This window comes from Macrosteles quadrilineatus, unplaced genomic scaffold (genome assembly GCF_028750875.1).
Source record: "Macrosteles quadrilineatus isolate MER2022 unplaced genomic scaffold, UCM_ALF_1.0 Scaffold_9__3_contigs__length_116548681, whole genome shotgun sequence".
NCBI lineage: Eukaryota > Metazoa > Arthropoda > Insecta > Hemiptera > Cicadellidae > Macrosteles > Macrosteles quadrilineatus.
Genome location: NW_026542602.1, coordinates 102624163 through 102678613, shown reverse-complemented (window position 1 = coordinate 102678613; position 54451 = coordinate 102624163). Strand labels below are relative to the sequence as shown.

At 35.0% G+C, this 54451-nt stretch overlaps 2 protein-coding genes and 1 long non-coding RNA gene across 3 annotated transcripts; 2 read left to right on the top strand and 1 right to left on the bottom strand.

The window, feature by feature from the left end:
- The first annotated feature begins 19697 nt into the window (after nucleotides 1-19697).
- On the top strand, nucleotides 19698-21986 carry LOC129002168 (cuticle protein 16.5-like). Its single transcript, XM_054429779.1, has 2 exons — nucleotides 19698-19737; nucleotides 21079-21986. The coding sequence occupies exons 1-2, from the start codon at nucleotides 19726-19728 to the stop codon at nucleotides 21838-21840; spliced, it is 774 nt and encodes a 257-aa protein (XP_054285754.1). The 5' UTR covers nucleotides 19698-19725; the 3' UTR covers nucleotides 21841-21986.
- A 4865-nt stretch (nucleotides 21987-26851) lies between these two features.
- LOC129003689 (uncharacterized) lies at nucleotides 26852-41901 on the bottom strand. The gene is made up of 4 exons (XM_054431987.1): nucleotides 41361-41901; nucleotides 38446-40971; nucleotides 32214-32313; nucleotides 26852-26954 (listed from the first exon to the last, which is right to left on the bottom strand). Exons 1-4 carry the CDS (start codon nucleotides 41899-41901, stop codon nucleotides 26852-26854), a joined length of 3270 nt encoding a protein of 1089 aa, XP_054287962.1.
- Nucleotides 41902-44310: 2409 nt separating this feature from the next.
- Nucleotides 44311-47479, top strand: LOC129002176 (uncharacterized). The gene is made up of 2 exons (XR_008491549.1): nucleotides 44311-44363; nucleotides 47215-47479. It is a non-coding gene; the product is annotated as an uncharacterized LOC129002176 (long non-coding RNA).
- Nucleotides 47480-54451: the final 6972 nt, after the last annotated feature.

Genomic DNA, 54451 nt, shown 5'->3' with positions numbered 1-54451 from the left:
GTTAGAGTGGGTTACAAAATATTTTTGTTGTAAAAAGTTACGGAACCTTTTTTAACAATCAACCCCACAAACAGAATATTTGTATCCATTTCGGTTTAAATACCCCCGCCGCAGCAAACCTGACGCCTAAGCGAATTTCCATTTGGCTGAATTGATTTTCAATTGATCTATTTAAATAACATTAGGTTTAACGAGTACCTAGGTTTGCTGCTACAAGGAAACTAATAAAGTGTGTGTTTTAAGTAAAATAATTATTGCTTAGTATAAAATGAATATATTTGCCAAGTTTGATCAAAAGATATCCATAAACAAGCAAACTAAACATTTTACAATATTCTCCATAAGAATAACATGGGAATTTTAAATTTACCATTTTTTTAGTTTTATCCGTAACCAATAACCGTACCAAAACACTTTGATATACTGAATTGTTTGTTTTTTTAAGCTCTTTAAGAAGGTTTAGAGAAAAATTGGGAAATTTTGTGTTTTGAGGGTCAAAAGTGAGAAAACCCAATTTTTACCCCATAAAACCCCCCATAAAACCCTGTTTCCATGGTCCGATCATGCTGGATCGCGAACTCATTCAAGTTTATCCCGCCTTACACCTTCAAACACATATATATATATATATATATATATATATACATATATAAAAATTTGAACGAGTGGTGTTTTTGGCCTCTGGGGACATCAAAATGAAAAAGTAAATTTGTCCCAGGCCTAAGTCTTACCATGAGACCTACGGTAATAGCTACTTCCCTATAGGGAAATTCGCTAAAAATACAGATTTGTTTTAAGACTCAATTTACACACTGTATTTCTTAACACATTCTTCTTTCTTTCAACGTTTACGAGCTTTTCTGGGCTATCTTAACAAACTTTTATCACGCAGTAAAACACCATAGTAATCATTGGGAAACTGTGGACGGGTTGCTGCCAGCGCGGGAAATTATCAGTTTTGGTTCCGGATATCGACAGTCGAATTATGAGCTGTGAATAATCAGCTGATTGAGGATATTACATCCTCGTACGTGTAAATGCAGAACAGGTTATTGTTGCTTCACAACAGCTGATTTGCTAATTGGCAACTGCATGAGTTGCAACGGAACGTTTCAGAATGCATAGAAACTCGAATCAGTTGTAAGTTGCTATGCATTGTGTCATGTGATGCAATCACATTCGGTTTTTAACATGAGCAAGCAGCCATCTATCTATATATATAATACGCTAAGCCGATTTTTGTAAACAGAACTCCTCCCACATTTTTGGACCGATTTTGATGATTAAAGTGTCAAAAAAATGGCCCTGATCTGTAGTTTTGCAAAGTGCTTTTAGATTTTTGATATCTTCAGTAGTTCTGGCAGGATCTTCCATTAAAGTTGGGTTTTCTCCCAAAAGAAATCTAAATATCTAATTGGAAACTTTGTCTCCACTAATTTGAGGGAACGGCTGGGCGTACAAACTTGGTAGAGGTGTCCAAAGAAAGGTCTTGGTCTGTAGATGAGTTATCAAAAGAAAAACGAAGTAAATTCACTTATGCCTCTGCCCCAGAAGCCTTTAAAGATTCCTCCACAGATTTGTTTACATTTTGGCCATGTGGATAATACTTTTTTATGAAACAGCTGTTAATTTTAAAATTGTATTTTAAACAACACACATTTATTGGGAGTTACTAAATTGTCCAAAATAAGTATTTGCAATGTTATTTTCTGATTTTAAAATTTACTTTGTTCTGCATCGTGTTATGTTTTGCAATATAACGTTCAATTACGAAATCATTGGACAATCTTAATATTACACTAACTCTTAAAATGATTTCTTATAGAATTATCTTATTTATCTATTGTACTGGTTGGTGTCTACCTTTTTGACCACTTTTGTCTATTTTGTCATATTATTTAAGACGGATCATCATAGGTTTATGAGATTATTTCCATACATGTTTTCAATTATTGGAAAAAAATTCGATTGTGCAATAAAATACAAAATAATACAAGTGCAGAAGGGCACATTGCCCATATAAGCCGTATTCATTTGCAGAAGAAGTTCATTGTGTTGTGCTCTTATTGTGTCTAATAACATCCAAACACAGAAACCTTGCCTAAAATAGTACCTATATCTTGACAGATGTTTTGCAGTGGCCTATTACGGACCATGGCCCACTTGGTTGGCCTTAAGTGAGATTTGTGAAAATAACACTACACTTTGACTGTAGAACAAATTTCACAAAGACCATTTTAGCAGTTACTGTCATAACAGAAAGGTCGTGTTCCTTTTTAACTAGATATCCTCATCCTTTCTAAGATACGTTGATTAACAACAATTCATGTAAACCTCACTTTTTACGTAACAATTTACAGTATTTGCTTTTTGTAAATGCAGCATTGCGTTGTAATTTGCATTATTTGTGGTCAATGAAGCCGCATGACCATATGAACGAGGCCCCTCATTTCAAGAATTAAAAGCCAGTTTCACTACAAGTATATTCCACTACACCTAACATTCCGAAGATATATTATATTGAACACTTTATGTAATTCAATTGATAAGGCTTAGACAACTGACATCCGCATGTCATGGAAGTTATGCTAAAAAAATATTATTGCTAAATATAGAGGGTTATTCGTTGGCACAGAAGTACGGTATGATGACCGACGTGACGAAGCAAAAATAAAACTTAGGCCTACGGAGCTAGGGTAGGCCTCCCTTTGAAGTAAGACCGTGCCTTCTCAACAAACAGAATACGATTTGAATACCATTTTAAGATTCTTCCAAAAACATTCTTTATATTATATTCATCTAAAAGAAGATAAACCAGTTAACATAGGAACAATAACTTCTATGACGAATGGTACTGTATAAGAAATATGTTATTCATTGAAAGATCAACCCTATTTTGTAACTAACGCAATAGTCATTATTGTTTCTACACTTTTTAATTACTTATTAAACAATGCTCACATTTTTAATAATTTCACTCTTTTTGTCGCAGTTAGAATTGTCGTAAGCCTTTAAGGCAACCGTCGATTTCGACGGGTTTCACCTAGTACTGTTTAGAATATTCGCAAAACCTTAATAAGTCAGTTTCTACAGAACACATCTTAAGTTGTTGGGTAAATTTCGTGTTTATGTATTTCATACTACAGTACATATGAAATTAATCATGCCTGTCTTCTGCAACATACAAGCTATCATGAAATTATTCATATAATATTTAATAAGTTCGTTATGCATAAGGGTATACACTCCATACAGTTTTATTTATCTCTATTCAAGAGTAAAATGACAGGAGAGACCTTTTAAATAGAATACACAACACCATTGAATGAACTAATGCCAATTATTACTCTTAGCTTGAGCACACCATGAGCACACCAATATAAGAAACTATACATGAAGTATTTGGAATTGCATCAGAATCAATTTAAATTAAAAGTAAGTATTTCTTTCGGACTTTTCTGATGCATGTTATTAATCCTGGGTATTAAGAATAAGATCTTTGGGTTTGTGACAAGTAGAAAAACCTGCTTTTTTTTATTTATTAGGTCATTTGATCATTTTCTGATTGGTTAGGTATGCTTTTTAGCTCACTTTGTCATTACCATAAAACTATAAAGCTATGCACGAGTATTTAATCGGCAGAAATTAATGGTACATATCAGACTAAATTTAAAATGACATCATCACAGCATCTAAACTCAAATCTTCATTTGAGTACATCATTGATATGGTCATCCTTACGTATGAGAATGTAACACCAGGATGTGTGCAACATGATAATGTAGTGGAGTTTTTTTCCTTGGACGCTAGGCACTAACCTTGGATCATTTTTCACATTACTTCAGGCTAGACCAAGGGGCTGTGTCCGGTTGCGTTATTATCACTTAGATTAGTGGTTTGGCGGGATTTGAACCCCCACAATCTACCAATACACCACCTCGCTCCTATACGTATATTGATAAGTATGGTCGCCATTTCAAAGTAAAGTGTTAAAGTACTAAGCAAAGGACAAAAATAAAAGTTTGTCCTCACACTTGCTTGTTTTAAACTATAGGATAGGATAGGGTACAGTTATCTGAATAGCTTGGTTTCGAATATCACCAGCTGTTTATACAGGATATTTTATTATTTCCCTATTTACAGACATCGCATCTCCAATCATGTAAGTACCGTGAGAACATAAGTTACTCACCTACAGTGACAGTAGACAGTACTGTTCTCATTGTAGTCTCCCACACTCCACACTTACCCCTAGGTCCTGGAGAATGTCCCCATGTCCTCTACACCTCTACAGCCGTGCCTCTCAGTCACGCTCCGCCATAGAGTACCTTGGACTGGACACTCACTACAGTGACAGTAGACAGTACTGTTCTCATTGTAGTCTCCCACACTCCACACTTACCCCTAGGTCCTGGAGAATGTCCCCATGTCCTCTACACCTCTACAGCCGTGCCTCTCAGTCACGCTCCGCCATAGAGTACCTTGGACTGGACACTCACTACAGTGACAGTAGACAGTACTGTTCTCATTGTAGTCTCCCACACTCCACACTTACCCCTAGGTCCTGGAGAATGTCCCCATGTCCTCTACACCTCTACAGCCGTGCCTCTCAGTCACGCTCCGCCATAGAGTACCTTGGACTGGACACTCACTACAGTGACAGTAGACAGTACTGTTCTCATTGTAGTCTCCCACACTCCACACTTACCCCTAGGTCCTGGAGAATGTCCACATGTCCTCTACACCTCTACAGTCGTGCCTCTCAGTCACGCTCCGCCATAGAGTACCTTGGACTGGACACTCACTACAGTGACAGTAGACAGTACTGTTCTCATTGTAGTCTCCCACACTCCACACTTACCCCTAGGTCCTGGAGAATGTCCCCATGTCCTCTACACCTCTACAGTCGTGCCTCTCAGTCACGCTCCGCCATAGAGTACCTTGGACTGGACACTCACTACAGTAGACAGTAGACAGTACTGTTCTCATTGTAGTCTCCCACACTCCACACTTACCCCTAGGTCCTGGAGAATGTCCCCATGTCCTCTACACCTCTACGGTCGTGCCTCTCAGTCACGCTCCGCCATAGAGTACCTTGGACTGGACACTCACTACAGTAGACAGTAGACAGTACTGTTCTCATTGTAGTCTCCCACACTCCACACTTACCCCTAGGACCTGGAGAATGTCCCCATGTCCTCTACACCTCTACAGTCGTGCCTCTCAGTCACGCTCCGCCATAGAGTACCTTGGACTGGACACTCACTACAGTAGACAGTAGACAGTACTGTTCTCATTGTAGTCTCCCACACTCCACACTTACCCCTAGGTCCTGGAGAATGTCCCCATGTCCTCTACACCTCTACAGTCGTGCCTCTCAGTCACGCTCCGCCATAGAGTACCTTGGACTGGACACTCACTACAGTGACAGTAGACAGTACTGTTCTCATTATAGTCTCCCACACTCCACACTTACCCCTAGGTCCTGGAGAATGTCCCCATGTCCTCTACACCTCTACAGTCGTGCCTCTCAGTCACGCTCCGCCATAGAGTACCTTGGACTGGACACTCACTACAGTGACAGTAGACAGTACTGTTCTCATTATAGTCTCCCACACTCCACACTTACCCCTAGGTCCTGGAGAATGTCCCCATGTCCTCTACACCTCTACGGTCGTGCCTCTCAGTCACGCTCCGCCATAGAGTACCTTGGACTGGACACTCACTACAGTGACAGTAGACAGTACTGTTCTCATTGTAGTCTCCCACACTCCACACTTACCCCTAGGTCCTGGAGAATGTCCCCATGTCCTCTACACCTCTACGGTCGTGCCTCTCAGTCACGCTCCGCCATAGAGTACCTTGGACTGGACACTCACTACAGTGACAGTAGACAGTACTGTTCTCATTATAGTCTCCCACACTCCACACTTACCCCTAGGTCCTGGAGAATGTCCCCATGTCCTCTACACCTCTACGGTCGTGCCTCTCAGTCACGCTCTGTACCTTGGACTGGACACTCACTACAGTCGGTTCTGAGAGGAGGCGTTTTCGATAAGACACGACAATTAAATGCTCCCGGTACGACAGTTCTTCGGGCTATTAAAATGTTTGATGCTACATACAATCAAAACAATCAATCTCATTGAGTACTTGAATACTGTTCTGAAGATCACAAAAGTGTTTCTTCAATTAACAACCAGTCCATGAGCGAAAAACATACAAAGTTAACTATACCGTATATGTAAAAATAACATTTAAGACAACCTCAGTATTTATTAATTAAATACCTAGAAAATATGTTTCATATATTTTTAAGCCAATCTTTGTGTCTTAAGGCCGGGCGCACACTGATGCAGCGTTTCGCCTGAAACAAGTGTTGCGAGGCAAAATGTTTCGCTGGGTACGAGCTCCCCATGTATTTAATGGGACGCCACACACCGAGGCGCATCGCAACCATAGATATACAGGGTGTTGAAAATGTCTGGAACCAGCATTATATCTGGTGAGTGGTTAAAGAAATACAACTGATATTTTGTGTACGGATATACTATGGTTTTACCTATCTTTTGGTGCCTTATGACATTTTTTACCACTTATAGGGAACGTCCTGTGGAGGATGCAGTAAAAAGTTTTAATGGAAGCCTATAGTAAATGATACATCATTTAAAAGGCCATTTTTTTCTGAGTAAGGAGCCACAAGTTTCATCTCAAAAGGACCACCCTAGCGAAAATGGTGACTGTTTGAAGTTTTTGAAAATAATTGAGTTTTAAATTTCAAACAGTCGCCATTTTTGCTAGGGTGGTCCTTTTGAGATGAAACTTGTGGCTCCTTACTCAGAAAAAAATGGCCTTTAAAATGATGTATCATTTACCATAGGCTTCCATTAAAACTTTTTACTGCATCCTCCACAGGACGTTCCCTATAAGTGGGTTTTTAAATTTCAAACAGTCGCCATTTTTGCTAGGGTGGTCCTTTTGAGATGAAACTTGTGGCTCCTTACTCAGAAAAAATTTGCCTTTAAAATGATGTATCATTTACCATAGGCTTCAATTAAAACTTTTTACTGCATCCTCTACGGGACGTTCCCTATAAATGGTAAAAAATGTCATAAGGCACCAAAAGATAGGTAAAACCATAGTATATCCGTACACAAAATATCAGTTGTATTTCTTTAACCACTCACGAGATATAATGTTGGTTCCAGACATTTTCAACACCCTGTATAATAAAACACTGTTGATACACATTTTTTATAGATATATAATAACGTGTTGTTATTATATATCTATGATCGCAACCCTTTGAAACATTTGATCATCTGCTCGACGAATGGATCCCATACAGCACGATGTTTGATGTTTCAAGGAGAAAAACGTTATGCACATGCGCCAAATCCCTTCCAATAGCTAGTAGCTTTCAAAATTCAATTGACCGTTTGTTGTTGAAAAATAACTCTTCTTTGAAAATTGAATTTTGAAGTTTCGTTAAAACGTAACATTTATATTTTGAATTTCCATTGAACAACATTGTTGTTTAATTTTTCTTGCTACAACTTTGGTAGTCATACAGCCCATGCTAAGTAGTAAAATAATTAAGAAATTAGCAAGGTTACTCAGTTCATGAATCATTATTTATATAACCATCACAACATTATCTAATAATAATTTCTTACGGTATTTAAGATCCTTCTATAAAATAGTATAAAGCTGTCTATCAACAGATTGATTGGGTGAACCCAATGTTGTCTTCCTATTTAGTCCAGTATTTTGCAAACACTGACATACAGCAATAGCTATGTTGACTTCCTCGTCACTTTTATGTTAAAACAATACTGTAGTGAACACCAGTAAACATAATATTTATTCTAATATTTCTTTTCTAAATTTTGCTTGAAGCCAAATGCTGAATCATGCTTGAACCTCCCCCCCCCCCCGCACACTGGAGAAGCAAATAAACAAAACTCTTCAAGCAAATCGTTGTGCAAACTTTTGCTTCAGGTATAATACTGGATCAGTGTGCGCCAAGCCTAAGTACACAGAAAATTTCGGTACCGAGGTTCTTGGTTCATTTAGATGAAATACAAAAGTAAAACAACACATTTTTACAGATTTGTCAATAACGGTAATTTTTTAGGAAGTGTACCGGGAAGTTTAGCATCTTTATCATGAAGGGTGGATTTTCCTACATAAATTATCAGGATAAAATACTGATGTGTAGATGAAGCATTACCTTTCGAGTTTTCACAGAGTAGCTAATGAAATATTATTGTATTTCCTCTGAATATATTTAAGTACATCTTACAAATTTAACTCCTTCCAAATTTGGGTCATATTTGATTAGTAAGCCCTACACAAATCTGTGTCAGTAATAACAATTTCAATATTAACACCGCTCATCTACTGAGATCACTTGCCTCAACCCAATGAGCTGAGCTCTCGAGAAACCCAAGTGATTGTTATGCGTCTAGAAACCGTCATTTGACTGCGTATGAAGATTTATATGAGGGAAAGCAACAAGAGAGATCTCAAAGCGATGATGTAGTCACTTGTGTGTTGATTAGTGGCGATTTACTGGTTTGCTGAGGTATCTGTGATTTTGCTGCGTAACAGTTACTGCTTGGTAACAGTTACAGTGCTCCTGGTGACTTGCGAGATTCCTGTTATATATGACTATAATGAGCACAGGGTGAACCGTGGTGGGGTAAAAAAACACAAAACAAAACGTAAACATATAATAAGAGCTTAATTGATTTTATGTAAATAGGATTTTTTTGGGAACTCTCATAATGTACGCAAATTGTTAGATGGTGTTTAATTTTGTGTTATAACTTAGAAATTACGGCCCCAATGGCTAAACAAAATTTATTTTCGAGATTAACCCTGATAAGAACTAGCTACCGTTAATTTCCATGTAACGAAAGGTAACATTACGCAAAACATTATCCTGCTGATTCTAGATTATACGAGATATTATGTGGACAGTTGTAATAATGTAATGTTTGTAATTGTAAAGATCTTGTGTTGAAAATTAACAATAAATTGCACTCATTTGCGGAGATGTGATTTCTAGTACATAACGTGTTAAGTATCTTATTTCGTGCTAAATTAGGTATCTAAGAATAGTTGTAAGATCAGTCGATGCCAGTGAAGTACCTAGTACTAAAGAACCTGACTCCTGATCAACTTGTGAACAATTTTCCAATGTCAGACAATGATAAGCGAAATCCAACTCCGCAATATGATGAATGTATGTCTATTACATGGAATTTCGTATGTTATGGCTCTCAGAAGTACCAAATATCTCATAAGAAAGGCAAAATGTAAAGCCTAGTATTATTACTACCTCTTTCTACAAGAACGTTGTGTTAAACCTTAAAACCACTTAAAAACTAAGTGAGGCCAACAACAAACTGTCATAAAACCAAGCTGACCACTGGTCGTGTCTAGGTGATCCACTAGTTTTGCAATTGACAAAAAGCAATTGCGCAAGTTGCAGCAGACAGTTGCAAAAACTCGGCGCAACTTGAGCCTCGGCCCATGGGAGACCAAGAGCAATCGATTGCGCAATGCGCAACACGACCGACACGTTGCCGTCACGTTAGACGTACGTTATTGTCACGTTTTTGTGGCCTACATCGGAACATGAGTCGATGGACAAGCTCACTCTCAAACTGTGAAACGTCGTTTTTGCTAAATAATTCTAACGTGCCCTTTGTCAGAAAAAGCCTTTCCTGGTTTACATAATCTATTGTTTTGGTAATATAGGTTGTAGCAGCTTGGCCTTACTGTTATGAGGTAGGTGGATAGTCACGTTTTTAGGATTCTGTTGCTATGCGTGATTATGTAAAAATTTTATAAATGTAGTCTGATGTTCAAAATTGTGTTTTATACTGTCCTAACAACTCGGATTGCTAATAGTTTTGAGTTCGGATGACAACAAACTCAGATTAGACCTAGTAATAAAATAGATGTCTACAGATTCGGAATGCAATGGAATCACTTCACCACCAAATGGGATCTTTACGATTCAAATTCTTCTGCTCAACATAACTATTATTTCGGAACACTGTCAATTATTTATTTTACTACTAATTTAAATCACTGGCATTTTTAATACCTACAATCTCGAATATTATTAAAGACTCTCATCATGAATACTGATCTTAGCCAATTCAGTTTTATTATTGCAATGGATTCACATGACTAATATTTCAGGTCTCCACCAACTCAGATTCCTACCGATTCGTATTTTGACAGGGATCAGTACTTACATAAATAAAAAATACCCCCTTAGTCGATTTTCTATCCTTATGGAACAGCTAAAGCAAATTTTATTGTTAGTTCTGTCCGGTGTACTTTAGAGTTGTGTTTTGTTTACAATTTGTTTCTATTATTTTAGGGTTAGTTTCTCATGATTTTTGCCTCACTGTTTGGTTATATAGCTATTGGAAAAGTTATTGTTTATGATTAGATAGTTTTATTTGGCTGAACGATGTTTTAAATTACTGAAATAGCAAGAATCAAATTGTAAACAAAACATTAGGCAGAACTAACAATAAAATTGGCTTCAGCTGTTCCATAAGGATGGAGTATGTTTTATGAGTATGTTATGTCCAAAATGTTAGTTTTATTTAATTACCAGATGTTTAATTATTGATACTATTTATGTCTTCATTCTCCATGTTTCTTTTATTAAAAACAGTTCACTACTTTTTGTTTAGTCCAATATTTATTTTGTTAGTACTCATAAAATACTTATTAACACACGGTCATCTTGACCAACGTGATTTGGACCACTAGCAATTTATATTAAAACCACATAGACTACAATGAAACTTGTAAAAATGTGAAAAAGATAAGAAAGAAAAGAATCGTCGTTTTGTATACATCCCTCACCTTTAAAATGCCTTCATACACATTGATTTGATTAAAATTGCTTACCAAGTGTGAAATTGATTCAACAGTGCTAACTCAAAATAAGGTGTGAAACAACCTTTTGCTTTCACAAAGTATAATTACTACAACTCTATTATCGTGTCCAAGGTTACCTTTTGGTTCTAGTTTTCAGAAAACATTGTTATTACGGGGACATGGACATATGTTGTGCCTATTTATTGCAACACTTCTGATATTATTCCCGCCATCACAAATCCACACCCACACGAATTAATTTTGTAGCCGCGAATTGACCTTTGAAATAATCTGCATTGTAACACATCTGTGTCAAGGTATACATACAAGTAGTTTTTAACCGAATCAATTTTTATGTTTATTTTCCTTTGATTTTATTGACACACTGAGCTAAAATAGGTTAGAACTAACTAATTTCAGTTTGTTGATTTTTCCGTATTCAATTTATTAAATTATGGACCAAAGTAAACTAGGATTGCTTTCACATCAGTGAAGCCAGTTGAGCGGAGCAATCACGTTTCATGAGTTTTAATAAAGCAATAAATAAAAAAATTATAGATATAATACAAAATACAACGATTTTGGCAATTTAACTTATCAGTTTATCTCAAAACCATTAATATCTATAACAAGTTTCATAAGTAAATATGTGGACATTACATACATATAGTTTGTATCGGTATTTTTTCTGTGTTTGCCTGCTAATGTCATCTGGCGGACCTCCTGTACTGGTTGAACCCGACCTTGGACCTAAACTAATCGACATTTTCTCAATCTTGGCCAGATTTTGCAGTTCAGGCAGAAATAATCCTGCATGGATCCATACGATTAGCAGATGTGACTTTTTAAAGACCTGCCTACTTTGAGAGAATCGCACAAATAGTTGTCACCATACCTTATGAGGTTTGTTTTCTTAAATGTTGTACTTTTAACATAATTATGAAAAGCCGTTTTCAAGAAAGTATTCTACATTAAACTTTTTATAGTACTGTAGTTCGTGCGTTATCGGGCGTTTATTGCTCGTCTTCATTTTCTACAAATATCAGGCAGTTTTTGAGTATGCATTCGGAAATGTTCCTTAATATGACACTCTTATGTAAAACGAAAACGCAAAAGATGCTTTATTCTTCTTATATACACCAAATCGTTGCCAACACAACAATCAATACAACAAGTGCGATGCCAATACGATTATATGATCAAAAATGTTTCAAAGAAAATAATAAGAAACCATGTTCATAATAGCCTATGTAGATACAAATATTTATTTGAGAATAAATATTTATTTAAAACTGCAGGATAAATTTAATAAATAAATGTATCAAACCAGAATAAATCTGGGTTTTTATTCCCAATAACATAAGATAAATGTTATTTTTTATAACCTTATTGAGCGACGTAAACAAAATCCGTAAAATACTGTACTTATTCGATCAGTGCTCGTTTTCAAATTGCGACTAAAATGTAAACTTAAGACTTTCAGTGTATTATTTGATCAGTGGTCATCATCCGAATTGTTTTTCCTTTGTACTGTGTTTAGGTCGTGGCTTGATTTTAACATACGATATGATTCTTTGTTTTGTTTACATTTACGTCGATATTTTGAAACCATCATGTCAACCCATAAGGCCAATGTTAAAATTTAAAAACTTTGAGTTATTTTTAAATTGTTTAGGCATTGTCCAAAATTCAAATTGGTTTCGTCTGAACCTTCAAAAATTTTGACAAAAACACCCTTGGTAAGTTTGGCTAAAATATGTTCAGCCGTTATAACAATAAGAATTTATATTAATTACAATCGGTTTGGTGTCAAGATGAGATCAAATCTTTGTAATTAGGATTTTTTGTTAATTTCAAATCAAATCAACTTATATACTCGCTGTTTGCCACTTCACTCGAAATTTAGAGAATTCTATGTTCAAGTAAGTGGTAAAACCATGCAAAAAGATAACTCATAGCTTTGTACACTTTTTTTGTTTGTTTCTCAAATAAGCAACTAATTAACATAACTATTCACCATTTTACATTTAATAGATTTAGGCCTTTCTATTTCATCTTACTCTATATAGGCTACTCTCATCTACGCAAAAATATTTATAGTATTACTATTATTTTCAGAGTTGGTTCTGTGCTGAGAAAATAAGTAACTTGTTTTAAGATTCGAAACTGAATCTAGCTGCCATTTATAATCAAACAGTTGGTTGTCGATAGTAACAAAATAATAAATTTGGCTTAGTTTCTTTATTCAGAGGTCTTAGTAATAAAGCTATAAAACCCGTCAATAATTAATTCTTCTCAAATTCACGCAACTCATTAAACTCATACTTGGTTAAAAAACACAAAGCCTCACATTTAAAGATACTATGAAAATACATGTTATTTGCCTACTTTTATCTACAGCCTTGACAATGCACGTCACAGCTTAGTTCACGAACTTCATCCTCTACTCACGAATATTGATATTCCCTTAACAAAATTAAAGATTCGCTACATTTAGAACTCTTCCAGGTCTCCATACACCGCCCTTGCAGTTTCCTCATTTTGAGAACAGTGGCGATGTTTGGCGGGAAACGGAGAGGAAGAAGAAGTCCGATAACAAAGTCCATTGTTGGTTCAAACCAGTGACATAACGTTGACCGGAAGTGTGGTCTATCAGGAGTGACAGGGAGAGCACTCCTGTCCGTCATTCTGACAAGGTATAGGCTACCTCATTTTACTATCACTAGACCGTGGGAGTTGTAAATACAAAGTAAAATAAGAAAAGAGACAACCATGAAACCGTAGAAAGAGGATTGTGTCAAGGAATCGGTTATCATAAATAGTTTACACATAATCAAACCGAACCGAACAGTAGTACAATTTGTTTATGCTTACATTAACTTAAAGCTTACAGCAAGCTAAAACAATTTGATCTGCAGAGCATCTGCTGAATGTATCAAGCTATACAGCTTACGTCACGCAAGTCTTGGAATGTACGTGTGTGTTTAATGTATTGCTCTGGACTTCAGAGTGTGAGTTTACGTTCATAAAATATTTGGAAAACCTCTTTAACATCAAGCACAATACAACCTAATTTATGTAGGATTTTGTATATATCATTTCAGTTTGTATGGTAAAACTAACATTAATAACAAGTTACAGCAAAATGAACTGCACGTTTCATATAATTTTAACCCTATGCAAACAGCAGTTCCAATTTACTTTAGATTATTTAATGTTATTTTTTATAGCGTTGTTTATATCCACAGCAAATTCGTCTCGACAAGTTCCTCCATATGTAGGATGTGAAACGCAAAACGTACAAGTCCCTTTAGTGGTATTGTAACAGAAACGGCGCTCTTCGTACAGTATTGCAAGATTAGTAAAGATTTGCTGATTCATACAGTTATGCATCTGTAAATTTAGAGAGGTAAATATATATGAAAAATGCATAGTCTCTGGGGTTCAGAACAAAGTAGTAATGTTGTGACTCTACTGAGAAAAGCCTTCATAATAGTTATAACAATACAAATGCCAAAACTATACTGATCTAAATCAATTAAATTATATTTTTAATTGTGTTAGAGTTTATATTTTAAGCTAGGCTTATTGCATTTTTGTCTGTTAAATTGCATGAAAATTAAACAAAAATTTTGTTTCATATGTGTTGCGTGTTTGTTTTAAATTAATAGAATTCTGTAGTTATAAAATAAAATATTAAATTTGAAGTTATTTTAGGTTAAAATTAGACAAATAAATAATACAGTATTGTATTCTCTATTACTTATAAAAAGAGGAACATTTTTGCCTAGGTGTATTAAATAATTATTGCACTACATAGTGCCTTCTTCTATCAAACGTCAAATACATATAAGATCGTTGACACAACGTCTCCTACTCAAATTGAAGGCGCAGAAAAACACATGCTGAAAAAATAATATTTTTAGGGAAATTATAAAGTGGATAACAACGGAAACGGTAACCCCTTCGTGTATTATCAATAAAACATTATAATTAAATCTTTAAATATTTTAGGATCAATAATAGCTAATATTGAAAATACTTTATTATGACTTTTCTTATATAACTGCATTATTTCACTTGACCTTACATTACATTACCTATAATACAAGTAACACGAAATGTAAATTCTTTTTTACCTCGTACAGTTTTCTTAGAAATTATCAGTCAGTTAGTATCTAAATATTATGAAGGTTAGTTTTATGTTTAAAATAATACCTTTTAGTGAATATACTGGAATTGTTGAGTAAATTTCAGCTAAAAGGTATTGAGTAAAATCTTATCTAATATTGCTTTATAGCTGTTATTATTCACTTCAATAATCGACCAAAGACGATCTCAAAAGTAGTTGTTCAATATTTGATAAGTAAATGGTGAATATTTGTTAGGTTTTCATTTCAAACTGATAAGCAAAGGACAACCACAATCAAGAAATGTGTGGAATTCAAACTTTTTTTACCACATTATACAACCATAATGTTTCAATATTTAACTTTTATTTAATCAATCTTTGTCTTATAAAAACATGAAACCAAGTTTGGGTTTGGACTACTTATCCTGTAGACTATATCACATTGGTCAATAATTTGACTGATATACTGATATTCAGCCAATAAGTAAAAAATAATAACTACTTTTTGAGGCACCAAGTAGGATGGATTGGATCACAATCTTGATAAAGCAGTTTTGATTAGAGACACAGACTTCTTTCGTGTAACATCAATACTGATGTTTCCAACAATAATTTTATTGATTGTTACATTAGGGTTTAGAGCTTACACAAGTAACTTGGTAGCAATAGATATATTAAACCATAATTGGTTACTGGTACCATAAACTTACTACTACTTAGAATAACGATTACTTTTCAATAGTTGAGTGACACTTTGTAAACAAAGTAGTGCACAATATACAATGAGTGCCATCATTGAAAGAGTCGTATGCATAACGGTTAGACCAATCAGCAGTGTGCATCATATTACAGATGTAACTCTACACACCTGGGCTCAGCACGGTGCTGCACAAGGCTACGTAACACGTCTAGTCTACAGTTGGGATCTTATTGTTTCGATATCCGGTTGTAATGTGAAATGTGATACCGAGCCGTAAATATATATTGAATGTATTTGCTGTTGCTGTTTACTTTGGCATCGGTTAACCGTTATTTGCAATCCAACAATTGCTTATACGAGTGATGTATGAGATTATTTTTTTGTTGAATAGAACTTTGGTATTGGTGAAGAAAAAGGTTAGCTATCCTATTCTTAAAAGCATATCTGAGTTTCGAGGCATCTAGGAGTTCGACGATTCATATTTATATCGCATCGGAGAAAAGAAGTGTTCAGTGAAATGAACCCACATTATCTCTATTTTACATATTTGTTTATTATTACGCGTTTTATGTTTATTGCTTTACAGATTTTGAAAGTGTGGGGTATTGCTGTCCTATTAGAGGATTTAACAACGGAAAACCACTTTAAACCATGTTAATAGTTGACAAAAGAGATCAATGTTATTTTTTTAACTAAAAAATCTCATTCTTATAATCTATGCAATAATAAAAATGTTACGTCAAAACCAAATGTAAACACTTATAAAAATGTGTATAATCTGACTGAGCTTTAAGACTAATTAATTCGACTTCAAGGTATTCAAGTAGTTTATTGATAAGTAGGTACAGTTTTATCGTTAAACGTTTTGTTAGTTTAACTGGATATTTCAGGTCAATATTGTATTGTTATAAGTATGTGTTTTTTTTCAATTAATTTTAGTTTAACTAATGTGGCATAATTGTATAATATACAGCATAAATATGTATATTACATATATATATGTATATTACAGACTCAACCAGTTCCAATAGTTTTATCATATTATATTTTATGTTATATTTTTCTTTACTTCATATATAGCCCAATATACAACGGATCTATTATACTGATTACCCGTCAGTATATCTTAAAATGTAAATGTATACCTATATAACTGCATCTATATAGCCTACCTTTTAACCAATAACCACAATGCATTTGGTATACTTAAAATTCCGTCTTAATAAGCATCCCGAATATTGTGTATTTTTCCTTCAAACGAAGTAAATAACAAAAGGAATTTTCTTTTTTGTACAGATTACAATCCCCCTTTCCTTGAATTGGGTTGGAATTGGCGGGATTGGTATGTTGGACAGATTGGGCTAGACTATAAAACTACCTATGTATGATCAATTTAATTCTTGTAGAATTGTATAATTATATTTGCCGAGCTGCACATTAATTACCCATTTTATGGACACTTACTGTCCTTCAGCGTCGTGTCCAAGAGGACCGGTTTTTAAGTTATTTAATGAATCGCAAGTATTTTCCTTTGTAAGCCTTGGCAATTATTTGGCACTTGGCAATGGACTTAGGTTCTCCTCTTGACTTTATGAAACGCATAGTTTTATAATAAAATTTCACATTCCTGTGTGTAAAAGTTTTTACTGTATTTTCATTAACTAAAATCTATGTATGTAATGACGCTAATAATCATTTACATATACGTTATTTTATATTTTATATCTGGTTCTTTGAAAGATGTATTATAATCCCGGTTGTTTTGAATATTGAAATAATTACCAGAAATAATAAAATAATTATTTCACAAACAGATTAGTAGGCTTCTTTATTTATTCCAAAGTCTTAACTGAATCTTTTAAACAATTATTAAATTAATTCAATACAAAATATTTAACATGTGGTAAAACAAAACACAGAAGTTTAGAAAAAATATAACAGTCAGATCAAATGGAAAACAATGAAGTGAAAACACATTCAATAAAGTTCACAACATCCTCCCCCCATTTAAAATTGCTAACCAATCATGTGCAATTTTAAATCAGTAAAATCGCTGGGGCACTTTTACTTCTCTTCCACATCTGGTTTTCTTCTTAGCGAAATCAAAGACTTCGTTTTCAACCATACTTTCTTCTTCTTCAAGTGGTTTATTTTCTTTCATACACTCTTTTTCACAAGCTGTGATTTGTAATGGGAAAAGTCTTTGTAGTGGGTTTCTTAATTTGTTTATATAACACACTCTTTTATTCAAACTTAGACACTCAATTTCATCCAAATCGGGTAATTCAACTGTTGATGTTGGTTGTAAGAATAAGGCTGGGGTTAATGGTTGTAAACTGTCATCATCATTCGAAAGATAAGTCAAAGGTCTTGAATTTACAGTTGCTTCACAATCACACAAAATTGTTGAGAGTTCTTCCTGCGTGACTGAAGAATTTCCCAAGTTTCGTCGTAAAATTTCCTTTACGACTCCAATAAGTCGCTCCCACCACAAAAATCTTAAAGCGTCTCGGTCACTTTTTGTTGAACTTTGCAAGAAAGCTTTCTTAATATCTGAAATATTGGGTGTGTAAACTTCATTAGAAGAGCTGGAATTAGTTCTATTAAATTAGGTCCCTTATCCAAACAAGAGTTAAGTGAATTCCCTCTACTATCAACTACAGAAGCATCAAAGACTGGTCGAACCTTAGTAGTCAAACTGGATTCTTTGACCACAGCGTGATGAGGTAAGTAGTGTACAGGTCTATCAGTTACAGAGGACTCAACAACCCTTTCAATAATGTTTGAATTTAACCACTCTGAAAATACCTGATCATACTCATTGAACTTTTCTAACTTAATCAACTTCTTCGTCACTGCATGTAGTCGCTTCTCTGCTCTAATTTTGTTGTCCATAAGCACCGGATGGCCTTCAATCCATGGAAGAGTCACCTCGTACCTATTTTCACTATTTACTACAATAGTTTTGTTAAAACTCTCCATGACATCTGATGCATTCGCCTCATTTGTTTTACTACCCGATGGATCAGAAATGCCCAGAACATCTAAATGCCATTGATCTGAAATGTCCATTTTAGCAAAGCAACTATGCATTTTAGCATTTTAGCAATGCTAATAAGTGACTGGTAACTTTTTCCACATTGTCCTATTACTGTCCATCCTAACACAGTCTGAACAGCAACCAGAGTTTGATCTAGCTGTTCAATTTTACCTGTGAGAAGTTGGCCCAAGATATCAGCTCCTAGTAGTAACTGTATTTCTTCTGCTGCATCTTGAAAACGGGTGATCTAGAACGTTACTATTTAAAATTTTTGTCAATTCTAGAAAAACTTATAGTTAAACGTTAAAACTTACTCTACATACGAGTATATTTGGCAGATACATAACTTAAAATGTTTCTTAGCTTTCCTAAGAACCCCCAAGGAAATATTACTTTCAGCAATTTAAATGGAAACGAAACTGGGCATATTTTATCACAAAAGTTAATTGACAGTGAGCATTGCGTGAGATGGAGTGATACCTCGTAAGGCTTTTGTCACTAACCCGCTATTTGTTTAGTCAGGACCATTTACTACCAGTCCAATAATCCTTTATTAGGCCCAATAACCCTATCATCATCGACAACTGGGACCCATTTGGATACACAAAAAATTACACATCTTTCTCAAGATCACATTAGGCTACTTTTTGGTTACTAGGCGAGCAATACAACCACTTAACATTGAGCCATCCAACCGTACAATCCGGGTAACAAATCTTTAAGAAGGCGTTTTGTGTTGATCCCTTCCTAAAAGAAAATGTTCTCGTACACCTCCTGAAAGTGTTTTCTGAGATGATGAAAATCCAAAAAGTGGTGTCTTTGCCTGACAAGGATGTTCCACAAGGCCAATGCCACGGCGCCCCGACCACGCCCAGAGGACGTATATATACGCAGAGCCTGTACTTGCGACGGTACAGTCTAGACTCACAGACCTGCAACATGTACAAGCTGGTGAGTACACAATCACAACACTAGTGTGTACATCATTAATGAGTAATTAATCTTAGGATTTACTTCAAAAACAATATTAATTATTTTGTTTAAAATACTAATAATTATAGAGCAGTTTGGTTACTCAAAATGTTTTACTTATAGTGAATAAATGTGTGACATGTAATCTATGTATTGGATGTTACCGTATATAGCGTATGGAATCCATTGATATGGTAAAATCTATTGTAAACTGTAATTGAATGCCAAATATTCTCCAGGACCTTGTTTCTTTACTAGTTTCCAAGTTAATTTTAGAAGTTTGTGTGTGGTTAACGATAAAAAAAACTTATACCAAAAATAATCAAACGCATTTTTCAAATTGTTTGTGAAATGCTTTCTACTTGTAACTAATTTTCAAATAATATTGGTGATTTATTCTTGCTAAGTTACTCCTAGAAAAAAATTATTTTTACAAAGTATGATATGCTTTTTTTATTCAACCTCAATATGATGATGTTTGATTATGGTTGAACAAATCTTCTCAACAAAAGATTATTTTGTGCAAAATAATAGTTCGTTAGTTGTATAGTAATAGTCATGCAAGTTATAAATTATCTCTTGAATTATGCATTATCATCATACTTCTCTATAACTGACCTACTATACTCAATAATAAAATAACAACTTAATTCCTACTTTGGTTTTGAATACTAAATGTAGAGGTTATTTTTGGGGGGGATGTTGTTTGCATTAGAGACTCCAACGCACGGTTTCACTGAAGGCGTCCATAGCAACAGGCATTGCTCTATTGCTCGTTTAATAGAGATATTTAATAATACGTATAGTTCTATTAATAGCTTCAATTTCAAAATCACATTTCATTCAATTATAAAATTACATTTAGTGTCTATCAACTAAATGGCATTAATTTATATTTAAATATTATTGTACGAACCCTAAACCGTAGTAATAACTATTAAAATGTGTATCACGATTTTGTTAACACCTCATCCTCAGTAAATATTATCCTTTTAAATCTGATAAGCACATATTCACAATTCCACATTAGTTGAAGTTTATATAAAAACGTTCAAGGTTCACGTCCGAATTGTACAGGAGGAAATAATAAAGCATTTAACTTTATATGCCCACACCTATATTGTCAATCAGGGGCAAGACACAATCACAGCTACATTGAAAATCGTTTAAAACAAATGATTTCAAGCGATTCCACGTTTTCTTAAAGATTCGTTCTTACCACCATATTATCTTTTGTTAGGTGCATAACAAAACTTGAGTGAAGGAAGAGGATGTTCCTAAATACAAAATTACTTAAGTAACCCTGGCTTTCTTTTGCAGGTGGTGTTGTCTGCCCTCCTGGCCGTGGTGGCCGCCAAGCCCTCAGCCGTCTACCCCGCCGCTGCGGCACCCCTGCCTCTCGCTAGGTACGGGTACGCCGCCCCCGCTGTCGCCTACGCTGCTGCTCCAGCTTCTGTGGCCTACGCTGCCCCCGCTCCTGCCCCCGTAGCTTACGCCGCTCCTGCACCTGCGGTTTACGCTGCTCCTGCTGTTGCCGCCCCTGCCCCAGTAGCTTATGCCGCCCCCGCAGTTGCAGTTGCTCCCGCCGTGGCACCGGCTGTCGCCATCTCCAAGACCGTCCACTACGCCGAGACACCCGTGGTGACTGGTTACACTTCCACCGTTGTCAAGCCAGACCTCGGAGCTCTCGCCACCCCCGCTCACACGGTCTCCCAGACCCCCGTCCTCGCCCCCGCCAGGTCCGTGCAGACTGTCGTCCCCCAGGTAACCCAGGTGGAGCCTGAGGTTTCTGTCCAGAAGGTTCCCGTGGATGTCCCAGTCCACACTCCCGTCGTTAGCGAGGTTGAGGTACGCACTCCTGTTGTTCAGGGACCCGCTGTTGTTGCCGCCCCCGCTCCTGCTCCAGTAGCGTACGCCGCAGCTGCCCCCGCCATCCACGCCCCCGCTGCCTTTGCCTACGGTGCCCCCGCTGTGGCCGCTGCCCCAGCTCCTCTGGCCTACGCCGCCCCCGTCGCCTACGCTGCTCGCCACGCCTACGCATACCCAGCTCACGGTTACGCTTACGCCGCACCCGCTCACTAAACCTCACTCTCCACCTAGGTTATCAAATTAGTATAAAATATTGACTTGGTCTTAGTATTTGAATTATCTTTCCTACCTAAGTTATAAATGCTGTTTTGCAAACTGTGATAATACTATTACTAATTATAATATTTTATACAACAAAATGGATTTTTTCCTCTTTATTCCTTATACCTTGATTTCAAACGAATGTCTTTTACATGTGCTATGATATTAATTTAGGTTTTTAGACGTTTATATGATTTGCATTACAATTACAGCTCTGATCTGAGTAATCGTAGAATAAGATATGATTCTTTGATTGTAGGCCTATAGACCATACAAAAAATATCATCCAGGAATTTTTGTATTTTTATGAAATTATTAAAGTAATTTCTGAAAGATAATTAATCAAATATATGCCTAAAATATATTAATTTCAAATATTGCGTATCATCAAATGTTTGCCACATACCAAGGGTTATGATATACAGTACATAAAGATATAGCCTATACAATTTTCTTAGAAGAAATTACGTGTAAAACAAATAATCCTTAATTTGCTGTCATGTAGACCATCACACCTTCAGACAGAAGCAAATAAAGCTTGATACTTAATTCGTTAGGGAAAAGTAGTTCGTTACTAACTTTATATGACAAGCAATAAAACTCTGAGGTTAGACTTCTCAGTGGCTTCGGCTTTACTCTTACATGGTTGAGTTTCATTATTATTACCTATTTTAATATTTACCGTGGTTTGTACTTTATTATCTAGAATTTGAATATTCAGTGCATTTTACTTTAGTCAAACTATTAACTATTAACTTTAACAAGCTTTAACTTGCTTTGATCGCTCCCAATTATAAGTAGTATTCCAAAGCAAATATTAACCAACATACACATACATGAACATAGAATTTATGAATAAAGTCGTTCATTTCTTGCACATCGTATCTTCTTGGCCTTATACCGATAGGCCTACAGTATTGGAATAATCAAGTTACATATGCAAAGGAAGTTCTTGTCCAAAAAGATTGTGTAGGCTAGACAATCGGAAACTGCTTTTTTGAGGAGTCAAATTGGAGCAAAACCAGTTTTTGCGTTGTCATAGAGACTGGTTTAACCAAATGAAATGCTCAAATAATATACGAGTTTTATCTCAGATCTCTTATCTAAATCATCTTATTATGGAGGGTTAAGATTTTTATTGTAACATACTCAATACAATCAGTTTTTTACAGTCTAGAACAGTAATTATCTATTTTACATAATTATGTATCTTCCGTATCTCTTAAAAGTTTTACTGCGTGTACATGTATCAATTAGTATTTTATTTGTTTTTGTGGTAAGATATTACGGGATCAATAAGATATCATCTTATTTGTTGAAAACTCCTTAATTATTTTAACTTAAACATATGTTACTGTCTATTCAACTATAAATAGAAGAGTAAAACGCAAATTTAAAATTCAATTTCCCAAATTTCATCCAAAGTATTATATTAGTTCGTGAATAGAGTTGAATTACTAAAATACAATAAAAAAGGGTTTTCTTAGGGTATACTACTCCCTCAGTATCAAATTGAACAATTTATTGCAGAGTGTGTACAGTACTAGCTGCCTCAATCTTATTCACAAAGGATAACACTTCACGTATTTAACTCCTGGAAAATATAAACGAACTGAATACAAGCTCAAATGTGTCTAAGTGTAGATACATTTTCATATAATTTGGGCAATAGTTAGGTATAGTTCGTGGAATTTCTATTTTATTTTTATGCATCCTTACATAATATAGCATGGCTCGAAAGTATAATAACAAGGTACAAACAGTTAAGTTTAAATATACAATTTAAGCCAGCACTCAGTTCTTACAACTTACTTACGAATTGATAGTTTTAAGGCAATCTTTCTTTTTATCGTCACTAATTAAGTAACCTTTTGAGTTTGTTTGGTTCTCATAAAATATCACCAAGATTGGATAAACCTGTGAGTTAAACCTTCCTTCATCTTGTATTCTACTGTCTTTATAAATTTATGGTTTATTTTCTTCGCTATTTATTCAATAAAAACTATTTATTCAATGACACTTACATTGCTATGGTTTCATAAGTATTGAGTTTCCTTTTTTTTAACTTTATTTAATTTACAATCTGTTCAGGTTGAACAATAAGCAAATGATATAAATAATAATTCAACATTAACTTGAATAATATGAGCTAGTGATTTACCACTGTCAACACTAGCTAACAAAGAGAATTTTGATAACACTGTATCAAAAACTTACACAGACTCGTTTAGCCCTTCACCCCTGGTCTTTTCTTTGGCTATGAACAGTTTGATTCCAATTAAAACCTTTAGTGTCTGCTCTGGACTAAACAATACACTTGGGTGAATTAAATTAAGTACCTAGTTTACTTCAGTGACAATTCTGTTATAATGGAATATCTTGTATTCAACCAATGACACATTAGTGATTTCCGTATAGTTTAATTATTTATGAAAATGTCAAGGTTTCCTGATTTATTGTTACATTGATTGACAGACTGATAGCACTGCACTTTTTAATAATTCAGAAAAAAGCGTGATTGATTTAATTGACTGCTCCACCAATTAAATATAACTGATTGTTTTAAATACTTGTATCTTTGGATTATATGAAACCAGTAGCTTTGCAACTAGGTGCGAGTCTAGAATTATAAAAATTATTATTTGGTTATTACAAAAACAGTTCTTATTAGTATTCACCATGGGATTGTACGTTATAAAACGAATTTAACATTACATTATATCTAATCCCTGATTTTCTTGTCCTTTTTACAATAATTGGAAATATGAAACTCGTCTATGACTTTTGGCAATTGATTTAGTAAATAAAGCATAGAGTTCGTTAAAGGGTATAGCATGCAATTATTTAAGTCAACAGTTACATATTATTATCTAACAACAATTATCTAAGTTACAGATTATGTTTATTATGTAGGTAAGAAGAGTACAGGATCAATTCAAATTTAGTATCTCAACTAAGTGCTTTTGTACGTTCTTAATTATAAGATTTTGAAGATCCTTGTTTTAACTTAGCTCCAAATGTAGTAGTTCCAATGTAAGAATATTATTTAGTACATTCTAATTCAACTCGTTCAAACTATGGATTCGATCAAAAATGTGAAAAAGTTAATATTGAAATTATAACGCAACACAAATTAGTTTACAATTTAACCTTTTTACGTAGCAACTAATTAGGTTATTATCTAAAAATTAAAACACTTTTTGTATGAAGTGATGAATGTAGCGAACAATAACATAGATTTACCACCAAAGGCGTAGCCACGCCTAAAAGTCGCCCGGGAAGTTCACATAAGGTCAAGGATATGTCTACCTCCAAACTTAATCTGTCATGTGACGAAAGCTGAAGCATATTCGGTATCTCTTAATTATTTTGCTAATACTGTATCAGCAAACAAACAGCTCATCTATAATTTCACCTACAACATTGAGCGATGATAGGATATAGAGACAAAACTCAAACAATTAGGTTTTGGTATAGTTTCAAAATTTGAATGGTTAAAGAACATTTTCCAGACGAGAATTGGAATATTGTTCCTAGCAGGTATGGCTACACAATCCTTGAGTTTAAAAAACGAATATGCAAATACTACGGAAAAAAGCATACAACTTTTACGTTCATCTGAACATTTTTGTTCAAGTTGAACTCAAACCAAATCTACATATAAATAAACTAGCTTTTATAACCGTGCTTTGCAACGGGAAGAGGACACGAAACTAAAACATTTTGTTCTTTACATCTGTTGTATAAAATAGTTACACATCCGCCAACACTTTCAGAAAAAAGTTCAACCCTTAATGGTCTTTATAGGAACGTTTGTGGCTTTTTAATCTGGCAAGTAGTGGAAACCGTCATTTTGGTTTTGATTAATGTTAAATCTTGTGTAGGCTAAAATGATAAACAATTTTCGAATAAAATTTTCATATACATAGTTTACCATCATCTCCCTTATTTACATATCTTTTTCTTTATGTTTTACATTTTCAATTTTAAAGTTTAAAAACTACTAATTATTTCATTTAAATGAACAATTATTTCGTCAATCTTCTTCAAAGTAAAACACAAATCCTCCCATCCTAATATACCTCTTTGTACCATCTTAATATACCTCAGAACTTTTAAAGCCAAGGGGCAAAGCCCACGGTCAGTATCAAAGTGTGAATAGTCCTATTACCAATCTTGGTATGGTAGCTATATTTTTTTTTTAAATTTAAGCCCATTCGGTTCAGTAGTTTTTGCACCTATTAGTAATACACATACAGACAGACACCATTAGATTTTTATATAGTAGTATAGATTGTTGATTTCAAAAACGTATTTTTAAATTTTCCTTTGGTTAGGTACAACATTATACACTGACCCATTTTTGTAATTGAAGCACTGTATTCACGATTGCATAGAACAATATATGTGTAACCGAATCTTTATATTTCCTTAGTACATTTCTGACAAGCAATAAACTTGTCAAAGATCCTTAAAATAAATAATGCCATAAACAAAGGGAACAGTAATAACACTTCCGATCAACACTTTCGGTTTGTCTATGCTTAACATAAGCTTTATCTTTTGATAAATAGTTGACATTCTGACATTAATACATTTTACATATTATTTTCACAGGCGTCAACCACAAGTTTCTAAGTGATTCCTATTACAATACGCCGGTTGCGGCACAGCTGTTCCAGTGGTCAAAGCGCTGGACTTCCATCCTAGAATTTACATTTACAGTTTGTTAACAACTTGGTTTGTGGGAGGTAAAAAGGTTATTGTATCCACAGAATGAAGAGACACAATTTAGTACTCCCTATTCTGTGCTTAAACGTAAAATAGCCAATGGAATAGATGAACGCAAAATAAAAACACAGAAATGTGCTCACCTTAATTTGTGACCCATCAGTTAACAACATTAGGCGAGGAGAACTCTCTAATAATTAGAGATCTTCCTCAATGAAAATCCATTGAACTATCAAGTCATACGATGTTTGCCCAAAGGCACTCCGCCCGGCAAGTCACTGACCTTGTCGATGTAGGTAGTATCGGAAGTATTACTGCCTACTAACACCTGGACACTGCAACACAACACTTAGTTCCTACTTATGTAATATTACCACAGTAATCCAAAGGTTAAGGTCTGTATTATAGACACCTTTTTTCTTTTCTAGCCAACACAATTGTATAAGTTACATAAGGTTAACGTTAGACCCTTTTTACTGCCATAATACTTATACAGGGTGTTTTATGTAACCCAAACAGTTATAACTACCGTAAGATACTTTTTAACGATAAAACCAGCTAATATGTTGGCATTCCTACCTTCTTTGTCACCGATCAGCTAATATACATTTACGCAACGATATCTACGAGTTTTAGTATTATTGAGAATTTATTGTAAATAAGACTCTATATGGTGTTTTTACAAGTTCTAATAGAGTATGTATAGAGTTCTATGTTTAGTTTTGTTTTCTACAGATCCGATTTCCTTGAATGTTTGACAATTTTATGAATAGAGTAGTTAATATTTTTGCTACTGGAATCACACATGGAAACCTTATTTTCAACGTGTAATAATTATGTCATGGTCCTAACCTTTATATATTGTAGAAGTAGCTTAATCAGTTTCTTAAGTTGGTTATCAGCTTGAAATTATCAAAACAATCCATTTCATGCTGCCAAAAAAAATTTATTTTTACCAATGAAGGTAATTTTACACATTTCTAATAACTATGTATCTTGAATAAGAATAAATACCATAATCATAGAATAAATAAGCGTAAAAAGTAATTTTCTCAACATTTAACTTACTTATCTCAATTACTTGTATGGCAACGTACAATAAAGCATGTAAACTGTACCTTTAACTAAGTAAGTAAAATTTGAAAAATGCATATAACCATTAAAAATTTTCTTGAAACAATCTATAAAATAATTCTCAAACTTTTAACATGATGAAATTAGAGCCCTGGGGTCACAGCGTATTTTAAGATCGGCAATAAGACAGAAATCGGCTGTAGATTGAGAAGCACTTCCCGAATTTTCTTAGCCAACACAAAGTTTGTTAATGGGTGAAATACATACAAATAGACATCCATCAGACATACATTCAACTTAGTGAATGCAAACGAAACATGAATCGATATGTATATTCAGACTGTTCTAAAGCAAAAATTCTCTTTAAGACGCGGTTTTTGAATAGTCTTCCTTCGAGAGAATTCCGAAAAACAGAAAAAGGTGTTTACGAGTCCAGTTGTGCCGCGGGGCTGCCATCTTCTTTTAGACCGCTGGTTTGGGCGTGTCGAGGCCAACAGCTTCTCACATCAGGGGGCAAAAAAATAAAAACTTGATAAAACAATTCGTTACCCATGATCACGCTGCATAGCAAACAATGCAGATATATCTTTCGGGCTGATGGACTTTGATGCGCTTGCACACCTAAATATAGAAGTAGTTTCTGTTCTTGAATTCCTACTGAATTCAATCTAACTTATTTTTTTTATTTAACATTTCGTGGGTTTGAATGGTATTGACATTTCTACGTTTTGGTAAAACTTCGACCGAACCCCTGGACCAGGTAATATCAATCATAGACCATTTAGCAAATTTCCCATATAGGGAATAAGCTATAACGTATTTCTCATGGTAAGATCTAGACCCGGGACCGATTTTCATTTTCGTCATGAGGTCCCAGAGGTTATTAGCACAGTCCATGGTGTGTGAATGTGTGTGTCCGTTAGCACAATAACTCGAGCAAAAATTATCCGATTTTGACGAAATTTTGTACAAATTAGTAAAACTACGTTTATTCGAATGAGTTTGCGAACCAGCATAATGGATCAGACTATTGGAACGGGGTTTTATGAAGAAAAAATTTGTTTTTATAATTTTTGACCCTAAAAGCACAAAATATAAAATGTCTTTCCAACCCATTTTGTAGAGCTTAAAAAAATAATTTATTTAATATGTTGAAGCGTTGTTGTATTCTTAACGGTTACAGAGATAATTCAAAAGATTATAAATTTAAAATTCCCGTGTATGGAGGATAAATAAACTGTTGTAGTTTGCTTGTTTATGGATATATTTTAATAAAATTTGGCAATTTTATTTAATACATGCTAAGCTATCAACATTTCAATAAACACACACCTGAATACCTTCCCTTGAGCAGCAAACCTAAGTACTCATTAAAATTAATGTTATTTAAATAGCAAATAAATCTAATAATTTTAAGGGAATACTTAAGTAGAAATCCAGCCTGGTAAATAAAAATTCGCTTAGTCTGTAGGTTTGCTGCGTTGGGGGTATTTTATTAATTATTATTATTATATTATTTTTATTTCCCAACGGCTTAATCCATTTCTCAAAATAGATACAAAATTAACGAGATTGCTACATATACAATAATACAAAGAATAACAAGTGATAAATTAGTACTACAGTATATCAATAAACCTACCTTCCTTAATGAACCTACCTTTTGTTGGATAGCAACGTTAATTTACAGCTAAAATTAAATTAAATTGCATGTGGTACCACAGAATCGACCCCTTTTGGCATAGAACTATTAACCTTCAGATTTGAAGGCGAGCACTATAACCTCTTAGCCACATCACATAAACCATCGTAGGAAATAAATAGGTCTACACTCACTTTTCAAAAATCCACATGGACTTCTGCAGTCTCTTTGAACCAAAGTCTGAATTATTGACTCATAATGTGATAAGTATTCCACTATAGGAGTGTCGGTGTATTGTAGAGGCGGATGAACGATATATGAACGTAACCCCACCCCGGATCTTACACCGCATCCTGGACTATATCAAAACTGAAGTTGACAACCTCCTTGTGGTTAGCGGATGTGGATACATTGATATCTAACATAACCAGGCATGAACATGTCACTAGGTAGAGGTAATACAGTAGCAACAAATGTAGTTTGGTTATACATTTTTTATTTGTCGATTTTACATGTATTTTACGTTTTATACAACTGCTCTTAACCATGTTTTGACTCTAAAGCGGCCTACACACTACACGTGCATTGCACGCCGTGCAAGCACGTCGTGCCAAAAACTGACGAAACGTGCAAGTGTGTGGTGAACACCGTGCAAGCACGGCGTGCATTGGCATGGCACGGTGGAAATCAACACGAGTTTGATTTTTGGCGTGCCGTGCCAAAGCACGCCATTCTGACGTGCTAGTGTGTAGGCGGTCACCGTGCCACGTGCTGGTAGTTCAACCACTTTTGACAGGGTTTGACCCTATAATAGTACTTTCTTATTAGTGAATCAACGGCATTTTGTCTTGGCCATTTGCAACACATATTAAATACGCACATAGTGGCGTCCCCATCTTAAATAATTGATCATTGATCATTGGCACGACCATCGAGATTATAACACAATGGATCGCGCGCTGTATGTGATGCGTGAGCCGAGACGCAGTTAGATCTATATATAATATATCATAGAGCATACATCCTCCACCACAGTATTGTGAACCAAGTGCCCTGCCGGCATATATCTGTACGGAAGCGAGGTGCAAGGTCTGGACTAACCTAGGCACTAGGCGGCTTAGTGCTGCTGCCTTGTGTCTATTTTTAATGATTAATCAATTAATCATGTCCTATGTCCTTAAAACATGTGTGTGTTCTGCATTTCATTTGTACGAACAGACGATGTAATTTAGCACGTTGCAGGCTACACTGAAGATCAAGTGTGTGGGCAAAATGTGCCGTGCCAAAGCACGTCGTGCCAATATAAAAAATGGCACGGCGTGCAATGCACGTGTAGTGTGTAGGCCGCTTTACTGGCCATGCGGTAATCTATAAACAGTTAGGTATGCGGTAGGCATACTACCTTGGTGAACTCGTTATCCATATGGCGCATAAATGCAGGAGACTAGTAAATAACAGAATAATCAGTCGAGTTTAGGTTTTAGCATATGTAAACAAATTGAAAATGATAAGTATTTCCGTCTTTGTTGTAGAAACATGTGGCATTATCTTTGGTAGTCTAACAACAATTCATAATGAAATAGCAATATTTCCCGAACATACTTACTTGCCTTTCAATAATTTGGTAGATAACTTAACATAATACATCAATTGTAAAAAACTATCATTTTCTGTAATTTTACCATGTGGAGCTCTTTTGCTCTCTGAAATTTTTTCTCTTATCAATTCGCTATCAATTGTTTACACTAGAAATTAAACTACAGTAGTGAATCGATTCCGCGGTGACATGCTCAAAGTCCTAAAATGTGTTTCTAGTCACTCACTAATTCCATGTAGTTCAGCAACAGATTTATCAATGGCCACAACATACTACGCAACACATTGCTACTACATGAATGAGTTCCTGGATAATAAAGACTGTTCGAGTTTCTTGCATCTTGTAAAAATGTGCATACTGCAATTATATCAAGGTCGTCCAGTAGAGTACGCTAGTTCTGACATATCCTTGAGCATACGTCACGGGAGACAGGTGCAGGACTCGGAAATCTCTTTAACAGCTGTTTAATCAGTTTACTTATCATAGAGAATGCAATGGCGTCCTTTCGGGTCTGCTTTTGCTTAGCTTTGCTAGAAAAATAGTGTTCCCTTTATGGCATCTTGGTAAAATAATGATGTGTTCATTTTGTAATCTTTAATGGGTTTACATTGATTTTTTTACTATTAGCCATGGCTCTATTTAAAATCATAATGTAAACGAACAGACATATAAACGTTTTATGGAGGAGTATATGTATTCAATGGTTAATCCTATTTTAAAACTAAAATGTTGTTTGTTCTCAACACTCAAGATTCAAGATTCAAAAAGTCTTTATTCATCATACAGTACACAATTATTTACATGAATACTGTCAGGTCTATTTTTACTTACTATTTACATTAGCAATAAGAAACAGTTACTATACGTTACAAAATACTATACATTATTTAAATTGAAATTACTAAAATCTACTATATTTTAAGGTGCAAGGTCAAGTAAGAAGGCTTTTTGTTTTTTTTTTCTTTTTTCCATTAATTAAGATTTATATTTTTCGTTTTTTAAAAGACCATTAATCTTAGGTGAGTTGTAAAGTTGCACTACTATTTTTTTATTTTATTTTTTTTTTTGTGATATCTCTTAGTATTGTTTTATATAATTAACAAATATATACGAGCTGTCTGGCCCATCCTTCGCTTGGGAAAATGTTTGTTTGTTAAATGAACTGAACACCGTAATGAAACCATAGACAGTATAGGGTACTAGCTGAGACCTTCAACCATGTAATTGTAGTTCACATATTCCCTTGTACATGTGTCGATTCATTACTCCACTCCTACTCACAACGCAGACCCGGGATTGCTCTCCTTCCATGATCCACCCACGGGGGCAGAGCCCACAGCCGGGGTACCTGGAGGCGGACACCATTCTTGGACAACGGTCACTGTAATGTGTAATCATCATTTTATGACCAATCATGTGGTTTAGTAGTTATTTAACAGCGCCTTTACGAGAGCGCCTTGCTGATTCCAAAGTACTGAAGTGGTGCTTGTTTAAGAGGGAATTTAATGGGGTAGGAGCGCCAGACTGCACAGTATAAATAAACGTCATAAATCAAATATAAGCCACGGATCTGATTTATGACTTTTAAAGTGTTATTAAAAACGTTGTTATGTCTTAGTAAAGACAATGCTCGTTTAGTACACATAATTGTTAGATAAGTAACACGTTAATAATATATCAATTTTAAATTATAAGATGTATCCAAACGATACTATTTATCCGTGGATACTAATATAGTTTACTACACAGTAACACAACGTAGGTGACTTATGATTGGCAATCAACCACATATGCGGTTGTCACTGGACCGCTAATCATAATCAAACCACCGGTTCAACCACATCCATGTGGTCATAACATCTGTGGTCACCACAACTCTACTTACAGGAACTACCAAGCTAATTTGTTTACAGGCACAATTAAAACCAAAATAACATGTGTAAAATAGTGCATTCTGTGACATATGTAGGGTTGACAAATTACAGACAATGAAGTTCATGCATGGGAAAGTCTTGTAATATATTGATTTAAAATTTAATAAATGTTTAATGTAAATATTTAATGCTAAAGTATACATCTTTTTCGGAAAATTTAGTGCGTAATAATACGACTCTAACTAACTATATCGAGTTATAAAATAGGGTATACCATAATGTTAAACAATATTTCATATTCAATTCTGAAAATTCTCTCGGTCTTGATAAAAGACTACCAACAGTTACTATTTTTGTCAATTTATCACGCTAGAGGGGGCCAGGGTTCCCATACCCTGTCAGTAAACCAAGGATGAAATAGTACAGTTTATTTTAGTTACACTGTCTAACATTGTGCAATTTACATCCCCTTTTTAGTGTTTATACCTTTGCCTCCCAAACAATTAAGTTTAACAGGAGCTAGAGCTCTGAATTCAAAACAAATGTCATTTTATTGTAAGTTTACCGATTCTATTCCATTTATAAACCCGACTTTGTACAATTTAGTAAATCAGCTATGGTTTACCGAGATGTATCGAATACAAGGTGGTTAGTCAAACAGAATTGTAAAGTACGTTGCAAACCTCAGCTGGCCAGCTGTACTACAGTATGTCCTTATGAGAAAATGTTCTATACTGCAGTTACTTCACCATATACTAAAATCGATAGAGTTATTACTGTACATCGATGTATACTTCTGCCGTTTGGTCCGCTTCTTTAGCCTGCCTATGAAGTTGCAGGTTTATACCCCGCTGCTTTTCGATTTTTAATCAATCTTTAAACTCAGTAATTTAAACTCATAAGTAAACCCCATAACAGGGCAAAAATCCTATTCTAGCCTTGACCTACAAGCTGATGGAAACTCGGCACCGAAACCCTTGTGCATTTCATTGAATGACGCAACACAAACAAACCAATCTCGACCGATAGTATCCCTCAACTTGACCTATGCACACTCTTCCTCGTAGCCTCCTGGTCACCTGCTAGCCGCCCAGTCCGGATCTGCCGCCCGCCGCGCCGCCCAGCGCCACCACGCCCGCCCCCAAGGCCTCGTCCTGACCTTGCCACACCCTCTAGCTCACGGTACAGTCATTAACACTTATGCGTCATTTTGTTGTTGTTCTCAGTCCCCCCTTTATAATAATAGACTCACCAGCTAAATTTAGTTTTTATTCGTTTTGTCGATAACCCATAGTGGTATTTTTTACAGAAAAGACTTTTTTCATTTTTTTTACCCTCTACGCTTGTAGAGATGTTATTTGTTATTTGTAACGGTTCCTGATGGTCTCGTTACTAACTAACGTTGATCTAGGAATCCCTAACTGTCTTTTACTATATTGCTCTACAGTCGGAATAATTAGAGTTTCCAGAATATTAGCATTTTATCACATATTGTGACTATTTTATGAAATGTTTTGCCAGAGTAATGAATAACTCGACTCTGTATAAAATGTTCAAAGAGTTTCACTTGAATTAGCGTAGAATTAAAATTGACTTAAATGCTCTTTACGCTGGCCTTTCCCAGTTGATGACCTTATTTTAAACAAAACGTAAGATAGCAGTTCCTGTTTTGTATAACCATAACCAATTTAACTCGCTACCTAATTATCTTATTAGGACCGTTACTCTCTTCCATTGCCATTATATATGGGCATACATAACGTTGGAGTAGTCCAAATAATTGCCATATTATACTAACGTATAATCAAACACAATTCTTATATTGGTAGTATCAACATAATTAATTATTAAGACAGATGTATTTTTCTTCTATTGTTGTGTGTGAAGAATGTCATCATCCTCTTCACCGCATGCATAAAAGTTCTCACTCTAAACCTATGACTATTGGATACTGGTTTAAGTGTGATGAAGTTACTTTGGGAACAATAAATTGTATTTTAACTGTCTTCTGACAATATCCTTAAACAACATTTCATCTCCAATTATTTTACACGGGGTAAAGAGCTGTTTGGCCTAAGCTAGCGATCCAACCTACAACAAAACCTAACATAGCCTAATAATTGTATTCCTGGCATTCAATAGCTTTTATACCAGAATAAAATTATGTGTTCAATATTGCGAGATGTTGTGAAATACGGCATTAGAGAGGTTTTTGACCGTTTGGTTGATGCGTTCATTTCGCAACTCTCATTAATTCACAATCACGCGTATTCAAATGCTGAACAAACAGCGAAGGGAATGGCCTACATTGACGGGTCAGTAAACCTAGGTCAATATCTGGATGCGACGATGCGCATTTTGCTTCAACAACGGATTAAAACCCCATATAACTTGGATTAATATCTTTTAGTGCACTTTTGAGAGTGTTTGCCATCACCAGAATTGAAATCTAAACAAAGCTTGTTGAGTTTTTTCAGAGTTTCAAAGAGCTTAAGGGTCAACCACCCTTTGAAAGAAAAATAGTTTAAATGACAAATAATTTTTCAATAAGTTTACTATGACCTTATTTGGACTTTAAGTGGCAAACTTGTCCCTAAAAATATTAGTTCCTAGTAATACATCACATAGTTGTTACTAGTACTTAGTGTACGTGTTATAAGCTGAATAAGAATGCACAGGGTGAGTGTAAAATGGAGATTATTACCGACTAAGATAACCAGCTGCTTTAGCCAGGACCATTGAAGGTCCATGATGGACAGCTGGGCCCAGTGCTACCAACTATTCTCCTTACGGACTATTGATGTGTTAAAACCAAATCTCAAATCTCAAAACCACCAACATGTGTAAAAGTTTTGGTTTTGAGATTCGATTTGCTTATTTATTCAAGTATTTGCCTCGTTTTTATGATATTATGGCAATGTCTGGAATAATTTTATATCAGTGTTTGTTGTTTATAAAGCAATTATGTTTTTGTTCTTAAAGAAATGGATTAGTCATGCTTTTAGGCCCAGATCAGGGTAAGGAGTCCAATTTATTCAGTTTTGATTGCGCAGTAATATATTTGAATTTATATATGCATGATTGCAAGATAATTCTATATTTTGTGTAACCTACACAAGTATAAAGTTTTGCGTTTAGGTTTCAAAATTCGAAATTTTAAATTGTTTTTTTTTTTCATTTGGTTTTGAAATTTGAGTTGTCTGGTTTTGACCATTACTACTAAAGACAGTCAACTGCTCAGCTTAAATAATTATTTAGTAAATTAATCGCTAGAAACCATTTTCCAAAGTAAATCATTCTTTTCAAGGAATCATAAAAGTGTGATAACCTTTTCCCAAAGATATAATCGATTCTGATATTCAACACGAGCGCTATAAATAACATATTTTTGAAGAGCTCTATAAACCACGTATTTGAGTCTGCTGATTCTTAACTATATGCTGATGTCTACTGCAGCATCACTAAAGCCTGATGCTGATAGTAACCAAGAGCCTATTAATATTCAAGGCACGGTTTGATGGCTATCTCGATTTATACAGTTATTGAAAACCCATGTCGCGGTTGTGTTGCATAAATGAACCTGCTTGATTAGTTTGGGTTAATAGTGTCAATCTGAGATTTGTTGTGTTTATATTTCTACGGAGAGTGATGCTGGAAGAAGAAGCTGGACGAATATGAAGCTTGTGGATATTTAGCAGTATTTGATATTGCGAGATTTTTAAAGTAATTTAATGATATCTACGTATACGATTGACATGACATTTCTTATGTCCTGATTTAAATAATTACGTTTGAACAATTCAGTTATAGTATTGCACATGAAATATTCCATAGAATTCGTCTACAAGATAATTATATGCTATATTCATACATATGTTTAGTTAAAATTTTCTGATTTTTACATTTATAAATACGAGCTATCCTAATTTATACTTTTTTCGCTAAACTATGATTTTTTTTAATTCACATTATTTAAAAATAAAGATAAATTTGCTATTTCTATTCTTATAGATTTTCCTTTTATCATGTAAAATGACTTCAATAACTTGGTATTAATATTTATATATTAATACAATCAAATCAACAGTATCCTACCAATATCATAAGTGAGAAAGTTTGGACGTATGGATGGATGTTTGTGACAAGTAAATGCGAAAAATACTGAGCCGACAGGGTTGAAGTTTTTTACACAAAGGTAGATTATGCACCTACTTAGCACAGGCCAATTCACTTCCTCAAACTGCCCTCGGACTCTGCCCCAGTGGCTCAGATTCCCATGTTAACCTTTGGAGTATTTATATTTGAAAGGAATTAAAGAATTTTGTCAGCTGTTTCAACTACACAAGTTGGTTCTATGATATATATTTGTTCTATTTGTCTATTGTCGTAACCTAACCGTTACGTTAGAAAAGTGGACAAATTTACTAGAGAACCACTTACGATCGCTGTTGGACATAGAAGACGGAGCCGTGACGAATCATCCCACTTCAGGGCTCAGTGCACAGTGCAGCCACCCCGCAAAACATAATAACTCTTCTGTTACTTATAAATTATAACAACTCTACTGTTCATAATATGAAACTATAATGACTTCTACTAAATCAATGATTATATTCAATATCATTAACATTTTATAAGGTTTGTCAAAAGGGTGCAGCAATATTATTTTATTTGCATTTATGACAACAGCTAGTTATAACCAAGCAGCAACAAAAATCTGTGACAAACTATGAGAATTTTACTTTTTTCTACTGTTTAGGCGCAGTGGTAGAACATTAATTACGACGGCTATGGTATATGTGCTATACTATGACATACCGTAAGTTAAAATAACTAAACCGTGTCCTTTCCCAATAAAAAAGCACGAGTATAACTGCAATAAGCATTTTATACTTATACGCCAACTCCGTACGAAGGACGGGCACTCTACTAGTATTCGTATATATTTAAAATTGTTACTCTACAGTATATTTTTTCAACGTTAACGTCCGTTTAAAAGTTTATTATTTTAATACAATTATATAAAAAGTAGGTAAAAACCCATTGCAATTGTAACAAAACTAAACATTAGTCTTTTTACATCCAAACACTTAACACGACTGACGCAATCTGTGGGAAAATGTCAACGGGATATGCTAAACATTGATTATTACATCACCACTTGATGTGCTTAACATTGGGGCGATTACATAACATTATTATCACAATTGTTTCTGGATCGGTTGTAATTTTAAAAAGAGTAAATATAAATGCAGGGATAGTAATGTTAACTGATCTCATAATACTAAGAATTCGACCTGAAATAAGTAATTTTTTTAGGAAATATTACCTAACAAGTATTACAGATTACGTTTACCTACTTTCTAATGATTAAAATTTAATACAAATTAATAACTTCCTTAAATACATTAAACGTATCAAAATCTCTAAATAAAACTGTAATTAAATCAACATGCAAATTTAAAAAAATAATTAAGATATTTAATGCTTTAACAAACTAACATTTTCTACACATCAGAACAATCCAACTCTGGAAAATATTGATTTCTCCTTGACAACAAGAATCAATAAAAATCATCCAAAGATAAACAAATAAAAATGTTCACAATATCAAACAGCTGATGACTAATTTATATCACAAGCACACGCCCCCGTGGTGTCAACACCAGCACGACGAACATCAGCAATATGGTGTGGCATACCATCAACCTCTACACTGGTTTGTGAGAGCTGCCGTGAGACCACACCAGGCTTCCATCTCGTAGTACATAAGGAATTTTTAGGCTTGACAAACACAGGTTCATCAGGTGAAAACTCAGTTCTTAGTTGCTCGTCACAATTTACAGGTTCGCCCTTACACCTCCACCTGTAGCAGAACAATCTAGAGCTTGGTGTCGACTCTTCATTCAAATCTTCTTTTGGTGTTAGATTATACCAATATACCATTTCTTGGACACTTCTTCTGGTTCTTGTTGCCATTCTCTTTATCGTTCTATGGTTTCGTTCAACGATTCCATTGCCGGACGGACGGTTCACACACCTAAAACGACGGATAACCCCCCATTCCTCACACAGTTGTTCAATTTGTTCACATCTGAATGTTGCACTATTGTCCATTAATAGTTCTTGGGGTGGACCTCGTTCTGAAAACAGTTCAAGTAAGATTTTTACTACCTGTTCTTTAGTCTCACTTGGGATCCGTCGCCAAATGCAAAACCGACTTGGACCACAATCTATAATTGTAAGAAATTTATATGACCCATAATGAGTCACATCAATCGCAAGCCTGTGCCAATTCTTGTCGCAATCCAAGTGCCCCGGCTTCCATTTGATGGGGGATGGATCAACAGATAAACATTCTTTGCATGATTTGACTACGCAGTCAACGTCCTGTTTACTAAACTCAACGGCCGGGTAACAACGCCTAACTGTGAAAAGAGTTCGATTAACACCAAAGTGATGCAGACCATGGATTCTTTTGACCAACTTTTGTTTATCCTCATCCTCTTCTTCACCCATCATTGCAATACTGGTCTTTTCCTCCTCTCTTGCCAACCACTTTTTAGGAACTCTCGTCAGGCGATCTGCTTTGTTAAATTGCGATTTAACCAGATCCATCCTCACCTTAAGGCCACATTCTGATATGAGGTCTTTTAACAAACCCAACCGTCTTCTTACAAGAGCTTCACCCATCCCATGTGTTTTAATACGTCGGTCTCCTGTTAATATGGATGTTACCCAAGCATAAACGGTGGCCGAATCTGTGACCAAGTATAACTCCTTCAAATTCCATTTCAAAGCTAAGTTCACTCCTTTCAACAAAGCCTCTAACTCAGCTAAGTTAATATGCGCCGAATCATCTTCTTTCCTTAGCCAAGACGCGTCCTCAACTATTTCACCATCAATTTCAATGCAAATACCGATCGCCAAGCTGCTAGCATCACACCACACAGTTCCTTTGTCACTAGATGACACTGCCCATTTTCCAAACACAGGATCCTTTTCTTTTACGCTTTCCATTATATCTCCTAACATTATCTTGATTCGGTTGCCCACCACATCGTCCCATTTCAAATCTGTCAATTGCCTCTTAAGAAAACTGCATGCTGGTCGAAGCCAACCAGCCACCGGGAAATGTCCGATTAACTGCCCACACAAGGAGTACACATCCCTCTTGGTCTCAATTTTATCCAAAGCTTTTATCTTGTTGTCTCTGGTCCACATCAACTTGCCATCTCTTTTTGAGACGTTAAGCCCCAAAACCCTACTTCCATCAAGTGGCTCCACTGGTTTCGCTGACAGCCCATATTTTTCCAACAACTTCTTTACTACATCACCGTCAACAATGTTCTCATTCACCACTATGTCGTCAACATAAGAGTCCGTAGCACTTCGGACTATTGGGTCCATTGACAGCACTTTATTAACAATTTTGCTCATTATTTTCGGTGCGACATTTAGACCAAACCCGAGTCGTGTTAGACAATAATTCTTATCCTTAAATCGGACCACTTGGAATTTCCATAAATGAGGAGCAATATGGATTTGGAGATATGCCTTACGAAGGTCGATAGTGCTCACATGTTCTCCTAGCTTTCTCCACATCCTTAGCTTTTCCCCACAAACCTCACTTTCTGCTGTATGGCTTGAGACATACTGATTTAATTCCCTGTAATCCATTACAGGTCGCACTTTGTCCTTGTTATGTTGCACGACCGCCATTAAAGGAATTAAGCCATCAAACTCCCCGTCATAAGGCTGGAGCCAACCGTCTCTTATCCAATCATGCACTTCAGCGTCAAACGCCTCCCTTGCCTCTTTTGAAATTGAGTATGAAGGTACTTGGTTATTTATCTTAGGTGTTTTACCGCCATCTTTCCAATTCCATTCAACAGTCCATTTTCCATCAACAAATTTCGCATTAAAGTCACAATCATTAATAGCGATCTCATCGTTGCCATTCTCCGAGGTTTCCTTCACGCACAGCTCCTTCTTGGCCTCAGCCATCGCTCCGATACCAACGTCCCTGAACGTAATAGTGCCATCTCCATCAATAGTGACACCTCCCATTGCAGTCACTGCATCCATCCCTAGAAGCATCTGATACCTTGGCAATACACTGGCAACCAAGCAACTCAGTTTGAGCGGAACACCTCTTATCAAAACTTGTAACATACATGTCATGTTACACTCAACTGATTCTCCATTCATCATTATAATCCTTTGACTTACTGGCTTCAGTTCTACTCCATATTTCACTAAACTAGGTGACACAATGCTCCTTGAACAACCTGAGTCCAGCAAGGCACAGCATTTAAAACCCGACACACTTATTGTTAATGTAGGGAGTTGCGCTGAAGAAATTGGGCCACCCGCGCAACATAAGGCAGCCCCATTCACTCGTTTTTTGGAATTTGTGAACATTTTGAGGCATAATGTCCTACCTCCCCACACCGGTAACAGGTTACTTTTGACTCACGATTTAGATGGGGACACGAACGTGCTACGTGGCCTTCCCTCTCACAAACAAAGCATTTTTTAGACCACTGTTTACCAACTTTGAAAACTTTGGCATTAGCCTGTGCAACCGCCCCAAAGTTTGACTCACTGCCCAACAGATTCCTAGCTCTTGTCATTACATCCGACAACTCCATGCTTTGAAGAGAACACGCAGCTTTCAACTGGGTTTGAGTATCTTCTGGCAAGCCATGTACAACTGCGCTCTTAATCCACTCATCAGATACAAAAGGGTCCACCAATTTTGCCAGTCTCTTCAAATCAGAAGCATATACATCTAGTGACTCACCGGGAAGTAGACGCCTAGCTGTAAATTCTGCATAAGCCTGAAAACAGTTCGCAGAAAAGGCCTGCAGCAATGCATTGGTGAGAGCCTCATAGTTACTCTTTACATTTTCTGCTAGCCCGTCATACACAGAAAATGCTCCTCCAGCCAAAAATAGGGGGAGAACTGTCTGCAAGTCTTTCACCTTTTGGAGCTTACATACCAATTCTAGTTTCTTTAACCACTCACTAAAATCACCACTTCCATCATACTGCTTAATCAAGTCTGAGAACTTAACACCAGTACCTGACATTATGCCGAAATAGCTTGTAATTAAATCAACATGCAAATTAAAAAAAATAATTAAGATATTTAATGCTTTAACAAACTAACATTTTCTACACATCAGAACAATCCAACTCTGGAAAATATTGATTTCTCCTTGACAACAAGAATCAATAAAAATCATCCAAAGATAAACAAATAAAAATGTTCACAATATCAAACAGCTGATGACTAATTTATATCACAAGCACAAAAACCAACTATTAACATCAATAATCTGAGAGTTCATAAACTCAATAATAAACCAATATAATTTCAATAAACTATTTATTTTGTTTATAAAACACCAAATCAATAAACTAAAAGTTTCAACCTAATTTTCATAATTTTTTTTTAATAAAAATATCTTTACCTCAACCATTATGATTGAAAAGTTAGGTTGTAAGAATGTTCTCTCTGAAAAAATGAGATCTTTCTTCATACCGTAAGAGGAGATTGCACCGGCCGTGCAATAGTGGTTGTCCGGGCTAGAGGTACTGTATCAAGAAACATTTTATCATTTTTAAATAACAATGCTAATATGTTTTAATTACAGCTTAGTTTTCTCTTTTATTTAGTAAAGTTATTATAACATTAAGTCACTCTCACGAGTACATTTTTTTTTAACCAACCTCATTTTTTAAAGAAAGTTTAAGTTAAATTAAAGCTTGCCAGCAGAATTATCACAGTTAATATCGTGGATTTAAATCCAACATGGTGTAGAAAATTGTCTGGCTTCTCGGTAAACTTCATCATTAGGCTGATATTCACAATTGTGGCTAATTTGGTGTTATGGCCAGGGATAATTCAACTTTATCACATATAAAGATTGAATTTTCCTTGTTTGGCAGTTAAAAGGAATTAATTGTGTATAAAATATAACGATACAACCTTAAACCTTATTCACACAATCTTGGTTATGCTACTTTTCGTATGTAATTTAAATTACCTTCAACAAATTAAACTACCCTTATGGAGATTTTTTTTTTTTTTGACACAAATAGATTTACCAATGATTTTCATTTTCCTCCAAACTAACTCAAAACCCTTCTATAAACCAATTCAGACGTAAAAAATACTTTTTATCTACTAATGTATGACCTTGTATGGCCTCATTACATGACCTGATTGTCACCCCTTATCGTCCGGGTTACACAAGTTACGCAGAATTACGTAGGTAAACAGAGCTGTTGTCTAGGCCACGCCGCAGAATACAGGACACAAATACACAGGACATCAGCAGGACAATGGCAAGCTATTATCACCCTGGGTTGGATAACTGATAACACAACCATCCCCCTCCCCTTCTGCTGCAGCAGTAAATAGCCCTGGCTTATCTTGATAACAACCGAGACTGTTGAGGTATGTTTGAGGGAAATAAAAACGGTGATGTTTGAATTCGGCAATCCCGGTTTGTTAGAGATTGAAAAAAATAACTTTACGATATTTTAATTAGTGGTGTTAATATTGTTATTTATTAACTTACGTTCTACAGGGTTCATTATAATATTTTACAATTATTTTCAATAAATATTGATCGGACCTCAGTAAAACGTTGTTTATTATGATATTGCCACAGTTCAAAGATAAATTGTACACATTTTGGTTACAAAATTTATACTATGTAAAACCTGAGTCTAAAATTACTATTGCATTTAAAAGCGTGGTTTTACTAACTTTTTAGTTTAAATTTCTCTACAGCAATATCATTTTAATAAGCCTCCATTGAAAAATTATGTTTGGTATTAGCCATACGAGCTATACCATATCTTCTACGTTTTATAAAATTGGATTATTTTGCAGCATACAGTACTATTTTTTAGTTTTTAATAATAGTTGTATACCTCAATCCTAATCAGAATAAACTCCTAAACTAACTTAGTGCCAATTTTTGCAAAATTGTTCTTTGAAGGTCAATTTCCTCTTATTTTTACATGATATTTTTAATGTGCATTAAAAAAAACACACACACCGCAAATTTATGTACACACAAACATAGTTTCCTTTTCACAGACCTTACTCAAGTTATTATTGTTTGTTTATTTCTTTTTTAAACTTAGGTCTTGAACCAAGTACAAAACAAATAGTGTTGGCGCTATCTTGTGTCCTGTCATTTAATCTTTTTCTCTATCTACAGTATACTGTTTCTTCTCTGTATGAATAAAACCACTAACATGATCAATTCGCACAGCCCTATATTTTTTACAGACCTCCCCCCTCCCATAATAGCAAATTATATTACTGGTTGAATAAGTTTTAAAACAGTTTTAAGAGCATATTACTTGTATTCAACCCCAACCCTCTCGCCCAGTGTGCGCGCGGCCGGAACAACACAGGGTTTGCCACGAGGTCGTGAGCGCAGGCGCGGTATATAAGCCTGCGCACTGATCTACAACTTATTGCGCAGTCGATCCTTCGAGGCACAACACACCAGACAACATGCTCAGACTTGTAAGTAATGTTTTAATATTTTTTTATACATTACTCTTGACTATCCTTTTATTTTGCAATCAATTCATATGAGAAGCAATAATTCAAAATTAATCTATATTTTTTCCTTTGTATGATTGATAATTGTACAAAATGTACAAAATAATAACCTTAAATAATAAGTCTGTAAAAATACGAACATGGCATAAGGCACAAATAGGCCTACTTTTTGTACAATCCTGAATTAGATGATTGAATTAGATGTAAAGCATCTAGTTAATTTTTTATTTTTTAAGCTTCATAGTAACTTTTGAGCGGTCTTTAGCTAAATAAAAATACATACAGTAGCTATGAAAAATGAGTCTTTTTAATATTCCAAACCAATTTTTACAAATTAAGTTCGATTCTAAAAACTAATTAGCTAAGCGATTTAGTTTAAATTATTTTGTTTTATTCAATTACTTTCATCTAACTGTTTGATTTTAGACTATGTTTTTGTATTTTCAATTTTATTATTCCAATAAATTTATTTCCACTTTGTTAGTTCGGTAATATTCATATTTTAAATTTCACGGTGTTTTCAAAAATTTAAATTTGTATCGAAATAAAATGAAGTAAAGTTTTCATTTGCATGTAATGATTGTACTAATTTAATTTGTAAAAATATTTTTCGTTTGGTACACTAAAATAGGTCTACGGAGAATGTAATGTTACATGGAAAATAACCCCTCCCCCCAGGGGAGGGTTTTACTGTTACACCTCTGGTGACAGGGGTGCCAAGACACAATTAATGCTATTTGCAGCGGTCGGACCCCACAAGTATTACGTAGGTTTATGCAGTACAATGGTGGGCTATTTGGGTAATGTTAACTGGACTTGCATTGTGTATACTTGCATAACATTGTCAAGGTCACTTTGGGCGTGGACAACTTCCCATACGGATACAGATATAGGTTCAAGGTTACGTTGAATTGTAGAGTTGCTGTAACCGAGTGGCGACTTCAATCATTTTCGTACATTTATTTATTGTACTACTAAAGGTTTGAATCCAGAAGCCGACAAAAGTATAATAGTTCTTCATAAATAAAATTATCCTCGATTTCATGTTTTATATCTACATATAATTATTTTGTGTTTCCAAATATAGCTCAGGGTGTATTTTTCCACTATCTAGTGTCATTAAAATTTAAATTCCAATTACATTTTCAAAAATTAGTTATATTATCCTAATTTTTTTTATATTTGCATTGTCATGTAAATCAGTGGACAAATTATTAATACTTCATTTATTGATTCAATTTCTACGTTGATAACATAAGACAATACGCGCCACTCGAAGCCTTTATAAAACATGGTTTGGAGAAAAGGTTTCAAATAAATGTTTGAGTTGTATTTAATTCCATTGGCTTTTGTATGCATTTTAAATTAAATAAAACACTAGCTTAGTGTATTATTTATATTAATGAAAGCTTTACTTGATCAAATTGATTTGGTATAAATGTTAAGCGAAATATTTATCCACAGAGGTTTCATCTTTAATTGATGATGTATGTAAGACAATAATTCTTTATTTTTAATAAATAATCCAGCAGTATCAAAATCAGGATTTTGAATCAAATATACAAATGATTACAAATCTTTAATAGTCTACAAAAACACCCCTTACTCTACAGTCTACACCCCATACAAAAGGCAACTAACATCTCCCAAGAGCATCTTAGTAATTCTCCTACTTATACGCATCACGAAGCCTAGTCTTATGTAACTATTTCTTTTAAAAGCACGTTTTCCGGAATACAAAACGTGCGCCTCCCGGGCTGAGCGTTGCAAGTCCTGCGTGGGGTTCCTCCTTACACCACCCTCCTCCACACCCCTCCACCCCACGTGGTCCGCCGCGTGTATCTTACCTCACTAACTTACGTCCAAGTCTTGGCTCCGATGCTGCAGACGGATACCAAGATTATTTTTCAGAGAAAAATCAATTTTTGCAAGCATAGTTAGAATAGTCAATTACTAGTTTTGATCCCAAGTTTTGTAAAATGCAGTTTATTAATATGTTGGAAAAGCCATGCCTCGCCTGTGCATTATATTTCGCCAACTCTGTACTAGGTGTTCCCCAAAGTTAATTAATGTTTGTATTAATGTTTAGTAAATATTTCTATGAAAATTTTGTATTTGTTATTTTTTATTATGGAGTCTTTTTAATGTAAGTGATCAACTGAATATGAAAGGTGTATCCGTCTTAATCTTTAACCATTGTTGTAAAATTGTAATCCTGAATATATATAACGTAAATTGTTAACTGAATTACGGTTTGAATAGTAGAAGAAAATGCATGCTGAATTTCTACAGAAGGGTCGTAAATAAACGATCAATACACTAAATGATTAGGTTCTCTGCGTAGTTTGAATAGAAAAGTTTAGCAAAGTTTAAAAACTTCATGTTCTATGTAAAATTGGCTCTATATTCAGTAATTTTGGCGAATTAAAGTAAGCTTCTCATTAAATCCCCTAGTGTTTTTGTTCGCCCCCTAATGTATCCCTCAAAACGTTATCCTACTTGTAGCTATCCCATCCGTCTGCAATTAATTCAGTATTTGAATTACACTAATCTCTACATTTTGCAGACACCAACTCTTACACAATAAATACATTACTTCTTTTGGAAACAAAACAAAAATCCCCTATATTGTTAATGCATTCTATAATCTCTATTATAGAGGTCACATAAATACTGTATTTTACAAATCACATTCTTATTTCCTTTGCAGATATCAGTTGACTTTATATCTACAATTATCACCCTTCAAGTGTCTCGTTTACTTTCTAATCTCTCCAGAAGGCACCTCTAATCTCTCATCCCTCTGTTACAGATCATCCTGTTCGCCGCCCTCGTGGCCGTCGTCCTCGCCGCCCCCGGCTACTACAACCCCTACGCTCCCTTCGCCAGGTACGTCGTGCCCGCCCCCTACGCCTACCATGCCGCCCCCGCTGTCTACCACTCCGTCGAGCCTGTAGAACAGCACGGCTACTCCATCGTCTACTAGACATCTCTCTCTGCAGCTCCTACCTTTTGTACTATACGGCCCAACTGTTCTTCCATTTATTTATGAATTAAAATTTATTACGTCTGGTTAATTTGTTTATTTTTATATTCCCCTATTTCAAACGGGGACGGTTCCCATTTTAGTCAGATGAGGATGAAACTCAGACAATGGGTATATACAGTGGACGATTGTGCTCTGTGTATTAAACTGTGTATACAGTGCATTAAGGTTATAGATTGAGAAATGGGTTAAATTATTTTTGTATCCAACCGGATCAAATGTCACAAAATTCAAGGTAAATTTTAAATAGCAAACCGAAAAGGTTTAACCATTTTTATACCTATGTGTTACTAACACATAGGTATAAAAAAATTTAAACCTATGCTATAACTAGCACAGTGTTAGGTATAGCATAGACTAACGTTATGTTTTATCTATGGTCATGGTGAGTGTCTAGTGTATCGAGCAATCTCAAGGAGAAAAATCATTTTTACACCTCATGTAAAGTCTATACAAAATCGGAGCGCTATACAACTTTATTTTATCAAAATTGTTTCCATCAAAGGATGAAACATTAAACTAATAAATGTATTAATACGCATATTAATACGCTACGTGCTAACTTTGTTTGCAATAAGGCTTTTATTGTTTTACAAATACCCTCATTTATTATTCATTAAAACACGCGTCTAGGAGTATACTGTAGATGGAAACTGGCTTTAGATTTTCAGTTCAAGCCATTAAACTCGACAAATCAACAAAGATTTGTAAATTAGTTTCTTTAAATTTATTACTTCAAATCGAGAAAAATCCGCGGTTCGATTTTCTTACCAACAACAAAACCAAGTTGTTTCATTGGTTTTGATATATGGGAATAAAAAAACCTATTTTGTTTTCTTCCTAAACACAAGGAAAATGTTGCTGGTTATTAGTGAGGAGAAGGTAACACATTTTCCGGTTCCCAACCAAAATAGATTCTTGCTTCTTGATATTTAACTAAATAGTACTCATTCATTAAAATATAAGATATTTCGATGCTGTAATAACATTTTGGCTTCATAGAAATGGTAATCTACTTTAGTGATTCGTGAGTGTTTTTTGAAATTGCAGTAAATTAAAAGCAGATAATTTCATAAATATGGATGGGGGAACTTTGGTGAGAACTAATTTTACTACCAGGAAATTTTGACCGTTCCCGTTCAGTGACATAACATATTAAACCAAGTAAAAAAATGTTTTTTGCGGAATAAATAATGGTTTAGTTTCTGGGCCCAAAAGTTGCTCAATTGTTATTAATTACTAATAAACTATTTAATGGTGTTACTCAAAATAATTGTGTAATACATTGCAGTAGGACCTGGCGGTATTTTTTTTAGCTGTATGAACTTAAAGTAGGACTTAAATTAAATTAAAACTGTTTAGACAACTCGATCGTCCTTTGGTAAAAATACTGTTACTTTTAATAAAAACAATTTATATGCATGAAATCGTCTTCGATCATTTTCATGCCTAACTTTGGAGCACACCCCTAGTTTATTCTCTGTCTATTTCTGACGGTGTAATTTATAAGAAATATATTGGTTAATATACAGGGCGTCCCACAAAGAGGTTTAAAAGATTGATTTTATAATACTAGCCTATTTATGCACGGACAATTTTGAAGCCTTACACAAAAAGGTGGTTTTAAAAATATTCTGGGAAAAATCAGCTCCCTGACCCTTTTAGAAAGAAAATGGAGTATTAACAATTTTACCATTTTGCTTCCTATAGAACTCACTTTCTTAAGTTACTATCTGATTTGTTTACTACGTTGCAGATTTAACTGTGTGTGACCTTTTTATGGGGTTACTCGAAGGAACAAGTTTATACTCATAGATTCAATAATTATGAGGAACTAAAACGATCAATTGAAGAGGAACCTCTCAGGATACCACAGACAAAGAGTTTGTTTCGACGAGGGTTAGGGAGCTAAAATTTTCCCAGAATATTTTTAAGCCCGACTTTATAAATCGTGCAAAGTTTCAAAATATTCTGTGCATAAATCGGCAGGTAATACAAAATTAAAAGTTTTAAACCTCTTCGTGGGACAACCTGTACTTAAAATCTACTTTAATAGGCTCATACATACTACAATATTATATAAGAAAACCTTAAACCAATGTTCTAGAGTTAATAAGTGATCCGAGTTTCTAAGAAAGGGCCCGGACACTTCGCCAATGATTGCGGGATCAATAATCGAAATTATTATAATGTGACGAAGCTATCTGAGGAACCAGAACATACGCAGAACTATAGCGTAGATAAAGTAATTACTTCATCTATGATTATAGTGTGAGCAGTTCGCTCCGCTCCAGGCTCTAGATAAAAACCTACTTAATTACTAGGTGGTGTTCGCAGAGGCATTAACAAAATTGAGCGGAGTTATCAGGGTATTATTTTACTATATCAATGACCCTCACCATTAGCCTTAATTGTTATTTTACCTACAATTTTAAATAGAGTCAGAATTTGTATAGAGATAACTGCTATTATTGGAGTGATTAAAGTAATCAACACAGAGATTTCATACATGTATTTTGAATTCAACCAAAACAGTTTCGGTTTTTATTATTTTGGTGACTTATAACTGCATTAAAGTTTAACTGTGTGCTATGCTAAGTGTATAAGATGATGGGAACATGGACGATATAGCATTCCCTTATATCTGACACCATGGGCATCAACCTTTCATGTTGTGATTCATTCAAAACCCCATCGCCAATTATTTATATAGATGTAAATTTAAACAGCAAGACAATTCCTCAGTCAGTAACAAACTGTTCCCCAAGAGAAATTTCTACAACAACCCAATCAAAAGGGGGCTATACTATCAGAGTGGTCGGCTATCTTAACTCTACGCTCCTGCAACTTAGAGATGCTACGCTCTACACTTTGATGTAGCTAAATTCTCAAATTAAACACTCGGGCGCTCCCAAATAGTGCTTTCTACACCAACTTCTTTGGTATTATTTCAAACATGAAAACACATTCAGCTGTGACGTTTAGTTAGATCAGCCATACTAATTGGAATTAAAGGATCTGATACAGGACTTCCTCGTGAGTATATTCACTTAAACTGTTCGAATGACCATCAATCGGAGTATGAGTTACTCTTTTCTGAATATATATTTCATACGCCATAACTGGAACTCCTTCCATTTTCAAGTAATTTTATTAATTTTGGTATCGTTGAAAGCATTTCTCGTCAATTTTTTACAAAAACCCTTGGAGAGTCAGCTTCAATAGAAGCACAAGGAAAGGTTTAAAACATATATATGATATTCTCTCATAATACTTAATAGTAGTTTGCATAAATGAATAGGTAAAACCGTTTAATTCATTCATTATATCTTAGTTACTTTCTCAACAATACTTTCTCGTGTAGGTGTAAATCTAATCTTTGTTCAGAATTGTAAGTAGACACAAACGCATTGGACACTATACATCATACATTGACATGGACATTGACATTGGATATTCATACTAATGTTTAGTAAAGTATTCAAAAGTGATTTATATACAATGCGGTTGAAAAGTCCCTTGGTATATCAATAATATCCATAAATGTCTACTTTTTAAGCTATTATAATGTTTATCCCATAAGGCCCACGAGAAGTCAGACAAAATTCTTAAATAGCAGCATAGGTCGAGTTTGGTATAAAATTAAAGGTCTTAGTTGGTAAAACTCATTACCACAAGCCCTGAACCCAAACTCAAACGGGTAACCGAGTCAAAAGTTACTGTTCAAATATACATTGAATTTGCTTACTTCACCCGCTAGAATTTGGAAGAAAATTATAAACTTATGTATAGGTCGATATGCACATCCAATTAAAGGTCTCTATAAGTAGAATACAATGCAATTTTTTTCTTAAAAAAACAACTAAGTAAAAATGGAAGCCATTCAAAGATTTCAAATGGCAGATTCAAGAAATATTTATACTGATGCCATTTTCGACTCGACTGTCCATTTGAGTTCGGGTTTCGGGGTTCGAGGCAGTTCTACTAAGACCTTTACTGTAATTTCAAACTCGACCTATGCTGCTATTTAAAAATGTTGTCTGACTCCTCGAGGGTTGACCCCTTTAGCTCTTAAGGGATAAAAAATGACAATAGCTTAAAAGAGTACAAATTTATGGTCATTATTGATATACAAAATCTCATTACTTTATCTATAACTGTGAAACAAATATATTACACCGTTCCACGACTTTTCAATCACACTGTATAACCACAGAATAATGAGTACACTAAGATAATCTCAATAAAAAATATCATAGTAGCATAGTTAGTGCTAAATCAAACTAAATCAAACATTACATATTTAAACGTTTAAAGTGGCATTTAAAGTGTATATTTCAGTCATGCGCTGTTTTTTTTTTTTTTTTTTTTTTTTTTTTTTAATTAATTGTATGTGTACGGCCTTTTAGATGACAATAACATAATGAGACAATTTACTAAAGCCGGTGTCGTAAAGAGTATACAAGACAGATCCAACTGTTTAAACATGTGATTTTATCACCAGTGAGGCAGGCGCGGTTTGTTCGCGAAACATGGCAAGTCGTGGGTGCAAATCCTGGCAAACCCGCAGTTTCGCAAGTAACCGCTTCCTTACATGATCTTTAGGTTGGGAAACTGGCTGTGTTAAAGGCTCGAACAACTGTGTGATTCTGAATGTTAAATTTCTTATGCTGGATATTCACAGCTAAATAAATTTCGTAAGCAAAATTGTCGCGCCGTAACAAATCAATACAATCGTATGCACATGCTGCATAAGGAATTATTTGGGATCTTTAACTGTTGTAGTATTTGTTATCATCAACTAATTCATCTCGCTGAGTTCCCTTTGTAGCGATGGGTGTGTGCGGACAAATGTCTAATTACGTTACATTGTCGGTAATGCAGTACTGGTTGGTCGATTCTGCTGCAACTTGACAAATTGAGAATGGGAATTTTAGAATAAATATTTAGGTCGCTGTAAATTTCAGTTAACATCTTATAGGTAACGTAATTTTTTGATAATATCAAGAGTGTAGTATATCGTGAACATATTTTGTATGCAGCAAGCAGCTAGAGTTTGATAGGGGTAAAAATTGTAAATACGTAAACCTGTTAACCACAGCGGATTTCAGTTAACGTTAGAGCAGTCAGTCAGTTATAACAGAGCAGGTAAAAATAATTCGCAGTGAATATCAAGCAAAATTGGAATCAGGTTTTAAATTTGATCTGATTAGTTGATTGATTTGGTTTCTGTGATTGTTTCATTAAAAGTCGCCCTTTTAAAGAAATGTTTCACTTAAGCATCACGTTTATAGTTTTGGAGAAGCTGAAAAATTTCCCTTTGTTGGTTTTATGAAAATGATTAAACCCCACTAAAAAGTCGAACCCTTACTATCTTACTGACATGCTCATCGTTTTCACAATCGATCTCACACATCCTACATTTATTGGGTTGAAATACACATGAATATCAACTCATAAGAAATTATAGTTTAATCGTGTTAAGAAGGCTTGTTTACTACAATTATTATTCCTCAAAAGTCCAAGGGTGTTAGTAAAGAAAAGACTGGGCAAATTATTAAATTAAATAACTTGTTCTATTACAATTCCAATAATAATTTCGTGACGAGGACGCATTTAAAACATATTTAAACCAAGATACGAAAGAGAGACGAATGAAATTTATTTTCACCAAAATGGTCAGGTTTTCCTTTAGACAGAGAAGTGTGTGCAGTGTTTAATGACAGATGGGTGAAGCCTCGAACCATTGAACGTGAACTTTTTCTTCAATCCGAACCTGCGTTTAGGCTGTTAGGAGAACACCACTCAGCCGTAAATTTGTATTGAACATGTACGTCCAGTTTCACCAAAACATTATCTCCCGTAAAGCATATTTCTGACCCCTCAGAACTGGTCTGGTGTTCTTCAGACACCCAGCAGCTCAACCCCTGTAATCGTCCTGGAAGTGTTGAAGATTACGTGTAACGACATCCTCGCAGGAAGATCCTGCAGGATCGCTCTTCTTGCAGTTCCGGCAACAGCCTGGGTTTCCAACAATTAGTCCATTAGACGAGCGTGGTCCCTGGTCCGCTATTTGCAAGACAATGAACTAGAAAGCCGGTGACAGAAGAAGGCTTCAATGCCTCAGTGAGCTTGCCGCGGCCACTTTACTTGGCTACTGCCAGCTTGGGGCTTGAATTTGAATTTTGTTGAAGAAAATCGTTTCTCGTCTGAATTTTTGGCTTTGGTAACTTTTCTATAATGGGGTGAAAATTTTATCAGAGAAAAGTGAGATTCAAACAATAAAGTAAACACACGTACCGTATTTTATAAGCGGGGTTGCCTTATCGTTGACACACTCTTTAAGTACGTTTATTAAGCCCGATGGAGATTTCGTCACATATATGGCATCAGGAGCAAAGTTTATATTTACTCTACTTGTTACCACTTAAAACACAATGTATGGTTTTTTTATTACCGATAAATAATACAAAATGTCTTACTGAATAAACAGCAAAAGCATATACTGAAGTTTATTAATAAAGTGAACAAAAAAGTATACATAGGCAAAGGCTTGTATACGGATACGCATGGTGTCATAGCAAATAGTTCATAGTCATTAAATTAAAATATTGCATATTTAATGTTGTACATTGCAATCCAACTTTAATTTCAACGTGTGCCACATTCTTGTGCTCCAAATTAACAAATTTATCCCATTCTAGGACGATAACACAGTTGAAGTTATATACATTTTATTTGTGCAGTTTTATATTCTACTAGCTGTGTACCCGTTCTACGGACGGGGATCTTGTTGTCAGCTGACACCTTCTTATAATCAAAACAGCAGTTGGTTTGCATATTTAGAGTGAACTTTTCCAGATATGCAGGCAAAACTATTGCTGTTTTCCTGGTTATCAAAACTTAAGTACAATTTGATACACACACGCAGAATCTCCAGTTACCGTCTCACTCAAAGTCATTATTTAAAAGACACTTCCATTACAACGGCATTAAACTTTTC

Bases quoted from the DNA above. Each gene is read 5' to 3' on its own strand.
- LOC129003689 (XM_054431987.1), bottom strand. From the start codon at position 41,901: ATGTCAGGTACTGGTGTTAAGTTCTCAGACTTGATTAAGCAGTATGAT. The intron at 40,972-41,360 runs GTAAACAGTGGT...GTATGTTACAAG, and splicing joins TGCCAAAGTTTTCAAAGTTG to TTTTGATAAGAGGTGTTCCG. The intron at 32,314-38,445 runs GTGATATAAATT...TACACATTACAG, and splicing joins CACCACGGGGGCGTGTGCTT to TGACCGTTGTCCAAGAATGG.